This window comes from Orcinus orca, chromosome 3 (genome assembly GCF_937001465.1).
Source record: "Orcinus orca chromosome 3, mOrcOrc1.1, whole genome shotgun sequence".
Taxonomy (NCBI): Eukaryota; Metazoa; Chordata; class Mammalia; order Artiodactyla; family Delphinidae; genus Orcinus; species Orcinus orca.
In genome coordinates this window covers 26,564,077-26,635,352 of record NC_064561.1, presented here as the reverse complement: position 1 = coordinate 26,635,352, position 71,276 = coordinate 26,564,077, and the positions used below count along the sequence as shown (strand labels likewise).

The 71,276-nt window shown below is 48.1% G+C and overlaps 1 protein-coding gene and 2 long non-coding RNA genes across 7 annotated transcripts; 2 read left to right on the top strand and 1 right to left on the bottom strand.

Moving 5' to 3' along the window:
• The first annotated feature begins 19,189 nt into the window (after positions 1 to 19,189).
• Positions 19,190 to 22,880, top strand: LOC117202218 (uncharacterized). Its single transcript, XR_004484424.2, has 2 exons — positions 19,190 to 20,020; positions 21,244 to 22,880. It is a non-coding gene; the product is annotated as an uncharacterized LOC117202218 (long non-coding RNA).
• A 6,925-nt stretch (positions 22,881 to 29,805) lies between these two features.
• LOC117202219 (uncharacterized) lies at positions 29,806 to 60,500 on the top strand. 5 transcript variants are annotated; one of them, XR_007476531.1, is made up of 4 exons: positions 49,938 to 50,077; positions 52,149 to 52,232; positions 54,937 to 56,152; positions 59,409 to 60,500. It is a non-coding gene; the product is annotated as an uncharacterized LOC117202219 (long non-coding RNA). The 5 variants fall into 5 exon arrangements; XR_007476530.1 differs by having other exon boundaries at positions 54,937 to 56,957; positions 59,947 to 60,500; XR_007476528.1 differs by lacking the exons at positions 49,938 to 50,077; positions 59,409 to 60,500 and adding an exon at positions 29,806 to 31,151 and having other exon boundaries at positions 52,189 to 52,232; positions 54,937 to 58,394.
• DUSP1 (dual specificity phosphatase 1) lies at positions 46,966 to 50,085 on the bottom strand. The gene is made up of 4 exons (XM_004272004.3): positions 49,455 to 50,085; positions 49,034 to 49,179; positions 48,446 to 48,665; positions 46,966 to 48,024 (listed from the first exon to the last, which is right to left on the bottom strand). Exons 1-4 carry the CDS (start codon positions 49,819 to 49,821, stop codon positions 47,654 to 47,656), a joined length of 1,104 nt encoding a protein of 367 aa, XP_004272052.1. The 5' UTR covers positions 49,822 to 50,085; the 3' UTR covers positions 46,966 to 47,653.
• Positions 60,501 to 71,276: the final 10,776 nt, after the last annotated feature.

The window sequence follows — 71,276 nt, the reverse complement described above, 5'->3', positions numbered from 1 at the left end:
CTATGAACATAAGAATGCATATATCTTTTTGAATTAGTGATTTCCTGTTCTTCGGATAGATACCCGGAAGTGGAATTGCTGGATCATATGGTAGCTCTACTTTTAGTTTTATGAGGAGCCTCCAAACCTTTCCATAGCGGCTGCACCCATCTACATTCCCACCAGGAGAGTTCCCACACTGTGGAGGAATGTGTTTCTCCACATTCTCTCCAGCACTTATTATTTCTTACCTTTTCTGATAATAGCCGTTCTAACAGGCATGAGGTGGTACCTCATTGTAGCTTTGATTTGCATTTCCCTAATTATCAGTGATGTTGAACATCTTTTCATGTGCCTCCTCGCTATCTGTATGTCTTTGAAAAATTTCTATTCAGATCCTCTGTTCATTTTTCCAAATGAGATTTTTAAAACTAACCCAACGAATCCTATATTAAGGTTAACCTTGAATGACCCAGAATGATCTCATTTTGTGCCATCAGGTATAATGTCCTCCCATTGGCAGGGCAGCAGGGGTCCCTACACTCGCTATGAGAAGGGCTGAACGTGTGTCAAACATCAAAGTTTGAAGAAAGAAAATTCTAGAAAAGACCCAGAAATAAATCCTCAATAAAATTAGTGATCGGGTATTGCTAAAGATATATAACAAACCTAAAGTTCCTCGTTTAGATATTCGGAGAATTTGTACTTTTAGTTGAAGGAATCATAGGGATATGAGATGGCTTCACAAAAAAAAACAAAAACAAAAACAAACAAACAAAAATGCATACTCTGAGGTCCCACCCAAGCCGCCAAACCAGAGATTCAGGGATGGGCCTGGCAACCTAAAAGCTCTCTGGGGGCTTCCCTGGTGGCGCAGTGGTTAAGAATCCTCCTGCCAATGCAGGGCACACGGGTTCGAGCCCTGGCCCAGGAAGATCCCACATGCCGTGGAGCAACTAAGCCCGTGAGCCACAACTACTGAGCCCATGAGCCACAACTACTGAGCCTGTGCTCTGCAACAAGAGAAGCCACAACAATGAGAAGCCCACGCACCGCAACGAAGAGTAGCCCCCACTCACCAAAACTAGACAAAGCCCACACAGCAACGAAGACCCAACGCAGCCAAAAATACAAACAAACAAACAAATAAATAAATAAAAGCCTTCTGGGGCTTTCTGAAACACAGTCAAGTGTGGGAACCCCAGACTGCTGCAGCCCTTCCTCCGGTGTGGGAAACGCACCTGCCCAGAGGGCAGGGGAGGACAATGAGGAAGGAAGCGTTGAGGGACCACTTTGAGACCCCAAGAAAGAGGAGCAGGAAGCTGAGGTAGCCCCTGGCTCACGTGAACCCCGGGAGGGCAGGACCCACCAGCCGGAAAAGCCCCACAGCGTGTCTTGCAGTTTCTGTGATAAGTGGGACCACTCAGACAGCCCTGGGGTGCTCAGACTCCCCCTGGGGAGATCACTGACCATGATCTCTAGGCCTCTCGCCTAGGAAGAGGCCCAGGAAGCCACCATCAGGCCCCCGCCTTTTCTCTGTACTGTGACACTGGGAACCTCAGGCGTGGAAGGAGTTGGACCAGCCAGACCAGGTGTAAGTTCGGACTCTGCCCCTCACTGGTTCTGTGACCTGATCCACTTTCTGTCCCCTCTTCGACCTTTGGATTCCTCTTGTATACAATGTAGCCATAATGAAAAACAAGAGCAGTTCTGGGAATCAGACGTGGCTGGGTAGGTGGAGGCAGCAGGAGGAAAAGGGCGTAGAGCGCCATCCTCAGAGCATGGAGTTTTGTCCCTGGGCTAAAGGGGAGCCTTGGAAGGGATTAGCCCAGGAGAGGCACGATCAGATTTGCATTTTCCAACACCGCAGAGGCTGAGGTGGGGAGGATGCTGCACCCGCTGGGGCTCCAAGTACCAGCTCCAGGCCAGACACTCAGGGTCCAAATCCTTGCCCTGCCCACTCCCCACTGCTGCAGACTTTTCTTGACTTAACCTGCCAATGCCTCAGTTTCCTCATCTGTTAAAGGAAAATGAGAGGATTATGAGAATTAAGTGAGAGAACCCACGTAAAGCTCACGGCTGGAGTAAGTGCTCAACCTAGGGTAGCCAGTATTGTTACTATCAGTAAGATAGTCATAATCAATGAGTGCGATAGTTTGTGAAGACCAAAAGGGACGGAGTCCCTGACGGCCCTTTGTGAGTGCCTTAGGAACAACTGTGACCCTGGTGATATAGTATAACATGACTCCCCGGCCCTTCTTGGGTGCCCCAAGCCAGGTAGGTGCCGCTGGGAGCTGATGCCCGGATTGGACTCCAGCCCCCATCCTGCCGGTGCCCTGGCCCGACCCGCCCACATGACCCAGCTTCCTGTTTGTGATGCCAAGGCTGGTGGGAGGAAATCATTGCCCCCGCCCTGGGGCTGGAGGGCAGGAATGTGGACGTGGTGACGTCAAAGCGTGTCCTAGTTCTGGGGAAGTCGGGATGGGAAGGGCTTCCTGCAGCGTCGCCTTTGATCCCAGGCCTGAGCTGGGGGTGTGAGCCAGCCCTGAGGAAATGCAGCCACCGAAGCATTTTTTTTCTGATGGATGGCCCCAGGGGCCAGTCAGGTTCCTACCCCAACACAGCTGTGTGGCCCCCAGGGGAAATCACCTCCCCTTTCCCAGCCTTAGTTCCCCCAGCTGTAAGGGCAATAAATGTTCATCTCAGAGCATCCTTCACTCATCAGATCCATAGTTAGGGGACCCAGCCCTGCCTGGCTGACGAGGCGGGGAGGGAAGGAGGCACTGAGCCAGCAGACAGTGACCCAAAGCATTTCTGGAGATGGTTGCAAGGAGCTTTACCAGAATCAGGCTTGTGACTCAGGCTGAAGCCCGGGCTCAGGCACTTCCTGGCCCAGTGACTCAGTTTCCCCAGCTCTGCAGAGACATCATACAACAAAAAGTGTTCCTTCTCAGCCTTGCAGAGGCATTGAGGCATGGCTGGTCTGTACCTGTCTGTGAGGGTCCTTCATACTACCATCTATCAAGCACTTACTGTGCCCTCAGGGCTTTACATGTGGGTTTTCAATCGATTCCCAATTGAGCCCTAAGAGTTAGAGACTGGGATTAGTCCCATTTTACAGAAGGGCAAAGTGAGACTCAGAGAGGTGAAGGAAATTGCCCAAGATCACAGAGCTAGAAAGTGGCAGAGCCAGAAAAAGACCGCTGGTCTTCCTGACATCACCAACGTGACCTCCTTTGTAGAGACTTCCTAACAGTAGCAGACAGGGCCCTTGACCACGGCAAGGCCACCATTTCAGAGCATGCTGGGGAATCTTCCCCATAGAGGGGGTCTCCTACCCACTCTGCCAGCCTGACCCTCAGGCCCCCAAAATGTGAGGAGATCACCCAGACCATCGACACCTGTGTACAGCTTCTCCAGATTGATCACCTGTGTCACCCAGAGCACCAGATTCAGGGCCTGGAGGCAGTCTCACCCCTGCACCACACTCCCTGGAGGATGGTGGCCCAAGCTATCCACCCCTGTGTGGTGCTGGATGAGGGAGTGCACACCCAGGGTCACTGGGAAGATGTCCTGGCTCATAGCAAGGCCTTGGGACAGCATGGGTGCCCCGAGAGGGAGGAACCATGAGTGAACTTTCCTGGGAAGGGCACCAGAAGTAGTTTCCAGAACCATCTACAGCCCTCTACTCCGTTCTTCCGCCTTTCCTGCCCACCCTCTCGTTGCCTCTTTGCCTTTCTCTAAGACACTGCTCAGCCCCACTTTAGGGCCAGAGAGACCTGGGTGAGAATCCAGACTGGCCATCACTAGCTGTGTGACCTTAGCCATTTTTTCTTTCTCTAAGTTTCTTTCTTTCTCTCTCTGTATAAATACATCAGAATAACATCGGCCGCGTTTCACGTTGTTGGCTATTAAGGCATCGTGTTTTGAAAGCACCTGGTACAATGTCTGACATAGAGTAATCATTTGATAAAATCATGGCTGTGGTGACATTTATTCATAAGTGTCCAGACACAGGAACGTTTCCTTGGGTGACTGTGAAGCCCTTTCCCCAGATGCCCAGTAGGTGGTAGCAGAGACTCCTTGTTAAATGAAACCTTCCTAGCCCTGGTGAGACGTTGAGCCTCCTGAGAGCATCCAGGGCTGTTAAGCACATCAGCAGGTGCTTCTTGGGTACCCCAGCAAAGTACCCAGGCCCAGGGGTAGTGGGAATAAGGCGGAAGGGCCGTAACTTCTGGCCAATGGACAGGTCAAGAAGGAGAGTACTGACCACCTCAAAAGAAAGCTGTTTTCAATTCTTTTGCATATATACCCAGAAGTGGGATGGAGGGATCATATGGTAGTTCTAGTTTTAATTTCTTGAGGACCCTCCACACTGCTTTTCATAGCAGCTACACCATTTTGCATTCCCACCAACAGTGCAAAAGAGTTCCAGTTTCTCCACATCCTCACCAACACTTGTTTTCTTTGTTCATTTGTTTTGTTTTATTTTGTTTCATTTCGTTGATAATAGCCATCCTGACAGGTGTGAGGTTTTGAAGATTAGTGACGTTGAGCATCTTTTCATATACCTGTTGGACATTTCTATGTCTTCTTTGGAGAAATGGGTATTCAATTCCTTAGCTCATTTTTTAATCGGGTTACTAGTTTGAGTTTTAGGAGTTCCTTATGTCTTTTTTTTTTTAAGTATTTTATTGTTGTAAGAACACTTAAGATGACACTTAAGTCAGATAAAGACAAGTATCATATGATATCACTTATATGTGGAATCTAAAAAATGATACAAATGGACTTCTTTACAAAACAGAAACAGACTCACAGACTTAGAAAACAAACTTATGGTTACCAAAGGGGAAAGGGATAAATTGAGAGAAAGGGATTAACAGATACAAACTATCATACAAAAAATAGATAATCAACAAGGACCTACTGTATAGCATAGGGAACTCTACTCATTACTCTGTAATAACCTATACAGGAAAAGAATCTGAGAAAGGATAGATATATGTATATGTATAACTAAATCACTTTGCTGTACCTGAAAGTTATACAACATTGTAAATCAATTACACCCCAATATAAAATAAAAATTTGAAAAAAAAACCCACTTGAGATGAGATCTACCATCCTAATAGATTTTGAAGCGCACAATGCAGTACTGTCAGCTACACACACAGGCTATACAGCATATATATAGAACTCACTCATCTTGCATAACTGGAACTTTATACCTGTTGATTAGCAGCTCCACTCCCCCCCAGCCCTCAGGCCCCGGCACCCACTATTCTCCTCTCTGTCTCTATGAATTTAACTACTCTAGGGACCTCATGTTAGTGGACTCATGCAGTACTTGTCCTTCTGTGGTTGACTTATTTCACGTAGCACAATGTCCTCCAGGTTCATCCATGTTGTTGCTTATTGCAAGATTTCCTTCTTTTCTAAGGCTGAATGATATTCCATTGTATGTACACATCACATTTTCTTTATCCATTCTTCTGTCCATGGACATTTAAGTCGTTTCCACATCTTGTCTGTTGTGAATAGCACTACAGTGAACATCAAACTAAAAAGTTTCTGCAAAGGACACAATGAACAGAGTGAAAAGGCAAAGAAAGAAAGAAAAAAAGGAAGGAAGGAAGGAAGGAAGGAAGAAAGGAAGGAAGGAAGAAAGAAAGAAAGAAAGAAAAAGAAAGAAAGAAAGAAAGAAAGAAAGAAAGAAAGAAAGAAAGAAAGAAAGAAAGAAAAAGAAAGAAAGAAAGAAAAGAAAGAAAGAAAGAATGTTCTGGTGAAAACCACCACTTAAAAATCTGAAAAAAGATGGTGGGGAGAAGCCCAGGAGAAGGTTTGGGGCTCCCGAGCCCCAGCCACTCCTCCACAAGTCTCCACTGCCCTTCTCACCCCTCCTTCATCTCTTCCACTTCCTTCCTCCCTCCTTTCCTCTCTTCCTTCCTTCTCTCAACAAATATGCACTGTGTACCTACTGTGTGCTCTGTACTATGAGCTGGGAACACAGCAGAGAGCAAGACAAATGCTGTGCCCTCTAGAACCTGCAAACTAACCATGAGACACAGAATAATCAGATAAACTGAAGGGAGAAGAAAGATCCTTCCAGATTCTGTCAAGTATCAGGAGAAAATAAAACAGAGTGATGGGATTCAGTGCCCAAGGATAGGGATGAGGAGTGTGGTGGGGAGACGGGCCAGGCTTAAGAGCATCCCCACATACAGACTCCAGGCCTGCATCTCCAAGCAGGCGCAGCGCCCAAATGACCTTCCCAAATGCAATGTGACCACATCCTGATGTTCTCTGGACTCCTTCAGCTCCCCCGTGGTAGAGGATGAAGCCCTAGCTCTGGACTTGACCTTCTCGCTCCTTCATTCACTGACCCCTGCGGACCTCTCCAGCCTCCTGCTTCAACCCCCAAGCCCTGCACCCTGCACCATCACCCTGAGTGTTCATATTTTCCTGAACAAACACGTGGTGCGTGCTCTCAAAGGCTGAACACTTTTACATCGGTGGAGTCCTCTGTCAGGGTCACCTTCCTGGTCTTCTTCACCCCAATAATTCCTACATGGTCTTTAACATGTAGCTCTGGGGACTTCCTTGGTGGTCCACTGGTTAAGACTCCACGCTCCCAACGCAGGGGGCCTGGGTTCGATCCCTGGCCAGGAAACTAGATCCCACATGCTACAACTAAGAATTCGCATGTCACAACTAAAAGATGCCGCCGCAACTAAAGATCCTGCACGTGGCAACGAAGATCCCGCATTCGGCAACACAGATCCCACATGCCAGAACTAAGACCCAGCACAGCCAAGTAAATAAAAAAATAAATATTAAAAAAAACCAAAAAACAAAGAAAAGATGTAGCTCTGCCTTCAGCAACAATCTCTGAGCCACCCACCCGCACCTAGGCTGGTAAGGCAGTCCCACACCCCTCTGCTCCGATCACAAGCTATGCTGAGCTCTACCTTCAGGGCAATTATCACAAGGTAGCAATTGTCTGGTTACTAGTCTGCCTCCCCAACTAGACTGTGAATTTCAGGAGGATGGGCTTCATGACTTATTCACCTCTAGAGCTACGGTACCTGGCACAGCACCTAGATGGAGTCTTTATTATTTGTGGAAGGAGGGAAGGAAGGAGAGAGGGAAGAGAGAGGAAGCGTAGGAGGGAGGATGAGAGGGAGGGAGAGAGGGAGGGAGGGGGAAGGAAGGGTGAGAGGAAATAGAGCATTTTACAACTGGCAAAGTGTTCTTTCACCTACATAATTTTATTGAAAAGCTGGGACAGCAAGGAAACCTGCAGGGAAGGGTCCACACATCACACCATAAGACTTTGATGATTTTTGCTAAATCTGCAGACCACTGTTTTTTTTTTTTTTTTTTCCAGTACGCGGGCCTCTCACTGTTGTGGCCTCTCCCATCGCGGAGCACAGGCTCCAGACGCGCAGGCTCAGCGGCCATGGCTCACAGGCCAGCCGCTCTGCGGCATGTGGGATCTTCCCATACTGGGGCACGAACCCATGTCCCCTGCATCGGCAGGCGGACTCTCAACCACTGCGCCACCAGGGAAGCCCCCAGACCACTGTTTTTAACCTTAATTTTTGTTTTTAATTAGCTCACTGAACCAAATTAATCTTAAGAGGAAATGTTGCATCACTACCCTGAGCGGAAGACTAGAATCACCTCCCATCAACAAAAAGTTTTCATAAAAATGAATATAGGGGCTTCTATAATGAATATAGACACTCTGCTAGGCATATTACTAACTAACACTATGAACTAACATTAACTTGTTCACCTCCAGAACAATCTTATTGGGGTACCATTATATCTCAAATACATAGATGGGGAAACTGAAGCACAGAGGTCTTAAGTACTTGTCCAATGTCACAGCTAGAAAACAGCAAGGGTACCATTAGAAACCAGGCAGCCTGGCTCTAAGAAACAAACATAAATAAAACAATGTCCTGTCTTCCATCTGAATATTATTGCCTTCTTCAGCTCTATGCCTGAAGCCTCTCTCTTTGTTACAAAGGGAGATCAGCAACTGCTAAAGTGGCATTAAAGCCACAGTAGCACGAACCTGAGGCTTTCTGACTGAAGTAATCCAACGATGGAAGGGGAATCAGAAAAAGAATGGATTTCTCACAGTGTAATTTACTGTTATTTCATGCCAAGTCTGGAAAATTGTCTCTGCTCGAGCCGGCAGTGTTACAGCCCACACTTTGGGAATCTGAAGCAGAAGGAGCTCCCGGCAGTATCACCAGCACCCTAAGCATTTTCAGCTCAGAATATTGTCCAAAATCGTAGGAGGCAGAGCCAGAGAGGAAGTAAGCAAGGTGCAAAATCAACAAGAATGGTCAAAACTCTAATATTAAACAAATAAAAGCAAATTAATCTAACTGTATAGCAAATTGATATATCATTGTGATATCATGAGACCACAGAGAGGGGAAAAAGAACAAATCCAAAGAACCTCTTAACACAGCCAAAACACTGTGTTGCCCTTGACCTAAAGACAGTAGAACTGGAAAGAAGGCCTGAACTTTATGTAACAGCTTCACTGTGGTTCACCAGGTCTGAAACTGTATTGTGGTTATTATAGCACTGAGCAAATCAGCAAATACATTGATGTTCTTGGCAGTCAGGGTTTCCAGCAAGGGACATATAAATATGGGAGGGAGAAAATTCCTGTGGTGTTAGACTGGAATTTGAGGGGGTAGTATGAGCTCATGCTGTAAATGTATTTAAACACAAATGAATGTTGATTTCCAGCTCTGTCTGCTGAAAGGGCCGGGGTCAATGACACCCCAATAAAAATGAGCCCGCCTAGCACCCAGATCTCGGTTTCTAAATATCGTTCCCCAATAAAAGGAACCAGGACCGGTGGCGCAGTGGTTAAGAATCCGCCTGCCAATGCAGAGGACACGGGTTCGAGCCCTGGTCCAGGAAGATCCCACATGCTGCAGAGCAAACTAAGCCCGTGAGCCACAACTAATGAGCCCACGTGCCTCAACTAACTACTGAAGCCCTCATGCCTAGAGCCCGTGCTCCACAACAAAAAGAAGCCACCGCAATGAGAAGCCCGCACACCGCGACGAAGAGTAGCCCCCGCTCGCTGCAACTAGAGAAAGCCCGTGCACAGCAACGAAGACCACCGCAGCCATAAATAAATAAATAAATAAATAAATAAATAAAAATTTTTAAAAAAAGGAACCAGGGCCATTTGGGGAAATGGATGATCCCAAGGTTGGAACAAGAAAAATACAAGATGAGCCTGGAACACCAGGTTTTGGCAGAAAGTGAGGAAGTGACCAAAGAATGATGAATCAAAATGATACAGGAGCCAGCCTGAAGAGATCACCGTTGCCAGCTATGGAACAACTTAGGTATTGACTTCTCAGGGACAATTGAGCATTGAATAATGATGGCAATGGATTATAATATACTGAACATAAAAAAAAGAATCCACAAATTCACCCTGATAAATATAAAATAAAGAAAAAAGAAAGGAAAGAAAGGTGAAAGGAAGGAGGGAGGAAGGAAGGGGGGTGGGGGAAGCTCTTCCTTACAGAAGAATTCCAACTAATGAATGAAGAGGAAATGATAGATTTATAAAATCACTGGACAACCATTGTAGTAAAAACTAATTCCTTTGTCATCAATGGATGCTGGAGAATCATCAGGTTGGAATCATCAAGGAATGATGGAATTAGAAACTCATTTGGCTCCATAAATTGATTTAAGTAAGAGTCATCAGTGGGTGGGAAGTTTGTTGGGGGTGGGCAGGATATACACCCTCAAATCATCAGGCTTCATATTACTTGCTAATCCCACAAGGGAAAAGTGTACCTTCGTTGTGGAGAAATCTGGCAGACCCCAGCTTAGCTGGGAGCTCATTTGGGACCACCGGACATCACGTGCCTCCTGATGTGATGCGCTGAGAACTGGGCAGCGCTGCTGGGGAAGCCCTGCCAAAGAGGCAGGACCTGTATCTGATCCTGAGCAAACAACCTGACAAACCCACACGGAAGGACAAGGACGTGCTACAAAACGGTAGGCCTGTGTTCTGCAGAAATGTCATGGTCATGAACGACACAGAGGGCGGAGGAACTAAATGTTCCAGATTAAAGGAGAGAAAGGAGACAGGACAACTGAATATAGGCCTCATCCTGGGCTAGATTCCAGATGGGGAAAAAGAAATGCTATCAAGGGTATTATTTGGACAGTTGGCAACATTGAATATAAACTGTATATGAGATAATCATATTATATCAAGTGAATATTGTGATTATGCAGGGGGTATGGAAGTGTTTAGGGGCAAAGAGTCATGATGTCTACCACATACTCTGAAAGGGTTAAACAAAAGGAGGAGAGGGTAGGAGGAAAATGATGAAGGAGAGAAGGAGGGGGAGGGGAGGGGCAGAAGAAGAAGATATATAGAGACATAGAGAGAGAGAGCAAGAGATGAAAGCACATGAAATGGTCAGCTTAGAGCAGGATTTCTCAACCTTGTCCTTACTGACATTATCAACCAGAAAATTCTTCTCCTTGGGCTTCCCTGGTGGTGCAGTGGTTAAGAATCCACCTGCCAACACAGGAGACAAGGGTTTGAGCCCTGGTCGGGAAGGATCCCACGTGCCGCAGAGAAACTGGAGAAACCATGTGCCACAGCAGCTGAGCCTGCCTTCTGGAGCCCGTGAGCCACAACTACTGAGCCCGCGTGTCACAACTACTGAAACCCGCGCTCCTAGAGCCCGTGCTCTGCAACAAGAGAAGCCACCGCAATGAGAAGTCCGCGCACTGTAACGAAGGGTAGCCCCCGCTCGCTGCAACTAGAGAAAAGCCCACGCGCAGCAACGAAGACCCAACACAGCCAAAAATAAATAAATAAATAAATAAATAAATTTATTTAAAAATAAAAAAGAAAGAAAGAAAATTCTTCTTTTTTTTTTTTAGAGTTGCACATGGCAATTTCAAGTTCACCACTTGGTTGTAAGGTTTGGGCTGGACATTAGTGATGTAATCTCCAGGGCGATTAGAGGACAACCACCTAAATGCCATGAGATTTAGTACTTTGTCCTAGAGGGAACCCCCTCAGTCTCTGCTGGTATGTGTGTGCGTGCGTGTGTGTGTTTGCATATATATATATATATATATAATTTATTTATTTACTATATGTATAATCAAGTTGAAATATTTTGTTTGCTGAAACAGGCTATATCCTTTCTCTTTCATTTGTCTGCTGGAGAGAGATGTATTAAAAATATCCCAAGTTAAATCGTGGATTTATAAATGTCTCCTTTTATATATGTAGAGGCTATATTTTTAGGTGCATACACACTTATGATAGCTGTGCCTTCTTAAAAGATTTTCCCTTCAATTTCTCTTTAATTCTATGTACTTTCCCTCACAGTCTCTATTAATATAATTGCTTAAAATCTAGTCGTCTGATATTCATATTGCTACACTAGCTTTCTTTTGGTTAGTATTTGCACATTATACATTTTTCCAGGCTTTCGTGTTCAACTTTTCAGTGTGGTTTTATTTCAGTGTATCTAATTTTTTATTGAGATATTATTGACACATAATATTGCATTAGTTTTAGGTGTACAACGTCATGACTTGGTATACACATTTATTGTGAAATGTTTGCCACGGTACCTTTACTTAACATCTATCACCTCACATAGTTACAGTTTTTTTTCTTGTGATGAAAACCAGAAAGTTCCTTGTTGTGAGTGGCAGTCACCACATACAATGCATTGTAGTGTGTTTAGCAGCAGCCCTAGCCTCTACCCACTAGATACCAGTAACAACCAAGAATGTCTCCAGACATTGCCTCTAGCCCTGTCCCCTGGGAGGCAAAATCACCCCTGACTGAGAACCACTGCTCTAGGTGAAGGTCAGAGAGGTGTTTATTGAGCCATTCTTGCAACTTTTCTGTGGATTTGAACATTTTCCAAATAAAATTTTTGAAAGCAACAGACTACACATCAAAGTGTTGGCCGAAATAAAATGAACAATATGAGAGCTGTGAATTCCAGTTTTATTTGGGGACTTACTTAGGACTACAGCCCAGGAGACAGCCTCTCAGCTCTGAGGAACTGCTCCAAAGAGGTGGGTTTGGGGAGAGGCGGGGAGGTGAGCATGTGTGTGATTTTGGAGAAGCGGTATATATAACCATGCAAACCTCTCGGTAGGGTCTCTGCTAGTCTCAACCAACAGATATCTCAGTTAATGATTTTAATGCTTTTCTAAGTGTGGAGAGTTGCAAGAAATTGGGTTCATAAAATTTTCTCCTGAAAATATCTAACTACGTGAAGGCCTGTTCTGCCAGTTTTCCCAGAGCACAGAGTGCCTCGTTCCTGATCTCTGCCCCGACCTCCTTTCAGCGGGTGCTGAAGGTCAGCGACCGCAGCGGCGAATGACTTAATTCTTGTAGAGCCAGATAGAACATTCTTTAATTGGCGAAAGGAAGATGGCTGTGGGAGAGGGGGCCGTGTAGATGGCGGGGCCTTTACTCCTCTGGCCGAGTTGCTACAGCTCTGCGGTCCCTGTCGCCTGGGAGCTCCTTGATGGTATATGTCTTTTTCATCTCCATCACCCCACAGAGGGCCTAGCCACAGTGATACGGTCAACACTGGGCAAATTCACAACGCCATCATCTACATCTGGGGATCCACTGATTGGCCGTCAGGTTGGACGTGTCACCAGCTGACGGGGCCAGAGCCAAGAGCCAGCTGAGATGAGGTAGAACGTGGAAGCCCGGATCCGAAGCACAAAGGGTAGGCAGCAGCCTGGGAGCTCACAGAGATGCAGGAAGGTGTCTGAGAGCCAAGGCTGGGCAGGGACCAGTATGTGGCCTGAAGCTCCCAGGGGGCCCAGCGTGGAGTGTGGGGACTTTTGATGGAACCAGGCAGAGGGGGCATCTGGAGCAGGCAGCAGGGAAAGGAAGCCGATGCAGCCAGTCTTTTTTTTTTTTTAATTTATTTATTGTATTTATTTATTTTTGACTGCGTTTATTTATTTTTGGCTGCGTTAGGTCTTTGTTGCCACATGCGGGCTTTCTCTAGTTGCGGAGAGCGGGGGCTACTCTTTGTTGCGGTGGGCATGCTTCCCATTACGGTGGCTTCTCTTGTTGCAGAGCACAGGCTCTAGGCGTGCGGGCTTCAGTAGTTGTGGCACAAGGGCTCAGTTGTTATGGCTCGCAGGCTCTAGAGCGCAGGCTCAGTAGTTGTGGCGCACAGGCTTAGTTGCTCCGCAGCATGTGGGATCTTCCTGGACCAGGGCTCGAACCCATGTCCCCTGCATTGACAGGCGGGTTCTTAACCACTGCACCACCAGGGAAGTCCTGCAGCCAGTATATTGAATGGAGACAGAAGAGCCATGCCTGAGATGGGAGGACATTAGGCCTCCAGCTGCAGCCCTCCAAAGACAGCAAGATCCCTGGCTGCAGCCCTCCACCCCTGCAGCCCCCATTGCCACCCCAAACTGGACTAATGGAACATTCCAGAAGGAGAGACTTGGACAAGAAAAAGGAGGAGGGGATGGTGGCATCTTGGGACCACAGCCCCTGCATGGAACTAGTATCTCATCTGGTCTGTGCCTGAGAGCAGACAGTTGGCTTGAATCCAGCCTTGCTGGGACATCTGTGGCAGTCCCAGAGCCCCAAAGGCGAGGAGTCTGACCGCCCTGCCTGACCTGGCTCTCAGCACTTCTCCAACCTCCTCTCACACCGCTGATTGGCTTCCTCTTATCACTGCAGCCACACTGGCCTCCTTGCTGCTCCTCACACTAATTAAAGTGGTCTCCTAGCCCCAGGACCTTTGCACTTGCTGTTCCCTCCGTCTGGAATACTTTACCTCACATCCTCTTAGGCGTCCTTCCTCAATTGATTCAGCTCGAGACCCCACCTGGCCACTAACCCCAGCCCTAAACCATTCTACACTGACCTTATTTCTTTCATAGCAGCTATCATTTCACTCCTGAAATGATATTTTTATTTGCTCATGTGTTAACTGTCTCTCTTGCTAGACTGTAAACTCTGTGAAGGTGGAGACTTCGTCCTGTTCACAGCTATAAGCTCTCTAGGACAAGGTCTGGCACATAGTAGGTACTCAATAAATACTTGGATGAATGAAATACTTAGATCACTTAGAATAGTTTTCTGGGTTTTGTTTTTGTTTTTGTTTTTTGGCCACGCTGCGCGTCTTGTGGGATCTTAGTCCCCCAGTTCCCCGACCAGGGATCGAACCTAGGCCCTCAGCAGTGGAAGTACAGAGTCTTAACCACTGGACCACCAGGGAATTCCCAGAATAGCTTTGCTGTTAAAATTGGGTACCCAGGAACTTCCCTGGTGGCTCAGTGGTTAAGAATCTGCCTGCCAATGCAGGGGACACGGGTTCGATCCCTGGTCCGGGAAGATCCCACATGCCGTGGAGCAACTAAGCCTGTGAGCCACAACTACTGAGCCTGCACTCTGGAGCTCGCCAGCCACAGCTACTGAAGCCCGCGTGCCTAGAGCCCATGCTCCGCAACAAGAGAAGCCACTGCAGTGAGAAGCCCGCGCACCGCAACGAACAGCAGCCTCCACTCGAGGCAACCAGAGAAAGCCCACGTGCAGCAAGGAAGACCCAACGCAGCTTAACTAATTAACTAATTGAATTTAAAAAATACACAACCGAGTAGATATTTGTTTAAAAAAAAAAAGTGGGTACCCCAAATGCAGATTCTGACCAGCCCCGGAAAACCCAACAACCCAACATTATCCTGGAAGAGACCCTACCTGGAAGCCTCCAGCCTACAGAGCGCGCCTCACTGCCCCACACTGAGGACCCATCTATGCCCCTCCTGCCCAAGGGGGCCACACAGTCCAGCCGCCATCCCTTTCTTCCTACTATCCCAGCAATTCTGCTGGGAAACTGCCAGAGGTGGGCAACTCACTCCCGCAACGTTGGGCAAGGCACAGGATTGGGTGGGGGCATCACTGAGGGAACCCTCTTGCTCACCAGAAGGGCCCCTCCCAGCCATGGCAGGGCTAGAAAGGAGACTGTCCCTTTAGGGAGAGCACAGGTTCTCAGTCCCCTGCTGCTGCAACAAAGCTTCCAGTTCAAGATCATAACCTTCCCCATTAAGACCTCAAAGGGCACAGGTCCTGGTTCTCAGAGTCATCAACGCTCTTCCTCAATCCTGCTCCCACCCAAAGCCTTCCTGAGGTCCCCACTGCCCTCAGAGCAAGTGTAACCCCTTACCTGGCATTCAGGTGCTTCATGATCTGGAGCTGCTGCTATCCCTGGCAGCCCCGCCTTCATCCCACACCTGCTCACCTGGCTGCTCACATCTCCAGGGCAGCCGGGCCCTTTCACAGCCCCAGGAGTCTGCATGAGTTGAGCCTCTTCCAGGACATCCTCCTGGCAGGGACGGAACTTGTCTCTCCCATGGCTGTGTTCCAAGCCATCTCTGCACACCCCGTCCCAATAGCAATAGCAAACCTGTCTTGAGCTTCCCACGAGCCCTGCATGTTCTAAGTGCTTTGCATTAACTCACTTAATCCTCACAACAAACTTACAGTAGGTGTTATTCATTCGTTCATTCATTCCTTCAACAAATAGTTATGTATTTATCCTGGGCCATGCTGTTCTAGGTGCTGCGGACACAGCAGGGAACAAACCTCACAACATTCCCTGCCCTCTGCGGCTTACATTCCGGACAACTAAAGTAAAATGCAGGATTACTGAGTAGTGATTAGAGCCATATGGGGAAATTAAGCAAGGAGGGAGACAGAGAGGGCCTGGGGGGTTGGGGGCTGCCCTTTAAATGTTGGAGTCAGATGACATTTAAGCAGAGACTGGAGAAAGGTCAGAAAGCGAGCTAGGCTCGTATCTGGGGAATAGCATTTCAGGCGGAGAGAACGGCCAGGGCCATGTATAAGGGCAGGACCTTCCTCGGCATCAGAAGAGTGAGCAAAGAGAGGGTAGCAGCAGTGAGGCCAGGAGATGAGGCTGGGAGGTGAGGTGAGGCCACATGGCGGGGTGGGGGGGTGGGCAGGTGTCACCGGAGGACTTGAGTTTTCCCTCTGATTGAGACAGGGAGGCACTGAGAGCACTGAGAATGAGCTCTCGGGAGCCAATGTGGAAGCAGAAAGAACAGGGAGGTGAGAGACGATGCTGGCTCTGAGCAGAGGGGTGGATGAAGGGAGGAAGGAAGATCTGGCTAGGTCTGAAGGTAATGCCAGCTGCACTTCCTGATAGTCAGATGTGGGGCTGAGGAAAAGAGAAGAGTCAAAGCTGTCTCTGAGTTATTGATCTGAGCCCCTAGAAGGATGGAGGTGCCCACTCCCTTACAGATAAGGAAACGAAGGCACAGAGAGTCAGCTAATCTGCCTGGGATCACACAGGCAGTCTTTGGCGAGTTGGGATTTGAATGCAGGGCTCTGGCTTTGGAGACTTTGAGCTCCCCAATCCTCTGTGGTGTTCAGAAAATGTTGAACTTTGATAAAAGAGTTTTTGAGAGAAAGAGATACAGACAGGCAGTCAGTGCCTGGGTTGGAAATGTGATTGCTTTTAGGATTAGAGCACACAGACTTGTACCTGAAGGCTCTTATCACCAAGGCCTAGCTGTCCCTGTAGTTTCACTCGGGTGGCACTGGCCATCCAGCCTGTGTGAGCCAGCCTGCTTCCTGCAGTGTCCCAGGCACGGAAACTGCACCCACAGGCTCCTGGCACAGAGGCAGCTTCCTTGCCCCCATTACATTCAGGGTGCCACCACCCTGGAGAGCACCGACAGGGCTTTGCAATGTTTGGACAACACAGGCTGGAAGGGCTCCTCCTCATTCTGGAGCCCAGGCCCAGGTTAGCTGGGGTGTGGGCTGGGGGCAGGGCCTGGGGAATTCTGGGGCTCAGCCCAGCACCCTTCGTCTCAGTGTTTCGTCCCTCAGCCCTTCAAAGGACAACTGCCAATCCCGATTTGCAGATGGGGAAACTAAGGCTCAGTGAGGCAAGGTCACCTGGCCAAGGTGAAACTTCCATGGCTCCCCATTGCCTTCTAGAAAAGCCCAAGAGCCTTGCCTTGACCTGAACTGATAGGAGGCTATTGATTGACCGTCTTTATTATTTGCACTTACTTTGCATATTCATACATTTTGATGTGGAAACATCAGTGTGTTTGTTTTTAGAAGAAGACCCCACCCCCATAGGATGTGTCATGTAAATACATGGTATAGTCCCCGTTTTAAAATCTGAAAAGCTGGGACTTCCCTGGCTTCGCAGTGGTTGAGAGTCCGCCTGCCAGTGCAGGGAACACAGGCTCAATCCCCGGCCTGGGAAGATCCCACATGCCGCAGAGCAGCTAAGCCCGTGTGCCAGAACTACTGAGCTCACGTGCCTCAACTACTGAAGCCCACGGGCCTAGAGCCCCTGCTCTGCAACAAGAGAAGCCGCCGCAATGAGAAGCCCGCGCACCGCAACGAAGACCCACCGCAGCCAAAATGAATGAATGAATGAATTTTTTAAAAATCTGAAAAGGTCAGATTTCTGAAACCTCTAGCCCCAAGAATTTGGGATAAGGGATTGTGGACCCTTGATACCCTAAGGCTCTTGCTATTTTCCAGGCACTAGGCTGAGCACTTTGCACCTGTTTAATCCTGACAGTAACCTAAGCAGCCACTTTATTATTATGCCCATTTAATAGATGAGGACACTGAGGCTGCAAACCGTGCAGCAACTGGCCAGGTTCACGAGTGAGGGCCAGAAGCCGAACGTCAGACTGCCACTAAGAGCCATGCACGTAGTCAACACAGGCCATTGTTTTCTCCTGCCCTCTGTGCAGTTTGCCAGCCTGGCTGGGGGCAGAGCACACAGGTTGGAGGGCTGAGTCACTGGCACTGCCCTCTAGCAGCCTATCATGTGACTGGGCGAACAGGTCTGGTACCTCCTGTCAGTCAGGGCCATCAGGGGAGGGCTTCGAATGCTGCTTAGAGCCCTTGAACTTTATCCAGAAGGCCATGGGGAGCCATGGAAGGATCTAGAACATGAAAGTGACATGATCAGGATGATGCCCTAAAAGAGTGGTGCCCGAGTATGAGTGGGCATCAGATGACTTGTTAACACAGCACTGGGCCACACCCCAGCGTTCCTGATTCACTAGGTCTGGGGTGGGGCCTGGGAATTTTTATTTCTAACCGGTTCCCAGGTGATGCTGCTGGTGGTGGTTGGGGACTCCACTCTGAGAACTGCTGCTTTAGAACAGCACAGCAGGGTGGAGGGTGGCAGCAGCCCCCGAGAATCTGCTGGAATAAGGGCTGCCGCGTCGGTCACTTAATCCTCCCAACTCACAGATGACGAAGCACTGAGACTTAGCGGGGAGAGACTGCCTGCACGGGCTACACAGCTATTCAGTGTTGGAGCAGGGACTCCATCCTAGGGGCTTAGGGCTTCAGAGAGAGCCCCCTACTTCCCCACCTCTGAGTCAGGGCCTAAGATGGGGCCCTTGGAGGACAGGACAGGGTGCTCTGTCCTCAGCGAGTTGCACAGTCACTAAGTCCATGAGTCAGACAGACTTAGGCGTTGCTGCATCCCTGGGCTCCAGACCCTCTCACTCACTCCACCTGTGGACCCCCAGCTGCAACAAATCTGCCCCAACTCCTTGTCACGGCGGCAAGGCCAAGAACAGGTTCAACTAGGCCAGGTCACAGCTGCTGCAGAGGGAGAGAGGGGGTCATCAGGGCGAGCCCCGAGACCCCCATCCCTGGAGAAGCCCCTGCCTTGAATTCCCCCAATGGCTGCTTCAGGGAAATCAAGGCAACCTCCCTCATGTCCCTGTTCTCTGGTGGGTTCTTGCCCTCAGCACCCCATGGAGGGACTCCATCCTGCACCCCCAGGAAGGGACAGCACTGGGGGACCAGTGGCTGTCCTCTGTCTGCTCCCAACAAGGCTCACAGTCCTGGTCCCCTTCCCGGCTGAGTGAGCCCGAGCTCCGTTTGCAGACTGCGTGCCTCACAGGACGCAGGTGGGTGAGATGCTGCGTTACCAGGAAAACCACTATTTCCTGAGCATCTACTATGTGTCAGTCCTATTGTCAGGCATCTGCCAGGCACCCTCTCATCAGCATGACAGATGATCTGCTGGTCTGCGTGTCTCCCCAGATAGGCCTGGGGATATCACACCACCACCACCTACCATAGCCGTGCTTACGCAGACACTTTTTTTTTTTTAAGAGAAAAAGTGAAAAATCAGAAGCAAATAAGGCAAATCATTAAGGGTTAAATGGGAGTGAGGGGTGCTCGTCCACAGTATGATTCTCTGAACTTTGCCATATACTTGAGATATTTTCTGATACAATTACGCTGGCCTGGAAGGTGGGAGGAGGTCTGAGGAACTGGGTCAGGAGCTGGCCAAGCTCGTCATCCTCCAGATGTGATGGTGAAGGTGGGAGGGTGTGACTCACCGAGACAAGCCGGGATGTTTTGGATGTTTCTGAAACTCTGAAGTCCCCTATCCCCTTGCCAGCTCCTGACAAGGGCGTGCATGGGGTGAGCCCCTGAAATAGCAGAGTGAACCAGGGTGCCCAAGGGGACACCCATCAGCATTCCTTTCTCAGGCTCCCCACAGGGAGCGCATGCGGAATGCTGGGATTTTAAGCCATTCCTGGAGCCCTTGTGGTTCCAGCTTCAACCCCAGCTCCACCCCCCACCCCATGGCCATGGAGTCGGCCTTTGGGTCCACAGGCCCACAGAGACGGTGAGTCCCCAAGCCCTGGGCCTGGCGGAAGAGAACCTCGGCTGTAGAAGTGGGCTGACTACAGCTTGTTGTGCTGTTGCTAAGTTCTGTGCTGATCAGTCTGGCCTCAGGGGTTTTTTTTTTTCCTTTGGTTTCTTGTTCTGACGGGAACTGGGCGAATCTGGAGCTGGTTCATCACAGCCGCAGCATTCCAGAGGGTGTGACTCCGCAAGCTCCTTTTTGGCCTCAGATCCCGCGTCCACACCCTCCCCAGCTGCCGAGCGGATGGATGGACGGTCGGGAGAGCAGCTCAAACCAAGGTTGGAATATGATTTATAGGACTCCATCCTCACTGTCCTTTCTAGAAGCTAACTTGTCTTCCAGTGAGAAGGAAGACGTTTTAAGGTCAATGCTGAATTCTGTTTCTTGGTTCCACAGTTCCCTTTTCTGGTATTTAAAGCTCCATAAATTTTGTTCCAAAAGTCTGCCCCGCCTCCTGCCTCATATTCCACAATGTCCTGTGAGCCAGACAGGCTGTCCCCACAAATATCCTCGCTCCTGGGGTTCATCTCTCCCCTCCTCCTTGCGGCCTCGCAGCTGGATGGGATCAGATCAGGCAAACCCTCAATTCCTTCCTCCCTCCCTTCCTGCCTGCATCCCTTTCCTCCTGCCCTCTTCCCTTCGGGAAACATCCACGCTCTCCCAGGTCTTATGCGCTCGAGAGACAGACAATATTGTAAATTTTTAAAATTATTTATACGTTTTATAAATAAAATTACACTGTAATATACATTCAGGTGGAGATGAGCACTGTGAAGAGAAACTAAGGTGGGAAAGAGGTGAAAAGATTGGGGTGTACGTGTGGAGAGAGTTGGGGGTACTGCAGATGAGGGTCGGGGGACGCCCTGAGGAGGTGGTATTTGGGGAGAGACCCGGAGGGGAACACGGGAGCTTGTGAGGAAAGGCACATGTCGGGGGAGGGAACAGCAGGTGCACAGGCTCTGAGGGGAACAGCAAGGAGGCCTGTGTGGTTCAAGCACAGGAGTGACACAGGAGGAGAGGAGGAGAGCTGGACCCCGGAGGCTGGGGCTTGGTGAGCTGCAGCAGGATCTGGGGTTTTCTTCCACGTCTGCTGAGAAGCTCCTGGGAGCCGAACGCAGAGAGGTGACGACCTCAGAGCTGGTTTTTTTGTTTGTTTGTTTTTTTAACATCTTTATTGGAGTATAATTGCTTTACAATGGTGTGTTAGTTTCTGCTTTATAACAAAGTGAATCAGTTATACATATACATATATCCCCATATCTCTTCCCTCTCGCATCTCCCTCCCTCCCACCCTCCCTATCCCACCCCTGTAGGTGGTCACAAAGCACCGAGCTGATCTCCCTGTGCTATGCAGCTGCTTCCCACTAGCTATCTATTTTACGCTTGGTAGTGTATATATGTCCATGCCACTCTCTCACTTCGTCCCAGCTTACTCTTCCCCCTCCCCGTGTCCTCAAGTCCATTCTCTACGTCTGTGTCTTTATACCTGTCCTGCCCCTAGGTTCATCATGAAAGGATCCCTGGCAGCTCTTGGGCCAAGAGTAGAAGCAGACGTAGGGCCTCAGGTAAGAGGCTCCTGCTGCATCCGGGTGGGAGATGGGTCAGGTCTGAGGGGCGAGCACTGGTGGCCATCAGGAGAAGCAGTTGCGTGTTGGAGGGACAGCATGTGATACAGCCTGCAGGGTATGAGAGAGAAAGGAGAGGCAGTCAAAAACAGCTCCGGGGCTCTGGGCTGGAGCCACTGCTGGGGGGAGGGCGATAGGGAGGCCAAAGTGGGGAAGATGCAAGCAGAGCACGTTCGTGGGGGCCAAATCAACAGGTTAATTTGGGTTCCAGACAGCGTGGAGCCTCGTGAGCCATGGAAGCAATAAACAGACCTCTCTGAGATGGTTCTGAGGACAGCCGAGGAGCCACTGGGGGGGTTTAGGCAGAATTCCAGAACATTCCAGATGTTATCTCCTCTGGGGAGCTTCCTGGTGCAAGTGGCTTCTCTCTTGTTAAGTTGCTTCATCTCGGAATCTTGACTCAGTTTCTCCAATATTTTGTTTCACTCTAAAAGCTTTTGCTATGTGCCGGGCACTGTGCTGACTCTAGTACCAGCACTGTTGCGTGAATTAGGAGGTGTGGACCATTGACCATGGTACCATTTCACAGAGGAGGAAAGAGGCACAGAGAGAGGTGGTCACTTTCCCAAGGCCACACAGCTGAGAGGCTGGGACTCAGACCCAGGCACCCAGGCTCCAGAGTCCGCGTGTCAAACCACTGCACTCCATTATCCAACTCTTTATTCACCTCCACCACCAGCACACACACACACACACACACACACACACACACAGTGCCATGTGGCTGTGCACATAGAGACCTCCAGGAGAACCTGTATCGAGGATTATGCTCCAGCTTGGTTTTATCTGCAGGCCTGCGCTCTCTGTGTTTATTAATTCACTAGATAAATATTTGTATGTGAAGGCCACGGCCGGGGGCTGCTGGGAAGCTGAGACGGGGAGCCTGTGTTTCCTGCCTGTGCTGTGATGGAGGGAGGAGGTGAGGAGGTGGGGACCCAAGCTGGGAAATTTACCCTACAGAATGCTCCGTGCCTGCAGAGAAGGGAGCCGCAGACAGAGCCCAGGACGGCCCGGGTTCGGGGCAGGAGAGCATCGGGGGGCTTAACAGTGCCTGTCTTAGGGTCACCTCAACCCTGCGTGACCTTGGACACGTCACCCCACCTCTCCCAGCCTCAGTTTCCACCTCGCTGTAAAGGGGGCCGAGCAACCCACCTCCTAGAACCATGTGAGGCCACCACCGCTCAACAAAGAGAACCCCAACTTCCACTTCCCAGGCTGGGATAATATTGCGTGTACGTCACGCACTGTTCTCCGAGAAGTTCCTTTCTCAAAGAGGCTGGAGGGTAGCGAAATGTTGGGTGGTGGGTCTTGGCTTTCCAGTGCCCCCCGCCCCACACAAGTCACTCTGGGGCCACGTGGATTCTCGGCTGTCTCTTGATACAGCAGATTCCAGGGCCTTATTTAGAAGGCCCTGCGGGGGGCAGTGGCACACTCCCCCAGACCCCCAGTAATTCACCTGCTCTCCCCTCACCTCCACCCCCTCCCCAGGGTGAACAAGGGCTCAGGTTCTGGAGCCAGGTTGACGCCCCGACCTTGGGCACAGCCTCAGAACCCTAGTCCCAGGCTTGCCAGAAACCCTTGCCGCCATGGGGTTATGCCCTGGGCTCCTGCATTTAGTAGTCAGGATGGGGTGATTGGGGACCCAGAGAGGAAGAAAATCAAGACCTTCTTTGGGAAAGAAGGTGTGGATGCTTCATCCTCGGAGACACCTGCACCCCTACCAATCTCATTAAAATTAAATACCATGTGTCTTAATAAGAGCGTGTCCCACTCTTATAATAAGACCCATAACATTGCATATAGCCTAGAAAAAAGACTAGAAGGAAAGACAGTAGCAGGTAGACAATTCCTGTCTCTGGGTGGTGGGAGATGAGAAGCTATTTTTTTATTTATGTATTTATTTCTTCTATATTTTCTAAACTTTCTCCATTGAAAATGCACCACCATTAAAATCACGAGGAAAAAAGCACCTTTTTAAAAAGATTATATTGTTAAAAAGATAAAACTCAAAGATACAGTAGAAAGCTATAAACTATCTTTTGAGAAGTAAAATCATAAAATTTAAAAGCAAAGATAATACATATAATTACATATAACCCAGATGAGAAGAGAATATATGTAAGATACGTGACTAAAGTAATATATAAGATTTACATGGGTGTAACAATATATTCTAAATGAGAAAATTATATGTGAGATAGAATAAAAATAATATATCTCCTGTACATCCCCCATTACAGCACATACTCAGGGCTCCCTGCGATTTGTCTTTCTCTCTTGCTGGACTGTGAGGCATTCACAATTCAAGGTAAAGTTTTACTTATCTCTGTTTTGCACTGAGGACCTGGCACATAGTAGGTACTCAATAAATGTTTATGAATGAATAAATGAATATCTTCTTTTTTAAAAAAAAAAAAAAGATACACATGAAAACTCTAAGTATACCGGGACCTGATGTAAGAATGTATTTGACAAGTTAATAAAACATAGAAAGTTGTATATTCTCAGACAGAAGGCCCAGAGGCAGGTCCAGCGCCAGTGTCCCCATCTGAGTCTGTCCCTCTGGGCTGCTTGTGGACCATGTGTCCTGTCCATCAGGCTTGGAGGTCCAGGTAGACAGGGGCTGTCTTTGTTCATCTCTGAACCCAAGGCTCCTACACAGCTTAGGCTGTTCTCAGGAGTTCAGCGGAAACAGGTCAACAGTCAGAAAAAGGCATTAGGCAAGATGCCCTTCATTCCGTAAACGAGTTAATGTAGGTCCTTGATTTCAGACAAAAAGGTATAACAGCACCCAAGGATAGGTCCTTAAAGGCGGACCAAGCTCCCCTGAAGATGGAGCTTCTCTCCCCACTGCTGCTTCTGCCCTGAGGATAAGAGGAACCCCACACCAAGAATTTAGGGGAGGCATCACTGGCTCAAAAAGGAAACACCAAAAATGAGAGGGGAAGGGAAGTGGCCTCTTCCTGTGTTACGGTGCTGTTTACTTGTCTGTATTCCCTTCTCGACGGAGTTCCTCACACACAGGGGTAGGGACTTCTCCAATTTTGTCCAAGAAACTCTCAACAGTTGATTAAATTCAAATGACATTGAATGAACTACTCTGTGTCACTATATTTGTTGAATGAATGGATGAATGGATAGAGAGCCATTTTTGCCGCATTTCCAACCCTGGGCCTTTCCACTGGGGATTGCAGAATGAGTAAGCCTTTGGGCATTCATTCGAAAATATTCACTGAGCTTCTAGTATGTGCCAGGCGCAGCTGTAGCCCCCATGCTCACGAAGTTCACTTGTTCTGTCACAGCTACAAGTGATATTTTAAATCCACTCTCCCTATACATATGTTGACTTGGGGGATTTTTTTTTTTCTTTTAGAAGAAAGTAGATTCCACTTCTAGATATATACTCAAGGGAGATGAAAACATATGTCCATACAAAACTTGTTGAATATGCATAGCAGCATTATTCATAATAGCCCCAAAATGGAAACAACTCAGATGTCCGTAAACCAAGGAATGAATAAATAGAATGTGGTCTATCCATACAATGGAACATTATTTGGCCATAAAAAGCAATGAAGTCGGGCTTCCCTGGTGGCGCAGTGGTTGAGAGTCCGCCTGCCCATGCAGGGGACACGGGTTCGTGCCCCGGTCCGGGAAGATCCCACATGCCGCAGAGCGGCTGGGCCCGTGAGCCATGGCCGCTGAGCCTGCGCGTCCGGAGCCTGTGCTCCGCGACGGGAGAGGCCACAACAGTGAGAGGCCCGCATACCGCAAAAAAAAAGAAAAAAAAAAAAAGCAGTGAAGTACTGATACATCCTATAACATGGACGAACCTGGGAAACATTATGCTATATGAAAGAAGCCAGTCACACAAGATCCCATACGATTCCATTTATGTTAAGTATCCAGAGAGATAAATCTATAGAAACAGAAAGTAGATTCGTGGCTGCCTAGTGCTGAGGGGAGGAGGGCTGCTAACAGGTTGGGGGTTCTTTCTGGGGTGATGAAAATGTTCTGGAACGGATTGTGGTGATGATGGAAAAACTCTGAATATAGCAAAACCCGCTGAATCATACATTTTAAATGGATGAATTATACGGCATGTGAATTATATTTCAATAAAGCTGTTATAAAACCAAAAAGAAACAAAGCAGAGAATTTCCCCTTTTGATCAGGCAAAGTGTCGTGGAAATGTATTTCACAACCGAGTGGTCTGCTTCGGTTTAGCGGTGGAATTTTTCTTTTTCAACAACTTTGAGCTCATTCTTCAAGGCAAATTTTCTCAAGGTTCGTGCTAGGAAGCCCTCCCCTCCTCCACCGCCACTGCCTGTCCCCAGGCCAGGCAACCCTGTCCGTGGCCCTTGACGTAGTTTGTTCCACACACCATCCCCCCAGCCTCTCCCCCCCACTCCCCCCCTCCCCCCGTGCCCGCACTGCTCAGCTGCTGCCAGCTCCCAAATGCCAGAGCTGCCACCTGGGGCCCTGACAACGCAGGGGCCCGCAGTGTTGTGATATGTTTGGATGGGGAGTGCGTTTGGTGCCAGTGTTACCAGGCTCCGAGGGTGACTAATCCCATCTGCATTTTTAGTTTCAGCTGCCTGAACTGTTCATCTGGAGGACCTCAAACCTCTCAGTTGTTTCTGGAGAAACTTGCCTCCCATTTGCAGATGCATGAGCTTAATTAAACCCATTCTCCAGCCCCCTCAGCCACCACTCACACACATATGTGCCCAACAAATACTTACTGAGCACCTACTATGTGCCAGACACTAATCTGGGGAGACAGCAGTGACAAGACAGAGTTCTTGATCTAATGGAACAACAAAAAATAGTGTTTTTTAAAAAGAAAAAAAATATCTAGATAGTGTTAGAAGTGCTGTTCAGGTAAATGAACCCGTGTGAGGTGACTGTGGTACTCAGAAGTAACCTGAAGTTACTTCTAGTTCGGGGGTTGACGGAGGCAGGGAGCAGCTTCTCTGGGGATGTGGCTGAGAAAGAGGTGTGTGTGTGTGAAGATCTAGAAAAAGAGTGATCTAAGCAGAGGAAACATCTTGTGCAAAGGCCCTGAGGCAGTAATAGCAATGAGGCCGCCGTGATCCCACCTCACAGCCAGTGAGGAAAGACAGGGAATAGGCTGGGGCAGACTGGGTTATATAGGGCCTTCTCTGCATTGGGGAAGAGTTTGTTTTCTCTAAATGCAATGGGAAGCCATTGGAGGGGTTTACAAGAGAGGAACGGGATGTGGCTTACATTTTTTCAAAGGTCCATCTGGCTTCGGAGGGGAGAAAGCGCCTAGACAGGCGGTGGGTATGGGGAAAGCTGGGGCCAGGACAACCTTCAGTCTCTTAAGGTTCAGGTTCCCTCTGTCCTCCACCTCTTCCACTATCTCCAGGAGGCCACCAAGGCCTGGGCAAGCGTTCCCCTCTCATTCTAGTATCGCTGTAGTAGTTTTTTTTCTATACTTTTACTGTTTTTACTTGAAAATTTCCTTTAAATCAATTGCTATTTTACTTAACTGATTTTTTTAAAAGGAAATTATATCACAGCCAAAAGTCATGAGTTTAATGCATGACTTACATTTTTTTCCTAATACATATTAACATAAATACACAGCTATTAAAGGTTTTTAAATGAACAAGCGAATTTAGTCTTAAGACTAAAGATAATAGTGAAATTATAAGAATAATAGTTCACCAGAAACATATGAGTTTGATACACTAGTTATTTCTTTTCTAATACACATGAAAATAAATACTTGGTTATTAAAAAAAGAAAAAAAAAGCTAATCCAAGTACCAGTTCAAATCATCTAAACGGGCCCTGTCTATTCTATTTATTGGCTGTGTGGTCTTAAGCTGGTTACGTAACCTCTCTGAGCCTCAGTTTCCTCTCAGTGAAGTGGGGATAATAACAACCCAACCTCGTGAGGTGATTACGAGAACTACATATGTGAGAAGTATTTAGAATAGTGCTTCACACAGTATAGGCTCAACAAATATAATGTAGCTGAACCAGCCCATGGATGGTCAGAAGGAGTTTCCCAGCTGTCTGCAGGCCCAGTCCAGCCAGTACCCAGACCCACTGAGCCAGCCTATCCTTCTCTTGCCCCGCCATCCCCCAATCCACACCCGGGGAATTCCCAGGTTGACCGGCTGGGCCTGACCCCAGGAGGGAAGGTCATGGTAAATGAGGTGCATACACATTGCTAAGGACAGCCAAGTGACCGGTATGCTCAGGGCTCAGCACACGGCCCCAACCAAGGGCGCACTCGATGGACCTTACCACAACCCTTCTCCTCCCCCAACACGCAGACAAGAGGCCCAGAGTGGGGGAGGGCCTTGCCCAAGGTCATACAGTGAGAATCAGGAGTTAAACCCATGTCAGGGACTCCAGGCTCCCTTCTTTGCCCACGGCACACACATGTGCATATGTCTGTGGGTTTTAATCCCCTCCAAGGGCCCCGCTGCCCGCTCCCCACTTCTTCCCACACTCCCTGTACCCAGGAACTTGCAGTTCCTGGCGGTCCTACTTATTGCACACCTGTGCATTCTGCTGGCTGTTCCCTGTGCTGAAACGCCCTTCCTCTACCTTCGCCGCCCCCTTCACCCCTCTCCCACCTGGCAAACTCCTACTCATACTTCAGGGCCCAGCCAACTGCCTCCTCCTTCAAGAAACCTTCCCTGACCCTCGTCGGCCTAACAGAGTCAGTCCACTCCTCCTCCTTGATCACAAGGTGCTTCTAAATCACAGTGACTGAGAGCTCCTGGAAGGTGGAAAACAGCCTCTCTCTCAACTTTGTTGTTATCAGTATCTACTAATAACTAAATTAGTATCTACTAATAACTACTAATAACTACTAATAACACACGAGAGAAAGAATTCACGAATCAACTGGCTTGCTGTTCCATGGTCTTAAAGGCAGCAGTTGTGTTTAGTGGTTTTGTTGTTGTTGTTGAGAGTAGAGCATGGGCATCTCAGCAGGGCTGCCATGTGCGTTCTCACGGACTGTGCACTGCACAATGCCGGGGATGCCAAGCAAACAGACTGCAATGTGAGTGATGCCCTCTGGAGGTGGGCAACATGCCAACCTGACCCTTGGCCATTCTGGAAACACGGGCAGCCCATCAGGTAGTGGAACAGAAAAGGTACAGGCTTTGGATTCAGACTCACCTGAGTTCAAATCCCAGTTTTGCCACTTATTCACTGTGTGTCCCTGGGCAAGTGACTCAACCTCTCTGAGCTTCTGCAGTAAAATAGGAATAGATACCCACCTCACAGGGCTGTCATGAGAGTTAAATAATGATATACCTAACACATGGTAGGCCCACGATAACTGTTCCTTCCTTTCCTTAGGCATCTGGAACTCTTATACCCCTCCTCTAACTTCCAGACTGTTTGCACATCCAGTCCAGGTTCCTCTCAGACTGGCTGTAAAAACTTTTTGTCCTTGTCCCAGAAGCCTGGTCACTAGGACCAGTTTGATACAGATCAGTAAGATCCTGTTCCTCTAGGAATTTCCCTCACAGATGCCCTCACATACGTGCAGGAGAATATACACCAAAGCATCATGTATAGGAGCAAAAGACTGGAAACGAACTACATGCCCACCAGAAGAGGCAGAATAATGAATTACATGCATCCATACCATGGGTACCACACAGCCGTAACAAAGAGGCAGCTCCCTGCATACTAACAATGTGTCATTTCCAAGATAAAGTAAGGGCAAAAGAAAAGTATGGAACAGTTTGTTTAGTTAACCAGCTGGGGGTCAGGATCTGACACAGAACAAGGAAAATGACATAAGGGAAAATTCTTAGTTCATCCGAGGGTGGTTCATAACTAGTACCACTCGGGATGCAGAGGAAAGAGGCTAATTCCTTACACACAATGATCCCGTGGGCCATTAAGGAAACTCCACTGAGAAAGGCTGGCCAGACAGTCTCTGAAGGACACAGGGGAAACTGATCATATCAGTTCCTGGAATGGAGAATTAGGAGACCCGGGGTAGGCGTGGAAAGAAGTCACTTACTACCCATCAGATACGTGGGTACTTTTGAATCTTTTGCCATGGACATGACTTAATCTGTTAAAATGAAAGCAAACCATTTTCAATAAGATTTTTTTTAAAGCTTATATGTATGAATTAATAATAATAATAATGCTCTTTGACCTTGGGCAAGGCTCATGGTGACTCCATTTCCCCGTAATTAAAATGGAAGGACCGGGCTTCCCTGGTGGCGCAGTGGTTGAGAGTCCGCCTGCCGATGCAGGGCACACGGGTTCGTGCCCCGGTCCGGGAGGATCCCACATGCCGCGGAGCGGCTGGGCCCGTGAGCCATGGCCGCTGGGCCTGCGCGTCCGGAGCCTGTGCTCCACAACGGGAGAGGCCACAACAGTGAGAGGCCCGCGTACCGCAAAAAAAAAAAAAAAAAAAAAATGGAAGGACCATCGGGGGAAGAGGACAGATTGCTGTTCTCACATCCCAGCGCCCACCACTGTGATCCGGTCCTGAGGGCCCCCGCTGGATTTAAGCAGGGCTGTCTTCAGAGGCGTGGGATGTCACCATCCGGGGCCACGCCTGATTTGGGCACAAGCTCTAGATCCCAGCAACTGGCGCTTGCTGTTTACACCATTTCCCGGGGAGCAGGGTCACAGTAGGCCCTGGCTCAAGGGGTCTAATTTTAAACACTGGGTTAAAAAAAAGGTCAGATCCTGGCTACCTCCAAGATGCATGCACTTTAGAAAGATGACCCTGAGTGCAGAGGCCAGGAAAGAGAAAATGATCTCTCTCTATTCCTCCCTCTCTCCCTCCTTCCACAAACTCCAGCAAGTGCCTATCTGCCAGGAGTGCCCAGCAGGGAGGAAGCAGTGACCTGGGGCAGTTCCCATTTCACCCTAAGTCAGGCATCTCAAAGCTGCCTGACCTCAAGAATCCCATCTGGGGGCATCAGTTCAAAATAGATCACTAGCCCCCAGCCACGTGATTCTTAGGGATCTATTTGGATTTCTTATTTCACATGTGGTTTTCATATGTTTGGAGTTTTTTGTTTGTATATTTGTTTTATCATTTGTTTAGATCAGAATCCCAAATGAGATCTACACCTAGCAGTTGGTTGATATGGGTCCAAATCTCCTGTACTCTGTTGATTTCCTCTCCATTTATTCATTTATTTATTTACTTAGTTATTGTTTCTGTTTCCCTCTCTCTCTCCCTCTCTTCTTGCAATTTATCTGTAGAAGAAAGTCTATATCTATAGAAGAAGTCTATATCTATAGAGTCTCTCACATCTGAAGTTGGCTGACTGCATTCCCCAAGGTGCCACTTAACATGTTCCTCTGTCCCCTGTAGCTCCTGTAAATTGTTCAAATCCAGGGACCTGATCAGATTCCGGTTTGAGTTTAGGGCAAGACTACTTCCTGGGTGCCGCATGTCCTTCCATCAGGAGGCTCACACTCTCTTTTTGTGATGTGAGCAGCTGTAGCTGCCCAATTCATCCATTAGGGGTTACCCAGTGATGACTCTCTAATTCTATCATTTTTTCCTACATTTTAAAGCAGGTATAAGTCTATAAATAGAAACTTACCCTCATCAACCATTTGGTTACCCTAAGGTACCATCTATATAGGAAAGGTAGAATTAATTATGATTCTTTCTCTTTCTTTAGGAGCTCAAATCCTTTTTGGTACAACAAATGTGTGCTGGCAGTAGGAGAAGGCACATCCTCTGAGCCTCTGTTGCCCCACCTGTAAAATGGGGATGCTGGTGAACTCACAGACTTATTCTGGTATGTGCAGAGAGTTCAGTTCTCCTGTCAAGGCTGTGTGCATGCAGGCTTTCTGTGAACTGCAGAACCGGGCACGCAGCAAGATTTTTCGGCCTCCTCCCACCCCTCGACCCAGCCTCCACCCCAAGCCCACTGCTGGAAGATGGCAGAAGCCATCAGGGCCTTCCCTTAGCCATGCACAAACTCCGTTTGCTGCGGGTGGCCCTCTCTGCGCCTGTTTCCTGTACGGTGAGGATGCTAGTGCCTTCCTGGGGCGGAGGGGGTGTGGTGCTGTGGGAACTACATGAGATAATGCAGTCAGGGGCCTGACGCCTGGGGAAACCCAGTAAGGGGTCCTCTCTCTGTTCTCCCAGCTCTCCCCCTTCAGGATACACACACACACACACACACACACACACACACACACCCCAGTGTGCACGCACACGCACACACACCAGCGCGGTCACTAAGGGCGGCCCTATTGTTTGGCCACTTCCCCAGCCCGGAGGGGGCGGCTGGGAACGCTAGGCGACCCTTCCTGCTGGGCGCTGACTCGCCTGCGGAAGGAACAGAGCGTCTCGGCGCTGGTGCATTCCTCTCGTGCCGGGCCTAGCGCACGCGCGCATGCACGCACGTCCGCACCTCCGGGGGCGTCCAGTCGCCCGGCCCCACAGCCCTGACGGCGTGATCCAGCTCCTGACCTGATTGGGGACGGGGCTCCCGTGCGGGCCGGGACGGAGGCACCAGCTTCCCTGAAACTTCCCGCGCCGTCTGGGTGGGCTCAGTTGCCCATTCGACGGCTGAGCAAAGTGGAGGCCAGAGGCAGCCAGGATGCCTCGGGCAAATAGGGCAGAACCCGGGCCCTTGAAAATACGCATTTTCAAACTATTTTCTAACTCCCTACTATTCCCAAGATTTGATATCTCCCCCCTACCTGCCTCCCATCACCTCTACCCAGGTGCCCCGCTGTGCAGCCTGCAAGGGGTGGCCTGAGGACCACTCAGACAGCAGATTTACGTGACCAGGTCTTGCCACCCCAAAAGGGACAAGCAGTGGGGAACAGAGCCATCACTTCCTGAGCACCTACTAGTGTCAGGCCTCCTGTAATGACAGTCTCTCAATTAACCCTCATGACAACTTGACCAAATAGATATTATTTATCCCAAGTTAAGTGTCTGGCTAGGAAGTGACTGAACCCTGGTTTTCTTGGGTCCAAAACCATCCTTTTTCCAGGCAACATAATTGGGGGACTCAGGCCCCAGAACAGCAGAATTTAGATCCTGGTGCCCTTACTCAGCTCCCTGTTCTGCAATGGGCAAGTTGCTTCACCTCTCTGTGTGTCAGTTTCCTCATGTGTAAAATGGAGATGATAACAGTACCTACCGTATAGGGTGATGGTGAACATTCTGGAAGATGATGCAGGTGGTTTTCTTATTCTTATTAATTTCACTTCTAGAACTAAAAGGGGCTGAAATGGAGTTCAGGTCACCAACTGCCCAATTTGTCTGGGTCTGAAGGGTGTCCTGGATGCCAGACTTTCAGTGCTCAAACAGGGACACCCTAGGCAAACCGGCAGGGATGGTCAGCCATCATGACGCTGGTGTTTTTAAAAGTCCATACTCGTCTCCAAAGGGTAGGAAAATGGCCATTTCATGCTCTCAGTGCTGGTGAATTATCCCAGAAACCCGCAGGCCTCAAGCTCTTTGTCCTGGTCTCCCTACTGTGCCCTTGCATAGCCAAAGAGAAACCAGACATTCTCAACATGAAAATTTTCCACATCCTTCAGGGCAATCTTCTAGTGCCAGAAACAGCAGGATTTGGGAATCAGCCCAGGCCACTAAAAATAGCTCCCACAGCCCCCTGGAAGGCCTGCACCATCTGGGCCCCAGGTGGCCTGCCACCCAGCGAGCTGCCTGATCCAGCCAGCACCTTAAATGACCATGAGCTCTACTGGTCCTGCCGACCAAGGGCAGCGGACACAAAAAAGGCCAGGGCCAACCCGGCCTGCCACCCAGAGATGTTCCTTCCTCTACCCCATGGCATGTCCTTCCCCTCCATCCAGACAAGACAGCACATCGCCTGCGTTCACACCTGGACAGTCATACGAGGGCCTCAGTGGTGCTCACACAAGCAGGGACACACAGCTGCCCCCTCCCTGCCTACCTACCTCAATGCACACTTCAGCACACACGAAACAGCCACACGCATACACACCAAGCGTCTATTTTCACTACTCAGTTGTCTCTACATTCTTAATTAAGGCAGTGTTTCCAAATCTTTAATACCTTTGCTTCAATTTCTCTACAACCCCTCCACCTGGCAAATGCTAAGAAGATTTTTGCTTTTTGCTATTGGTACCCGGGGTTAAAAAAGAAAGGAAAAAAAAGGATGAATATGCATTTTCAAGCTATTTTCTAACTACCTACTATTCCCAAGATTTGATATCTCCCCCCTACCTGCCTCCCATCAAGTCAGTGAGAGTCCAAGGCCAACAGAGAGAGAGGACGCCTGGGGACACTTGTGGGCATCCCCTCCAGATTCCTGCCCAGCCTCCCAGCCTGAGCCTCACAGCCCTGGTCTAAGGTGGGAGCAGGAAGCAAAGGTGCTCTGCCTGGAGAGGGTCCAGGGCTGGAGGCCGGTACACCTGGGGCATCGCCACATGCTGGAGCAGACACACCGACTGGGCTCCCTGTGCTGCTGCCCATATCCCACGCTGGCCTGCTTGCCTGCTTTCTGGGAGGGAAACAGAAGCAGGAGGAGGGGCTTCCCTGGTGGCGCAGTGGTTGAGAGTCCGCCTGCCGATGCAGGGGACACGGGTTCGTGCCCCGGTCCGGGAAGATCCCACATGCCGTGGAGCGGCTGGGCCCGTGAGCCATGGCCGCTGAGCCTGCGCGTCCGGAGCCTGTGCTCCGCAACGGGAGAGGCCAGAGCAGTGGGAGACCCGCGTACCGCAAAAAAAAAAAAAAAAAAAAAGCAGGAGGAGTGTGTTCCGGAAACAGCCCTCCAAGGAGTGGAGCCCACATCCTTGTCCTGTGGAAAAGCAGAGGAAGGAGAGCTGCCTGCCAGGGTTTGACAAGCCCCGAGCGCTGAGGCAGGAAGTTGAGTCCCAGTTGGGCTCCCCCGACCCCACTCCCACTCTAGCCTGAACCCTGGTTCCAGAGGCCTTGCTCTTAACTGCTCTGCCAGGGACCAGACTACCTGAGTCCATGGAGGCCATGGAAAGAGTTGGGTTTTATTCCGGATATGATAGGAAGCCCCTGGAAGGGTCTAAGCAGAAGTATGCCTTCAGGTATTAGTTAGAATTAAGTTCAGGTGCAAGAAAAGACCAGCATAACAGTGGCTTAAACAACATAGGAATATAGAAATATAGTTTTCTCTCACACAAAAAAGCCCACCAGAGACAAGCCACAGACTGGGAGAAAATATTTCTGAAAGACACAACTGATAAAGGACTGTTATCCAAAATACTCAAATATCAACAGTAAGAAAACAACCTGATTTTTTAAATGGGCAAAAGACCTGAACAGAAGAAGATAGATATAAAAATGGCAAATAGGAGACTTCCCTGGTGGCGCAGTGGTTAAGAATCTGTCTGCCAACGCAGGGGTCACGGGTTCGATCCCTGGTCCAGGAAGATCCCACATGCTGCGGAGCAGCTAAACCCATGCGCCACAACTACTGAAGCTGGCGTGCCTAGAGCGTGTGCTCCGCAGCAAGAGAAGCCACCGCGATGAGAAGCCCGTGCACCGCAATGAAGAGTAGCCCCTGCTCGCCACAACAAGCCCGTGGGCAGCAATGAAGACCCAATGCAGCCAAAAATAAATAAATAAATAAATTAATTAATTTTTAAAAAAGATGGCAAATAAGCACATGAAAAGATACCCAACATCATATGTCATTAGGGAATCGCAAGTTAAATTAAGTTACCAAAATAAGCTACAAGGATATATTGTAAAACACAGGGAATATAGTCGATATTTTTAAATAACTATAAATGGAGAATAACCTTAAAAACTGTGACTCACTCTATTGTACACCTGTAACTTATATAATACTGTACATCAACTGTACTTCAATTAAAAACAAAAACAAAGGGACTTCCCTGGTGGTCCAGTGGGTGAGACTCTGTGCTCCCAATGCATGGGGCCCGGGTTTGATCCCTGGTTGGGGAGCTGGATCCCTCACGCATGCCGCAACAAAGATCCTACATGCTGCCACTGAGACTCGGTGCAGCCAAAATAAATAAATAAATATTTTTTTTAAACACACAAAATACCACTACATGCCTATTAGAATGGCCAAAATCCAAAACACTAACAATACCGGGACTTCCCTGGTGGTCCAGTGGTAAAGAATCTGCTCCCAACGCAGGGGACACGGGTTCCATCCCTGGTCGGAGAACTAAGATCTCACGTGCCGCAGGGCAACTAAGCCTGTGCGCCACAGCTAGAGAAAAGCCCAAGCGCCGCAAAGCAAGATCCTGAGTGCCGCAACTAAGACCCGACACAGCCAAAAATAAATAAATAAACAAATAAATATTTTTTTAAAAAAACCCAAAACACTAACAATACCAAATGCTGGCAAGGATATGAAGCAACAGGAACTCTCATTCATTTCTGGTGGGAAGGCAGTGGTCCAGCCACTTTGGAAGACAATTTGTCGGTCTCTTACAAAACTAAACATGCTCTTACAATAAAATCCAACAATCATTCTCTTTGCTGTTTACCTAAAGAAGCTGAAAGCTTATATCCATAAAACGTAGATCAGCCTTATTCATAATTATGTATAATATTATTTATGGATAATATTTATCATTCATTTACAAATGCATTATATTTGTAGTTTATGAATTTATTCATAATTGCCAAACGTTGGAAGCAACTGAGATGTCCCTGAGTAGATGAAAGGATAAATGGTGGTACATCAGACAATGGATTTAAACCATCTAGACATGAAGCAAATTTAAATGCTTATTAGTAAGTGAAAGAAGCCAGTCTGAAAAAGCTACATGCTGTATGATCAAAAATGACATTCTAGGGCTTCCCTGATGGTGCCGTGGGTAAGTGTCCGCCTGCCAATGCAGGGGACATGGGTTCGAGCCCTGGTGCAGGAAGATCCCACGTGCCGCGGAGCAGCTAAGCCCGTGCGCCACAGCTACTGAGCCTACGCTCTGGAGCCTGCGCTCTAGAGCCGGTGCTCCACAGCAAGAGAAGCCACTGCAATGAGAGGCCTGCGCACCGCAAAAAAGAGTAGCCCCCACTCTGGCAGCTAGAGAAAGCCCGCATGAAGCAACGAAGACCCAAAGCAGCCAAAAATAAATAAATAAATTTATTTAAAAAAAAAATGACATTCTAGAAAAGGTTAAACTGTAGAGACAGTAAAAAGATCAGTGGTTTACAAGGGTTGGGGGTAGGGGGAGGGATGAATAGGTAGAGCACAGGATCTTTAAAGGAGTGATACTACTCTGTAAGATACTATAATGGTGGATATGTCATTATACATTTATCCAGACCCGTAGAATGTACAAAACCGAGGGTGATCCCTAATGTGAGCTGTGGACTTTGGGTGATAATGCTGTATCATCACTGTTACAAATGTCCCAGTATGGGGCTGTACGTTGATAGTGGGGGAGGTTGGGCCCGTATGGGGAAGGAGGTATATGGGAACTCTCTGTGCTTTCCACTCAGTTTTTCTGTGAATTTAAAACGGCTTTAAAAAATAAAATCTATTTAAGACTAATTTAATTACTGATACAGACAACAACATGGACTAATCTAAAAAAAATTATGCTGATTGAAAAAATGCAGACACAACAGAAAGAATACAACATGACTCCATTTATAGGAAATCCAGAAATCACAATTTTAATCTATGGTGACAGAAAGCATGTCCCTAGGTAGGGATTGATCGGGAAGAAGCATGAGGGAATTTTTGATGATGGATATGCTCTATAGTTTGGCTGTGTTGGTAGGTATAATACATTCTGCATACATTTGTTAAAATTTGAATATACACATAAAACTATATAGATTTGTCAAAAATCACTACATCATAAGGTTAAAATAGGTGTTTATTGAGGTAAAATGTATCTCAATAAAGTTAGAAAAAAGGGGGGAAAAATCCCACCAGGGCTTATTGCTGTGCTCCATGAAATCCTTGTCAGAAGCATGAAGGCCTGAGAATTCCTTCCTACTTGCAAACTCACAAGTAAGCTGACCACAGTTTCATAGATGCTTGCAGAAGACACAGGACAAGGGACTTTATTACAGCACAGCGGGCAGCATGAGGTTCATATTTGCACTGGTTCCCCTTGCCCCCCAAGTTCCATGGGGCCAGTGCAGTAGGCCCAGGTGGATGCTGTGCACACGGTGGGTTTGTGTCAGAGCTAAGGCACACTGAGTTTAGGAAAATCCTAATCTTCTAAGAGGCTGCTAGCAAATCTAGCCAACTTTTGCCCTGGAAAATAACATTATCTCTATTATCCTGCTCAGGAAGCAAATCTGTTCTCTGTTCCAGAAGACGCAATCTTAGTTTCCCCAGGCTATTTGCCTTAAAACAACTCTTGAAAAGAAATAATTTCATTTAAAAGATGTCACAAAAGTTGTAAAAATGCCACGGAGAATTATCTCCCAACAGTCCTCAGGGACCAAGACTCCTTCTATCTTGCTGCTCTGCCATCATTCCTAGTATTGCTTCATGGTTTTAAATAGCTGCCTCAGCTCCAGCCATCACACCAGTATTCCAGACAACAAGAAGAAGGAAAGGGGGAAGAAAAGAAATCCCCTTCTCTTTAATGACACTCTCTGGAAGTTGCACACACCTTAGGCCTGACTTATCCAAATGGCCACACCTGGCTGCAAGGGAGGGAACTGTAAGACACATACCTAACTAAAAATCTATTACTAAAGAAGAAAGGAAAACCAGATACTAGTGGCAACCAGCTATCTATGTCCTAGTCAGTTTAATCATGGTCTGTGTATTTACTGAAAGCGCTGAGGATACAAGGACACATAAAACCCCTTCCCAGGAGCCCTGGGGGCGTGGGGAGCCTCATCTAGTAGTCATCATCAGTACTTTCTGCCTTCCCCAAACTTAAAGAGCGATGGTGGGCCCCAGAATGAGGGCAGGGCTCACCCTTATCTTGCTTGGTGCAGTGGAAAGACCTTGCCGGACTTGGGCCTTGGACACTGAGTTCAGCCCAACTTGCGGCTCTAAGCAAATCCTCTACTTTTCCAGGCCTCAGTTACTACTCCTTGTGACATGGCAATAATAATAAGCCCTGATGAAGAGGCCAGATGAGAGCATTAAATAAACCACATACGGAAAGCAATAGTCATAGTAGGAGCTCAATAAATGAGACTTCCTTTATCTTTCTTCTCTGACCCTGAGCTATCATGGCTATATTGGGCACTAGCTGTGGCCAGAGATATCAGAAATAAAGTTGTCTCCAGTCTCTCATAGAACTTATAGTAGGATGAGCAATGGCCCGAGTGAAACTCAGGTCTTGCCTCTTCAAGGGCTGCAGGGCCCTTCAAACCAGAGAAGCAGCTCATAGTAGAATAACCAGGGTTGAATGCTGTGCCCTGTCATGTCCAAAGTCAATGTGAGTGGGAGCCTGAATGGCTGACTCTGGGCCGTAGGGACAAGGTAGTCATAATCGTGTTATCTCATCTTCTTGGGACACTGTACTCTCTGCAGTTTTCGAGTCCATGATAACAGCCTAAAGAATTCATCCAATGAGAATATGGAGAGGAAGCCAGGGTCCAAGCTAGTGCTTTTCAGTCTTTCTTCCTTGAGGGTCATGTCCTTGGCCTCACTCAGTGCCCCACAGAGCCTACTCTTTTAGATGCCCACCACAGGGGGCGCGGGGCTCTGGTCCATTTTGCGTAAGAGCAGGACAGTCGTGCGGACTCTCGTGAGGACTCTTGAGAATTCACCTCTAGGGCAAGTAGTTTGGGCCTGGGACAAGTCCTAGGGCCCTTCTTCTTTCCATAAAATCTAGTAAACAACAATAAATTGGCTTCAGACCATTCTTCATCCCCCTGAGGACAGGAGTCCTTTCTGTGCCATGTCCCCAGAATTCCAGGGCTCAAGAGTCACCCCCTGCAGAAAGCCTTTTCTTCTTTTTCCTCCCCTCTATCCACTCCTCCCTGCATCTCCCCACTCCCTTGTCCAGTCCACACCTTGCCACCAGCTCCCAGACCACTGCACTAAAATCCTGGGTCAAGACATCAGTCTCCACCATTTGCTGGGAGAGCCCAAGGTCAGGGATCGTATCTTGCCCGTTCCTGTGCGTCCAGTGTCCAGTGCAGGGCCTGGCACCAGCTAGAGCTCAGAAGGGGCTGCTTTTATGACTGGACTGCTTTTATGTCAACCAGTACCATCTGCCTTAGCCTCTACAGTGTCATCCACAATAAATACCAAGCCCCAGCCCCCCACCTGCCACTGCCATGAGGCTCTATCAGGCTGGCAATATCCTAGAATGAGGCCCCTCAGGAGTCCCAAATATTCCTTCATTCACTCAACCATTACTTCCCCAACTATAAGTCAAGCCTTACGTTGGGACACAGAAAAGGGCACGATCCTGACCTTAGTGGCTCACAGTCTGGTCGGGGAGTCGGATGTCCTCTTCCCCTCCTCCCCTCCCTCCCGCTCTCACTGCTGGCCTCCCTTTCTTTGTTCCTTCCATACGTACTTATTGAGCAACAGACAGACAACTAAACAGAGTGACAAGTGCCAGGAAGGTGCTGTTGAGAGCTCTGTGGGGGAGAATCCCCAGTGGTCACTGGAGCCCTCGACAAAGGACATTTCCAGGAGATTCAGTATAGAGATCTAACCCTCCTGCTAGATGAGAAGCTGTGAGTCATAAGCCCCAAGCAGCCCTACAGACTTCCCCATGAATCACCCACTGCCCCATTCTCCTAATTAGAGGCACACGCCATGGGGAATTCTCTTTGGATGGGAGGGAGGAAAGGCGGGGGAAAATGTGGGAGGATGGGGCTCAGAATGGAGCCCCTGAGGAGCTTTTCCCACTGTTGTCCTTCCAGAGTCACAGCCCTGATCCCAAGAACGGAGCCCCAGGATAAGCAGGTTTTGGATAGCCAGGACCGTCATGGTATTTCCTGATTACAAAGTGCTTTTATATGTTTTATTTCATTTGCACACCACTGTGTGTTACTGGAAATTCTCCAAGGGAAATTGCCTCATGTGGAAGGGAAAGAGGTTGGCTGAGCAGAAAAGAATCACTTCCCCCTAGCTGGAGCCCAGGACCCACCCAGAAAGGAGAAGAATTGTCCAGAGCCTTCAGAGTTCTCTCATTTATGCATCACATTTACTGAGTGCTCACTACATGCCAGGCACTGTTCTAAGGGCAGGAGATCCCACAGTGAACAAGACAGACAAGGTCCTTGCCCTCAAGGCCTTCCGTTCTAGTGGGGAAATAGACCACACGCAAATAAGTAAGTGTTAGGTGGTGATAAGTGCTCTGTTGAGAAGTGAAGCAGAGAGAGGGATATGGGGTGGCCAGGGTTGGGGCAGGGTGGTTCTAGTTTAAGTGGGGTGGTGGTCAGGAAGTGGCCCATTGAAGAGATGACTTTTGAACTGAGAGCTGAAGGAAATGAGGAAGCCAGACGCAGGGATCTAAAGGGAGATTGGTCTGGGCGGAGGGAAGAGAACGGGTCCCTGAAGCAAAGGTGAACTCTGCCTATGCTAGGAAGAGATGAGTGAAGGGGAAGAGTGGCAGAAGATGTGGTCAGAGATGTATCAGCCAGACAAGTGATGTCAGGTTTTGTAGCCTTTGTAAAGACTTGGCCTTTTATTATGAGTGAGGTGGGTGCCATGGAGGGTAGGGGTAGAGGAGAAAAAGAAACCTCATGTGTTAGAAGTTTCACTCTGGGTTTTTAAAAGTCTAAATAACTCCCTTCCAGTCATGGCAGACCACATCGTCCAGAACCACTCTACTGCTGGGGACTAGAAAAGTTGGACAAAATACTTTTAAACATTTCAGTTTGAAGACATTCAAGCGGTAAAAGGGCAGTGAGGAACTGTGGGATCAAGAGCTGGAAGAGGAAAACCCAGAGGGATGAGCATAGCATTGGGTGCCTCTTTTCCCCGAAGGGCTATCTGCCAATTCTGAAATGAGAAGCTGAACGGCTAACAACTTGAGCAGAGGTTTTAACTGACTCATGAGTATAATGGGACAAATATTAGAGTTCAGGGCACACCAGGAAGGAATCTGGTATATGCCTAGGCTTTCTCGTATATTACCCCAAAAAGTAATACAGGCTGGGGGGCTTGGAAAACCCCCAAACTTTTAGTTGCAACTACTAAAGAATACATCTTTAGAAGAAGACTGTAGCAGTCATCACAGGGTCTAAAGCCCAGCTTCAAGTCCTCTCAAGCCATCTCTGTCTCTGTTTGGGTTAAGGTGATCTGGGATTCCTAGACCTCCAAGCCACCTAGAACAAAGTAAACCCTCTTGAGAAGAGGGTAAAACTGCCTTAAATAATCTCTAAAATTTTTCATACACAGTACCTGTCACTCAATCAAAATAACCAGGCATATGAGGGAATAAAACATGATTTTACAAATATCAAAAGAAACCATAGGCAACAGATATAAACACAAGAGAATCTATATAGTTATTGGTCACAGACACTAAAATAGCTATGTTTTATACGTGAAAGTATCAAAATGGAGAAATAATAACAGAATTTTCCAAGACTAATGAAAGACATCAAGCCACAGATTTGAAAAAAGCACAAATCTTAAGCAAGGTAAATAGGAAGAAAACTACAGAGACATTATAATAAAACTGCTTAAAAAAAAGATTGTAAAGCAATTATTCTCCAATAAAGATGTTTAAAAAATTTTTTTAAATAAATTAATTTTAAAAAAAGAGAGAGAGAGAGAAAGAGAAAATCCAAAGCAACCAGGGAAAAAAGACAGATTACCCTCAGAGGGACAACACTAAGTTAGTAAGCTGACTTCTCAAAAGACACTACAAAATTGAGAAGACAATGTCTTCAAAATGGTTGAAGAAATAAGGTTGAAACTGGAATTCTTTGCCCAGTGAAAACATTTTTCAATAATGAAAGTAAATTAAAGTATTTGTAGGGGAGCAAAAGCTGAACTTGTCATCAAAGGTGTGTACTATAGGCAACACTAAAAGGGTAGCTTTGGCTTTTGGTGGCCAATAGACTGAGAGGGACAGTGCAGAAACAAGAACAGCCCTGAGGCTACTACAGTAACATAGGCAACTTCTGATGGTGGCTGGACCAGAGAGGAGGTTTTGGAAGTGATGAGAAGTGGGTCTATTTTGAAAATGGTTATGTTTTGAAAATGGACCTGTCTCAATTTGCTGATGAATCAAATACAGGTTATGAGAAAATGAGCGGAGTCAAGGATGGCTCCATAGTTTTGACCTGAGCTAAGGGAAGAATGAAGTTGCCATTAACCAAGATTGGAAGAGCACAGATGGAGCTGGTTTGGGGGTAAATCAAAGGTTTATTTTTGGAATTGCCAAATTTGGAAGTCTATTTGATAAAGACATGGATATGTCAAGGAGGTTATTGGATATACAAGTCCGCAGTTAGGGGAGAGGTCTGGGGTAAAGATTAAAATTTGTTTCCTTTCTAAAATCTTTCCTTTATGATGATGCTGGTGGTGGTGGTAGTGGTGATGATAATAATTATGGTTAAAATGGTTAACGCTTATTGTTTATTGTGTGTTGAGTACTGTGCAAAATATTTTGTGTACGTTATTTCATTTAATATTAACGACTACCATGTAAAGCAAATACTTTCATCACTCCCTTTTTAGAGATATGAAAACTGAGGCTTTGAGTGGAGAAGTAATCTACCCAAGGGCATATAGTTATTACTTGTTGAGGCATTTGGAACAAAGTCCCAGAATTTTGGTGGTATTATTCGAACATCTACTGAGGACTTTCTAGGGGATAGTCACTCACTCCTTTATAAAGAAGACATATGTAAGTACCTGCTGCTCCCTAACCCTTGGGATAAGTCCTGGGGCCCAGAGATGGGGCAAGACAACTCACTTCTCCCTGTTTGCTTTCACCAGGACACTCTAGGGAGGCGCGCTGCTGCTCAGGTGGCATAATGCGGACAATGAGCCTTTCCCAAGCCTCTCTGATGAGCCCAGAGGCCTTTCATTTAATTCTTAAAAAGCCTTTGAAGGTCAGAGGTTATTGGCCCATATTACAGATGGGGAAACTGAGGCTTAGAGTTTGGTAACTTACCCACAGTAAGTCACAGAGCTAACAAGTGGCAGAAGCAGATCTTGAACTCAGGTCTAGCTGGCTCCAAGTCAAGTGCTCTACCAGTCCACAAAGATCCCTCTCAAACGTCAAGTCTTTAGTGCCCTCCTGGCCTGGAACCCTCTTCCCAGCTTACCTCTCAAATAGGCAACTGGGCTGTATCACTCAGGTCTTAGCTTCTCCAGTCACCCCATCAGAGAGGCCTCCCTGATCACCAAAATCTAAAGGACCCCCCCTTTAATATCTTACCTTCAGAGCCTTCATTCTTATTTCTTAATTATTTATTTACACACCCCAACAGCACCATTGTTAGCTACTTGAGAATAGGAACTTTGAAAAAAACGTAAAAAAAAAAAAAAAGAATAGGAACTTTGTCTAACACCAAAGCATCCCTGGGCCTATAGAGAGTCAATAAATATTTGTTGAATGAATGAATGAACGAATGAATGGACTGCTGCTTAGCCTAAAAAGCCACAGTCAAGAAAAAGGTGGTTCTACCGTATTTCCCTTAGCAGAGCACAGTTGTGTGCACTGTGGCACTAGCAACCGGCATACCCTTTGTTCGCCGAAGGATGAGGACACCTCCTGAGCCGATAAAGGGGAGCAGAGGCTTGGCTGGACCCAGAGGCTGTTCTCCAACAGGTTTGCCCTGCAGGGCCCCAGGAAAGTCCCCGTAAGTGGTCAGCCCTCCCACCTGCTCCCCAGAATGCAGCCTGCGGAGAAAAATAGCCCCGGGTGACCTGGATCCACCTGTTGAGGTGTGGGAAACCTGAGCTCGGCCCGCGCGGCCTCGGCTTTGTTTGCCTCTGTGTATGGCAACGAGAAACCACCGAGCCTGCAGTTCTCAGAGGCCGCCTCCCGCACCCCGCACCCCCCTTTATGTTAACCTCCTAAACTGATTTGTCAGCAGCAGGAAGTGACATGACAGCTTTCCTCACAAAAGGGAAACTCCTCCGCGTTTCCATGGGGATGGAGGCTACTGTAGGATCACAGATTTATATAATCTTAAAGGGGTACACGCAATGATGTCATCCACCAGGGGCCGGGGGAGGGAGGGAGGGAGGGAAATGGAGGCCGGAGGCTGCAAGTTCAAGGCCAATTAGCTGCGATTTGCAAAATTCCAAGGAAAAGAGAGGATGCAGTGGAAGCATTTGGGGTTGGTAGTCTCCTAATGGAATAATGGGTGTCTGGAAACCACCAAAAAGCATAAAGTATGCATTGATGCATATTCTACGTACTAGAATTAGAGGGCTGGGAGGAAGCTTACCCATTAGATCCACTGCAAGGTGGTCATTTTATGGGCGGGAAAACTGAGACCCAAGAACCGCTAGAGGTCATTAGGAGAGGGGAAAGAGACCTGAATGTTTCTCCAGTGCCCACAACATGCCAGGCACTTCTACATTCATGAGCATATTTCCTCCTCACAAGTGAAGTAGGTTTTATTATCTTCATTTTACAGATGAGGAAACCGAGGCCCAAAGGGATAAATGGCTTTTCCACTTTGATATTATGGGGTAAAACCATGCTGACGTCTGGTTAGCTACAAAGCTCATCTTTTCCTCACTCCCACGAGCTGTCTTTTGGACTGAACTAGGGCTTTCTTCCCCAGTCTTCTTACAGACCCATGTTCCCAACTTTGCAGTGCCGTTTACTTGCTGTATGACCTTGAGCTACAATTAGAGGGTTGTCGCTTCACCTCTCTGAGCCTCAGTTTCCTCCTCTGTAAAATGGATGTTGCTTTAAAAGTTAAATTGGATCATCTGGAAAGCACTTAGCACAGTGGCTGGCACAGGGCGCTAACTCTAAAATTGACAGCTGTTATTACATTATCAGTATTAAATGATCGAGTTGTCCCTATGTCAATCTCCCAGCTGAGAAACAACATTTTAATAGTTTAAGCATCTTTCTTCTCATCTTAGGCACTTTTTTCCTGCCTAAGAAAAGCAGTTTCAGGCCAAAACTGACATCTTCTGGAGGGCCTGAGACCAGGAATCAGATGCATGGGGAGGAGGGGTTATCACCCTGGCTCTCCAGGGCTGGCAGGAGGTTAACTAGCTTGTGCTGGGAGAAGTCAGTGAATTGTTTTCACTGGCGGCTCCCTTAGGCAGCCACTGTATTTTTCCACTGTGTGGATCACAGTGGAGATTAATGTTGGTTCAGCCAGTGCCTGCCAAGCAGAAAGTGATGGCCTGAACCCACGGGGATGTCAGCCATGGCATCTGCCACGGACTCGAAGTCGCTGGTACATTTCCACGAAGGGAGATATTTGCAAGAGTAGATTTCTAGGGTTTGATAAAAACACTGGGTATGGTTTGTTTTGAAAGGCGTGAACACACTTGTCATTGGAAGCCTGGCCGAGGAAATGAATTTGCCAGCCTGGGGTAAGTTCTTAGAACATGGAACACAGGGCTCTTTCAGGCCCTGGGAGTCAGGTGGTGCATGGTGAACCAGTGCAGAAAGGTCAAGGCCTTGAATGATGGGGCTGGACCAGGACCACCACTCAGAGCACCCCTAGAAAAGTAAAGTAAGATTTTCGCTTTTCTGCTTCCTACAGCACTTTGTCCAGAAACAAGTAAAGGAGTGCAGGGGCTAAGAGGCCAGCAACCCAGGAGCGTCACTGTTATTTAGTTCAACATTAAAGACTGGATTATGGGTTGGTAGTTAATTACACCTTCTCTGCGTTGGCCTGTTTGGCAAGACAGAGTGAAGATCGAGACTATTGCCCTAGAGCAAGTCAGATTTAATTGTCTATCTTCTTCAACAAAATTATGAAAGCAGGGCAGCAAGTGACCAGAAGGAGGCGGCCACCAAAAATGATGTGTACGTGTGCAGAGATGCCTAGGGGATGTGCTCCGAAACAGTAATGGTCAGGTTGGGGGTGGGGATTTCTGGTGACTGGTCTATACTGTACTTGCTTATAGTGCTTGGTATTCTTTTCACAAAAAATAAAGGTCTTTTCAAAGGCAAAAAAAAAAAGCACACATGAGAAGCAAGTGATAAAGCACATAGAATTAGGAAACAAAACAGAGGTAGGGCCCAATTCCCCGACTTGCGCCACTTAGCTATGTTGGGGCTCACCATCTTCATTTGCAGATCTTGCTGAGCTGTTCTAGGGTCAGTTAGCACACCCTGCCTTGCACATAGTAGAAACACATTTATAGCAAATGTGTTGAAAAACTATCATCCTCATCCCTTCAGCAGAGATCAGAGAGGGGAGGGAGGCTTTTTATGGTATCCTGGGGAAGTTATTAAATGGAAAAAGCAACCAAGTCAATGGCTACTTCCTAGTTTTGGCTCTGGGGACACTTGAGGGAGACAGGATGGGAAGATACATAGGTGGACACTTGAATCCAATACCAAGAGCTCAGCTCCAGCACCTATGTTTGTTTGTTTTTTTTATGATTGATCACACTTCTCTACCATCCTTGCAACCCAGCCAGGGGCCACCAAAGAGTATGGGATCAGATGCCAACACACATTCTGGAGGACCTTGTTCTCCCCTATTTCAGTGGTGGGAGAGGGATCAGTGGGGCTGCCCAAGAAATAAAGCATCAAGTGTTCAATAGAAAGGCCATAATTTATTCTGTTGTATAAAAAAGTCATCCTTACGTAACAAAATGTCTTCTTAGAAGAAGAAATATATTATTTCAGGTCATAAATAATCAGCAAACATACAACTGTTGGCAACTTAAAAACCAAACAAAACAAAACCAACACTGGTGCTTTCCATCAGTGCTGAAAACAAACCTGCTTGGGCTGTATTTACAGGATATTACAGTACTCACAACAGAAAATTGAGGTATTTGGTTTTTCTAGGAGTAGACACTGACATTTGTGAAGGTGGACCACCTACACAAAAATAAATAAAATAAGGTATATTCTCATATGTATATGTGTCGTCGGGAATGGTAATACTGGTAGGTATGTCAAGCATGAAAGTGTCTTCAGAAAACAGGGACAAGCAAAAAGAAATCGACTCACACGCTGAGTCCTCTCTCTTCTGCCCCATTTTGTCATAGGGACTTTATGTACCCACTGTATGTTGGTCCCGAAACCTGCTGAGTTCAGCAAACGTCTTGGTGCTAAGTCATCACTACAACCACTCAGGAACCCAGTGGAACTCGGGTGAAATTAAATAAATAAGGACCAGCCCTCACAAGCTCCCTTCCCTGGAGTTACTGCATTTCCCCTTTCAGGAAGGAGCCTGGAGTCCTGCTGGATTGGGAGGATCACCTCCTGTGGCCTCTCAGCAGCTGGGAGAAGTTGTAATGGGGCTCTGAAGGTAGCTCAATGCACTGTTCGTGGGGTGGACGGGGATGGAGACCGGGAAGTTGAAGACGGTGGTGGTGGAAGTGCCGCAGTCGAGCACAGCCATGGCGGGACTCCCCGCCTCTGCCGAGCAGTGCGGGGCCAGGACCTGGGACTCAAACTGCAGCAGCTGGCCCATGAAGCTGAAGTTGGGGGAGATGATGCTCCTCCTCTGCTTCACAAACTCAAAGGCCTCATCCAGCTTGACTCGATTAGTCCTCATGAGGTAAGCGAGGCAGATGGTGGCTGATCGGGAAATGCCCGCCTGGCAGTGGACAAACACCCTTCCACCAGCGTTCTTGATGGAATCTGGAAAACAAAGTGCAGTTGGTTACTTGAGAGCCCAGGAGAACAACCCCAACCCCAGGAATAGGGTGTCTAAGAAATGTCATGTGTGTCCTGTCCAGAGATGGTCAATATCGCCTCATGCCATCACACGGACACTGTTTGTGGAGGCAGTGTGGAAAAGAACAGCAGGGCATTTAAACCCAGACCAGCATCACCACTAAGCAGATTGCTATTGCACAAATCAACATCCTGAGATACAGTTTGCTAATCTATAAAATGGGACATCGAATCTATATTTCTCAGAGATGCTACCCACACGACTGACACTAACGTCTAGAGGAAAGCTTAAAAGTATGTCACTCGGGTTCTTGCCATAGAGTTTAAGCTCAGTGACTAAAACGGAAGGAGTGAGGCAGAAGTCCCAGGCATCTGTCCCATTTACCTATGAAGTCAATTGCCTCGTTGAACCAGGAGCTGATGTCCGCCTTGTGGCTGTCCTCCACAGGGATGCTCTTGTACTGGTAGTGACCCTCAAAATGGTTGGGACAGTTGGCTGAGACGTTGATCAAGGCAGTGATGCCCAAGGCATCCAGCATATCCTTGCGAGAAGCATGATAGGCACTGCCCAGGTACAAAAAAGGCAGGATCTCCACTGGGCCACCCTGAAATCCAGAAATATCCAACACTTGTCAAGCTTTATTCAATGTCACTGCTGGTGCCCACACCCACAAAAACTCCCTGCTGGAAAAGTCAGTTTCAACACTGGGTGAACTTTGTAGCACTGCTGTTAGAGTATAAATAAATAGGGGACTAAACCCATTTGCCTAGGCAGGGCCAACAAGTTCATTTCTGTAGTGCCGACAATTAGACACCCAGCTCCATCATACCACTTAACCATGGGATAAATAATATCCCCGTGTCCCCTGTTATAAATAGAGCTGCATGTCGCCTTCTATATTCTCACTAGCACTGCTCTTCCACCTTTGCCAGCTGTTCCTTCTCCCCTCGGGCACGGCTCCTCCCTACTAACCTGGTCGTAGAGTGGGGTGCTGCAGGAACTGCACCCGGATTCGGTGCTGTCGGGGACGCTAGTACTCAGGGGAAGGCTGAGCCCCATGGGGGTCGACTGTTTGCTGCACAGCTCCGGGCAGGAAGCAGAAAAAGCTTCATATCCTCCTGGGAATAAAAAAAGACATTTTTTTCTGTTAGTACCGCCGAGACAGGGCACCTTCATACAACTCCCCCATCCACTAGGGCTGTAAGTTTATCCCGGAGAGGCCCAGGCGAGTCTTTTGTTCCTAGTGCCAAACAAAGTCAACAAGTTCCCACAATGCGACTCAGGCGTCCAAGCGCTCCAGGTGGGGCAGCCCCCCAGGAGCTGGGGGCCAGGGGTCCCCGGGCAAGGCGGCAGGGGGCGTGCGGCCCGCCCCTGAGTACCCCCGACGGCGTACCTTTGAGCAAGAAGATTTGCGCACCGCGCGCCTCGCGGCAGAGCGCTCCGGCGGCCAGAGCCAGGGTGCCGTCGCGCTTGGCGCAGTCCAGGGCGGCGCTGCGCTCGTCCAGCAGCACCACGGCTTGGTAGGCGCCGGCCAGCAGGCGGCCGCGCAGCTCGGCGTTGGGCACGATGTGCTCCAGGCCCATGGCGCCCTTGGCCCGGCGCCGCACAATGGTGCTGAAGCGCACGTTGACCGAGCCGACGATGTGGCCGGCGTTGAAAGCGAAGAAGGAACGACAGTCCAACAGCAAGCACTGCGCCGCGCGCTCCCGCAGCAGCGTCCGCAGGCCTCCGGCGTCCAGGGAGCCCACTTCCATGACCATGGCCGGCCCCAGCGCCCCCAGCGTGCAAGTCCTCCTGTGCTCTTTGTCCTGGGAAGCCAAAAGTTGAGTGACGGCTTTCGAGGAAAAGCTCGACCCCGGTTTTCTTTGCGCCAAATCCCAAACTGCCTTTGGACTGAGCGAGGGGTCGTCGTGCGGGACTCTAGACCGCCTCGGTTTCCTTGCTGCTCTCCCGACTGCTCCTCCGGCCCGCCTAGTCCCTACAGCCCCGACGTCCTTCACAGCGAGCCTGACCCGGGTGAGCGCGTTTATATGTGGCCTCTCGGCTGGCAGGCGAGGCGGGGCGGGGAGGGGCGGGTCTCGCGCGCTCAGGGGGAGGGGGTTTGTTTGTTTGAATAGAGATCACGTGACCGGTGCGGTGACGTCACCCTCCCTGCCGGGCTTGGCGCCGGAGGAGCCAAACGCAAAGACGTCATCGGCCTCCGAGTGGGGTCCGCTGGCTGCGCTCTGGCTCCGGCTCAGGGCCCCGCCAGGCCATCCGGCCTGCGCCTGGCCCGTCCCCGGGGGCCTGGCCCGCGCCGCTCTCCGGGCCCAGCGGGGAGGGGAGGGGACGGGCACTGTGCCAGGCGAGGACTGACCTCCCGGGTGCGAACGGCAGGGAGATCCGGCCGTTTGCCACCGGCCTCCGCCTCCCCTCCCCCTCCACCGTGCCGCTTCCCAGCGCCCCCTCCGCCGCCCACCGGAGCGGAAAGGGGTTTCCTTTGTTATTGCATACACGTGGGCCCCTTTCGCCCATTGCCTCGTCCCCAGTTGGCGAGGAAACAGGTTCCCAAGGAGAAGCGATTTACTTGCCCAGTATCACACTGCTGGGGGTGGGGCAACAGCGAGGCGCCTGAAATGAGGGCTGAAGACAAATCCATCCCAGAACTACCGGGCTGAGTTGGGGTGGAGGTGTTCGGGGAAATATTCTCCTGTTCCCCAGACTTCCCTGTTACTTAAAATGTACATTTAACGAGTAAAACGCCTTCCAATCGAATACCAAGCGGAAGAATCTCATTCCTAGTCGTGTAGTCCCTAGACGATTGTGAGCCAATGGAGCGCAAGTCAGGGGGCTGAAATCAGGGTGAGGGGTCGCAAGGTGCGGTTGTGGATTGCGGGGTTCGGGGTTTAGGGAGGCGACCCCCATCGCGGCTCGACAGCGCCCCACCAGGGGCCGCCAGACACGTTTCTGGCCACATTTGCCTAAGACTGAGCGGCTCCATCTCTTTATGCCCCAAATATGTACTGATTGAGCGCCTACTAAGCGCTGGGCTCGGGGGCTGCAAAGGGGAACAGGGGCCGGGCGCAGCCCCCACGCTCTGCTTCTCACCATCAATATGGGCCGAACTCGAAATCCAATCCTACAGTGCTTTAAGAGGATTTCCAGGACCTGGACAAACGTTTGGGAAAACCCCACGCGGTCACCCTCGTCCTGGGCTCTAGTGACGCCCCCCTGGGCGGCGGAGCCCCTCTGCAGCAGCACCAACAGTGCTAGGTACACAAACATAAATATTGCACCACCGTGCTGGGGTGCCGAATCAGGAACATTCTGTGGTTTCTTAGCCTCTCCTCCGGGGGAGGGGGGCGTTTCACTGCCACCCTGGGTGGTTGGTCTGTGGATTGTATCACCAGAGGCAACTTCTGCATTTGCCTCGCTTAGCTTCGGTGTTCTCACATGCTCAACCTTTCTGCCTAAATTCTAGAAAAGTAAAAGGCTAAGTGCTTTTTTCTTGTAAAGGGCGTTTTCTACCTTCAGATGAACATTGGCTGAAGGCAGCAAAGAGGTCCTCAGATAATGGCAACGCCCTCCCTGTATCTTTTTTAAGAAAGAAAAAACTTCTTTGTTTATACTACTTATTCATCTGAGGAACTCAACATATTTTATGCGTTGAATCATAAAATGTTACAGCTGCTGACTTTTCACAGCATGCGAACTTGATCCAAGTTTTGTTTTTTTTTTTACCAAGAGCGGTTTTTAATACCTACACATTTTTTAAAAAGAAAACTTTTTTATACAAATATTACAGTGTTAAGTGACACAGTCTGGCCCTAAAGTCAGGTGTCTGCTGAGCTCTGTGGGGTTTTCCTCTCTATCCCTATTTGGAAAGAGCAGAGCTTGAACCCCACGCTGTCATTTTGTTGCTGGGTGATCCCAGGTGAATCTTTTCCCCCACTGAGCCTCTAAGCTCACATCTGTACAATGGGTTTACAACTGTGCACTTTGTGGATGGTTTGAGGCCCAAGTTAGAGATGATGGATGTAAGGAACCCAGGCCCTACCCATCCCTTCTTGTTATGATTCACTAAGTTTCTTGTTTTTTCCCTTCCTAGCAGAGCAATGCTTGTATCATCATGCCACTGTGTGTTTCAGCATCTGGCATCAGAACCTGGGGAGAAGTCCACCACAAGATGCAGGTAGGTGTGGTTAGTACAGAGGTCCAGTTCAGGCTAAGGTCCCTCCTTGAGGCCAATCAACACACAGTGGCACAGGTCAGAGGGGCTGGTGGTAAAGATGTAGCCACCCAGGCCCCCAGTCCAGGAAGCAGAGATGCTACTTCTGGCTGGAGATGGAGCCAAAGAGAGGCCCAGCATAATCTGGTCTGTGGTGACTGCAGAAGCAGCAAGGGGCTGGAATTGTGGTCCTGATGGGCAGAAGGGCACAAAAGAGCATCAGGGGATTTTTTCTCTGGGGAGAGAACCTGGCCTTTCCCACCTGGGCTCTTCCTGATTTTAGATGTACTTAGAAATAAACCTGGAGGCAGGGCGGGGCAGTGGGACCGCCTGGCCTGGACTCCCCACCCTTAATGTGTGGCCTTGAGTAAGTCCGTTTCCCTCCTGAGCCCCCAGTCCCTCCTTCCTGTGATGGAGATAAGAACATGTACTCCTAGGGGCTGTGGGAAGACTCAGTGTAGCTGGGGTTGATATTACCCTACAATCTCTGTCTGAATCCTGCCCTCAGAGTCGACTTTGGAAAGAGTGGCATGCCCCAGATGACAGGCAGAAAGTGGCCCCAGCTCACTGTCTGCTCTGTGACCTTGGGAAAGTGGCTTAACATTCCTGAGCCTCCATTTCCCCATTTGTAAACTGGAAATACTATCCATCGAGGGCCTGGTGCCAGTCACGTCTGGAGGTGGTGCTCTCAGGAGAGGGAGTTGGCTCCCACCATTCCTGTTCTCTTCCAGAATCCACAGCCCTTTTACTGTCCCCCTAGTGCTATAAGGCAGGCAGTTCCTGCCTTTGCTCAGTACGCTTCCTAACTCCCTCTGTCCCACCAAATCCAAAGCCACCACTAGGCTCCACCCCTCCATCTGGCCCCGCCCCCACTGCGCTCACCGACTCTTCTGTTGTGATTTAGGCAAACCCCTGGACATGTGTTTCTCATCCTTTCCCACCCCTTTGCTCACACTGCTCCCCCTCCCCCTGCCAGGATGCTATCTCCTCTGGGCTCCAAGTCCCAAAGTGGCATCCCCAGGAAGCCTTCTTCGGTTTCTCCAACTTCTGCACCTGGGCCCTGGAGGACTTTGTCCAAACTTTCTGATTATGTAAACATCTCTCAGATCCTTATCTTACCCTCCCTGAGTTGCTTAAGGGTAGGAGGTGTGTTCCTCTCATCTGTCACCTCCCCACCCTACTATCTTAGATACAGTGCCTGGCACATGGTAGGTCCACAATTTGTAGCATGGTGGAAGAATTTTCTTAAAGGTACTGTTGAAAAGTGTAAGAAGAGAGAAGGGGATAGAAATGGCCATTTATGGAGCCTCACCCCTGTGCCAGCTGCATTACAGGTATCATCTCATGAACCAATCAATAATCCCGTGAGCTGGTTATTATCCCCATGTTATAGGCAAGGAAACAGAGAGGAGAATGTGCCCAAGGTCACACAGCTGGTAATCATCAGATGCAGATCCAAACCCTGGGCCTGTCTGATGGAGATATGGAGGGGAGGACCCAGGCATCCCGAGGTAGGAACCCCAGTCTGTTTAAGGCCTCCCTGCCTGTTGCAAGTCCATCCCCGGCAGCTCTGGCTGAAGCCTCTGACTCCCAGCTTGCCTGGAGCTCTGCTCTGTGGGCAGAGTGGTCCCTGGCACCAGCCCTGGAGGGAGCCCAAGCCTCCTACAACCCCTGGCTCAGGCCCTGGTATCCCTGCTGCCTTTCCAAAGTCACTCAGTTTTTGGGATTTGGGGCAGCCACGGGCACAGGGACTTAGCAGCCAGTTGGCCCATCCTAAGGGGCTGGCAAGGGGTGACTTCACCCTCCACACCCAGACAGTTAGGACAGAACCAGCTTCTGTTGCACAATCCTTACAAACAGATCTCACGGTCAGGGAAGGCTCGTGGCAGTGCATCATCTCAGCCAGCTCCCTCATTTGGGAGACAAGGACCCAGAGTGGTTAGGCAACCTATCCAAAGTCACAGTGTCCAGAACATTCTAAATCTAGTCAGCATTGTGTGAACTCTGTGTACAGACCCTCAAGTGTTTATCTCTGGAGGGTGGGGTTACTTTCATTTTCTTTCTTACAATTCTGTATGATTTGAATATTTCAACACAAATGTGGAACTTTTGTAATCAGGAGAAAAAGCTAAAAATGTTGAAAGGCAACAGTATTTAGGGTAAACCATATTTACCATATTTAGGGTGACTTGTTAAAAGCAAGTTACAGAGTTAGACTGCCTGGGTTAGAATCCCGGCCTGACCACTCACCAGCTGTGTGTCCTTGGACAAGTTACTTTACCTCTCTGAGACTCAGTTGTCTCATGTATAAAGTGAAGATAATAATAACATCTATCTTGTAGGGCTATTGTAAAGATCGTAGGAGACAGGCATCAGCAAACTACAGCCCATGAGCCAAATCTAGCCTACACCTTCTTTTTGTACAATTCACAAGCTAAGAATGGTTTTTATATTTTAAATGGTTGGGAGGAAAATCAAAAGAAAAAATATTTTTGTGACAGTCGTATGAAATTCAAACTTCAGAGTCCGTAAATAAAGTTTTATTAAAACTCAGCCATGCACATTGATACTATCCTCTGTGGCTGCTTTCACATTACAACGGGAGGTTAGTAGCTATGACACTGTCTGGCTCACAAAGCCTAAAATATTTACCTCTGTCCCTTTACAGGAAAAGTTTGCCAACCCCTGATATGAGATCATGGATGAAAAGCACTTTAGAACAATTCCTGGCACAGGGTACGTGTTTAGTGAATTTTGTTCTTATTAGTATATGGATGTTTATAAAATCTTCTTTCCCTAGGATGTGTTCAAAAGCAGTAATTGCTTTTATATTTCATTGAGCCTAAGGCACATTTTTTCATATTTTAACGTTCCTCAAAGTGGAATATATCTTACAGTCGGAGGCATAGCATACTTAATTGACAGTTAATTGCCAACATTTCTCTTTCTTTATGGTATATACATTAAACGGGGGTGGGGGGTTGGGTCTCAGAATAGCTGACCTCTTAGATCCAGGAGAATACAGTAAAGTAATTAAAGCACTACAACAAGCAGTCTAGCAGGGGGACAGACTTGTCAAAAGACAAGTACAACCAGGTGCTAAGCGCCAGGGTAGACATCGGAAAGGCCGGAAAAGGGCCCTCTCCCAACTGGGAGAGAATTATGAGGAAAAGATGCCCAGAGGAGGGGATGTCTCCTTAGAGACAAAGACTGTTGTAGAATAGAAATGTCGGGATGAAACACCTCTGAGAGATGGGTCTCGGTTATCTACCACTTGGCCCCTGAGAGTCTCCGTTTTCTGCCTTATAAAATGGGGGCAGTAATAACCCCAAGAGACCAACTCTCAGATTCGCTGTGGGACCAGATGAAGCTCCAGCAGCCTGTGTGAACAGGCCCCATGGCTGACCATTTCTGTTTGTCCCACTAGCTTGGGAGCAGGGAAACGGTTCCTTGCCTTTCTTGGCCCCCAGAACAAACCTCAAAGCAGGTTTGTTGGATAAACACGTGCAGATGAACCCAGGAGCCCAAGAGAGGGACCAGGAAGTAACAGGGCCTCTGTGACTCAGACAGGCCTGTCCCTGAACCAAGGGCACCGCCTGCCAGCATGGCCCCAAACCCCGCCCCAGGCACCAGGGGAACTGACGCCACGGTGAGAAGTGACAAATCTCTGTTGTTAGTTAATTTTTTTGAGACGGAATATGAATTGAGGCATAATTTCCTTTTCACTATTAGAAAACACTAATTAATGTTGAAGGGAGCAAATGAGGTCATAGTTTGTCTATTCCAAACTGTCCCCTGAAGGAAGGAGAAGAAAGTTACCAGTGGTGGATTCAGAATCCTAGTTGAAGACTCAGAAATTGTGCCTACCAATTTTGCCTTTGTGGGTAAGTTATTTGGGGGCAGTTTTTATTAATAATTGCCAATCTCTACTGAGCACTTGCTGTAAGCCCTAGCCCTTTGCCAAGTGCATTACATACATTTCCTCCTAGACTGTGACACTAGCCCTATGAGGCAGGTACCATCAACCACCCACAAAGGAAGAGATGAGGGAACCGAGGTCCAGAGAAGTTAACTAACTTGTCCAAAGGCACATACAAGTAAGCGGAGCAGCTGGGGGCCTGGCGCTTCCTCTCTGTTTTCTAAGTCCTTCGTCCTTATCTCTCCACAGCACACAGAGGGCGTATCATGAGGGTGGCGCGTTGCGGCATTTCACTGTCTGTTTCATGGGCTGATGACTTTTAGGGGGCTGCTTCTAGATGCCAAAGGAAGGGGACAAGGAAATAGGCCTCAGACTCGGGCTTTCTGCCTGGCCCTCCCTGACTCACTGAGCCATACTGCACAAATGATTCATTCACTGACCTCGACCTCAGTGGGTTTGGCCACCCACTGAGAGTGAAGTCACACCTCCAGCTTTCCAACGCATTCATTGGTTCACTCATCCGCTTCAGGCAGGCAAGAAACAGGCCTGGCTGGCCTTGCTTGGGGTCAGGAAAACACACAAATGCTTCTCGATGTCCTGAAGTCATGGATGGACCGCTCAATTCCAGCCTAAGAGATCCTCCGAGGGGCCTGAAGTGGATTACTAGGGTTGTCGAAACAAAGTACCACAAGCTGAGCGACTTAACATAACAGAAATTGCTTGTCTCATAGTTCTGGAAGCCAGAAGTGCAAGACCAAGGTATTGACAAGGTTAGTTCCTTCTGAGGGCTGTGAGGGAGTATGTGTCCCAGGCCTCTCTCTTAGCTTCTGGTGGCTGGCTGGAGATCTTTGATGTTCCTTGACTTGTAGAGGCATCACCCCAATCTCTGCCTTCATCTTCATCAGTCACATCAGATTAGGTCCCACCCTAATGATCTCATGTTAACTTGATTACCTCTGTAAAGGCCCTGTTTCCAAATAAGTTCACATTCTGAGGTACTCGGGGTTAGGACTTAAGCATACCTCTCGGGGGAAACATAATTCAACCCAAAACAGGGCCCCAAAGATAGCCCCCTAATAATAACATGTTCAATACCATAAAGATGTCCATTTGACCCAGGTAAATATATCCATTTAAAATGATCCTAATGAAAATACTGAGAGTAGATTGGGGTTTTTTTTGTTTGTTTTTTGTTTTTATTTTTCCTGGAGTTAAACAAATTGATTCTGAAGTTGATATGAAATAATTATCAAGAATGACCAGGAAAACGTAAAAAGAAAGGCAGTGGGATGGGGATAAGTCCTACCAGATATTAAAACATATCATAAAGCCCCAGCATTAAAATAGTGTAGTTAGGAACATGACTAGCCAGACAGAACAATGGAACAGAATAGGAAGTCCAGAAAGTTGCCCAAGTACGTATGGAAATTTGATGTATGATGAAAGTGGCATCTCAAATCACTGGACATGATGGACTTTATAATAAGTGATCTTGGGACAGTTGGACAGCCATTTGGAAAAACGATAAAAGGGGACCCATACCTCACACCAAACACTTGAATAAATACCCAGTGAGCCAGAGATTCAGATTTTTTTAAGTGAAACCTTAAAACTTGTAGAAGAAAACGTGAGGGGATTCCTTTATAACTCAGGAATGAGAAAAGCCTTTCAATGTAGGACTCAAAACCCAGAAACAATAAAAGAAAAACTTGATAAATTCAGCTACATAAAAATTAAAGCTACATTTAAAAAAAAGCTTTTTATGGCAAAAAAAAAAAACCTGCACAAGCAGAAATTTTAAAAAAAAAGACAAATGGGAGACAATATTTGCAACAAAGAGACAAAGGCTAATTTCACCAATATTTAAGGAGTATTTAAAAACAGATATGAAAAAAATTAAAATATGATTTTAAAATGGACAAAAGTGGGAATTCCCTGGCGGTGCAGTGGTTAGCACTCCATGCTTCCACCGCAGGGGGCATGGGTTCGATTCCTGGTTGGGGAACTAAGATCCTGCATTCTGTGTGGTGCGGCCAAAAATAAAATAAAATAAAATGGACACAAGCCATGAGCAGATAGTTCCAGAAAAAGAGATGCAGAAGGACCCTGAGCATGTGAGAAGATGCTCATTTGTAATCATAATAAGAGACAAGAAAATTCTAATTACACTGAGAGACCCTCATCCTTCAGGTTGGCAAAAATCCAAAAATTTGGGCTTCCCTGGTGGCGCAGTGGTTGAGAGTCCGCCTGCCGATGCAGGGGACACGGGTTCGTGCCCCGGTCCGGGAAGATCCCACATGCCGCGGAGTGGCTGGGCCTGTGAGCCATGGCCATTGAGCCTGTGCGTCCGGAGCCTGTGCTCCGCAACGGGAGAGGCCACAACAGTGAGAGGCCCGCGTACCGCAAAAAAAAAAAAAAAAAAAAAAAAAAAAAAAAAATCCAAAAATTTGATGGTACTGTCTGCTGAGAAGTGAAATTTGCATATGAATTGGACATTAGGCGATATTATGGACGTATTCACTTCTTGGTGGTTGCTTAGGAGAACGTCTCCTTCTTAAGAGATGCGCGCTGAAGTATTTAGTGGTAAAAGGTCATGATGTTAGCAACTTCCTTGAAATGTTCAGAAGAAAATAAAAACAGCAAGTAAATAAATTAAATATGGCACAACATGAACAATTGTTGAGTCTATGTGGTGGGTATAAGGGTGTCCATGGATGGCATTCTTCTTTCAACCTTTCTGCATGCCTGAAATTTTTCATAATAAAATGTGAGGTCCAGTCACACGGCCTCAAGGTGAACTCTGGGTGAAGTGGAAGCTGTCAGCGAAAGCAGCTAGCTTGGCTGAGACAGTAATAATTATTAACATGATCCAGCACTTACTGTGGGCACCGGGCACTATTTCAACAGCCAACTCATTAATCTTTACTGTCCTCGTTTACAGACGAGGAAACTGAGGCATCAGCAATCTGCAAAATCCACAGAGATTTGTACTCTCCCAGCTCTGCCGGTTGATTTTAATCTGTGCCAGTGCCTGAGGATTGCTAATAGGCTTTGAAGAAGCAGACTTAAATCGAACTGTTATTAAATTGGACTAAGTCCTTTTACTCAAGTAAAAGGGTTTAGCCAAAGGGTTAGCAGGGATCTTTCTGATGCATCTTATAAACATTAGCCATTTATAAGGGCTAATGTTCTTTTCTCTAATTTAGACTGAATACTTTCAGGCTCACTTAAGGAGAGAGAATGAGGAGATTATAATAAAGCAATTGCGCATTCAATCTAGTGATTCACCTAGCAACCAGTCAATGGTAAGTTAGGGTATTCTTTAAATCAAGGTATGTTAATAAAAGAGAACTTACAATTGAAGCGAAGTTGAATGACTTTCAAAGTGTATTTAACGGTGTAGAGTGCTTGCATCCATTAAAAATTAAAATGGTTCATGATTTAAAGGAAAATAGTGCAGCCCCACCCCAGTGCCTGTGTTCAAATCCCAGCTCTGCCGGTAACCTCAAAGGACGATGCCGGGGGCAAGTCACACATCCTCCCTTGACCCCAATTTCATCATCTCCAAAGTGGAGATGACTAGCGCCCTCCTCCAAAGCTCTTGGGAGGGTTAAGGATTTGGATGTGCTGTCTGGAGGGCCACGCACGGTTTGAGACAAGAAAAATTTGTGCTTTGGCAGAGCCACCCTGAGAGCCTGGCTGATGGCTTGGTCCATGGGGCTCCACCTCCCTCAAGTGTCTAACTCACTTCTTTTTAAGGAGTGTCCACTCTGTGCCAAGCGTGTGCAGGACACTGGGGACAAGCAGATGAGGGACACCTCATCCCAGCCTGGGAGAGAGAGGAACACATCAATCATCTCACCACTCAAGGAGACAAGAACAAGGGCAGAGGGTGACAGCCAGCACAGGTGTGGGACACCAGAGGGGATCGTGGGGAATGGACAGTATTTTTTAAAGGATAATATCTTCTTGGGGGGGCACAAAAATGGGAATGTACTTAATGCCACTGAACTCTACACATACCAATGCTTAAGATGGTAAATTTTATGTTACGTGTATTTTACTAAGAATATACATATATTGTATATAAATATATAATATATGTTTTAATGGGTAATATCTTCTTGGAGCCTGCAGCCCGGAGGATGTATTCTTTTTTTTTTTTAACATCTTTACTGGAGTATAATTGCTTTACAATAGTGTGTTAGTTTCTGCTTTATAACAAAGTGAATCAGCTATACATGTATATAGCTGATGGAGTTATATCTCCTCCCTCTTGCGTCTCCCTCCCACCCTCCCTATCCCACCCCTCTAGGTGGTCGAGAGCACCGAGCTGATCTCCCTGTGCTATGCGGCTGCTTCCCACTAGCTATCTATTTTACATTTGGTAGTGTATATATGTCCATGCCACTCTCTCACTTCGTCCCAGCTTACCCTTCCCCCTCTCTGTATCCTCAAGTCCATTCTCTAGTAGGTCTGTGTCTTTATTCTCATCTTGCCCCTAGGTTCTTCATGACCTTTTTTTTTTTTTTCCTTAGATTCCATATATATGTGTTAGCACACAGTATTCGTTTTTCTCTTTCTGACTTACTTCACTCTGTATGACAGACTCTAGGTCCATCTACCTCATTACAAATAATTCAATTTCGTTTCTTTTTATGGCTGAGTAATATTCCATTGTATATATGTACCACATCTTCTTTATCCATTCACCTGTCGATGGACAATTACGTTGCTTCCATGTCCTGGCTATTGTAAATAGAGCTGCAATAAACATTGTGGCACGTGACTGTTTTTGAATTATGGTTTTCTCAGGGTATATGCCCAGTAGTGGGATTGCTGGGTAGTATGGTAGTTCTATTTTTAGTTTTTTAAGGAACTTCCATACTGTTCTCCATAGTGGCTGTACAGAGGATGTATTCTTACACTGGGTGTACAGATGAAGAAATGGAGACCCAGAGTAGGGGAGCAAACCTCCCACCCAGGGTGAGGGGGCTTCCTCAGGCCTATTTGATGGAGGTGGAAACCCACCCAGGGCTTGACTCTCAGGCCTTAAGTTCATTCTGCTGCAAAGACACAGAGCAGGACAGGGACCCAGGATTGTCTGACATCCAGCTGGGGGCTCTTTCCACTGCAGCCTCCACCCACCTATGCTCATACTGGGCTCAGGGATCACCCCCGCACACACACACGCCCAACCCCAGTCCTAGTTCTGGGACAAGCTCCAGATAAGGGAGGGGGTGTAAAGAGATCCCGTTCCTTAACCCCATGCAAATAGGGAATGTATTTTCCTGGCTGCCAGGGGCAGAGTGGAGTCTCCAAAGGCAGGATCACCTCTAGTGGGTCGGCAGCTGGGGGAGTCACTGGGAGCCTACCTCGGTCCTCCCCATCTCCTGAGCGCCAGCATTTTCTATTCAGGTGAAATGAAATGCAAACAAGCTTCAGGTAGAGTCCTTGTCGAGGCTGGGCCCTGTCTCCGTGTGGCTGGGCTGTTTAGGCAGGCACGGGTGTATATGAGCCTTCCCGGGGACCCCCACCTACTGCCTCCTGAATGTCTTCCCATTTGCATGGAGACGCTTCCCCTCCCAGCCAGGAAGGGTGGGGCAGGGGTCTGAGTGTCCCCAGAGAACGCCCCTCCTGGACCCTCCTTCGTCCAACCCTGGCTAAGCACTAGCTCAGGCCCTCCTTCCAGCCATATTATTTGTTCTTGGAACTCTCAGGACCATCTTGAGAAGGGAGAGGTATAAAGTCTGAGATGGTCAGTGCTGTGGAGAAATACAAAGCAAGAAAAAGGGTTAGAGGTGTGGGGTGTGAGGAGGGGTTCAATTTAAGTAGGGTGTCCCAAGAAGGCCTTGGCAAGAAGTTGACATTTGAGTAAAGACCTAAGTAGGGGAGGGAGTGAGCCATGGAACAGCTGGGGGAAGAACAATTCAGGCAGACACCCCCAAACAGGAACAAGCCTCACGGGAACAAGAAACAGGCAAGAGGCACCCAGACTGTAAAGGAAGAAGTACACTGTCTTCATTCTCAGATGACATGATTCTATATGTAGAAAATCCTAAGGAATGTAAAAGACCATACGATGAGAACTAATAAACAAGTACAAGGTCACAGGATACAAGATCGATATACAGAAGTCAAGTTTATTTCTACATAGCAAGCAATGAACAAGCCAAAAATGAAATTAAGAATATAATTCCAGGGCTTCCCTGGTGGCGCAGTGGTTGAGAGTCCGCCTGCCGATGCAGGGGACACGGGTTCGTGCCCCGGTCCGGGAAGATCCCACATGCCGCAGAGCGGCTGGGCCCGTGAGCCATGGTCGCTGAGCCTGCACGTCCGGAGCCTGTGCTCTGCAACGGGAGAGGCCACAACAGTGAGAGGCCCACGTACCGCAAAAAAAAAAAAAAAAAAAAAAAAAAATTCCATTCCTAATAGTATCAAATAGAATAAAATACTTAGGAATAAATTTAACAAAAGAAATACGAGACTTGTACACTATTACAAAACTTCACTGAGGAAAATCAAACTCTAAATAAATGGAGAGACATTCCATGTTCTTACATTGGAAGACAATATTAAGACAGCAATACTCCCCAAACTGATCTGTAGATTCAACATAATCCCTATCAAAATTCCAGCCTGCTTCTTTTTCCAGAAACTGGCAAACTGATCCTAAAATTTATATTGTAATGAGAAACACCTAGAATAACCGAAACATTCGGGAAAAAGAACGAAGTTGTAGGACCTTCAGTTCTTGATTTCAAGACTCACTGTAAAGCTACAGTTGTCAGGACAGAGTGGGACTGGCATACAGGTCAATGGAACAGAATTGAGAGTCTAGAAATAAACCCTTACATTTACAGTCAATTGATTTTTGACAACAAAGTCATGGCAGTTCATTGGAGGAAAGATAGTCTATTTAACAAATAGTGCTGGGACAATTGGCTATTCGTCTACTTGCAAAAGGAAAAACTTAGACCCTTACCTCACACCATATACAAAAATTAACTCAAAACGGATCATAGACTTAAATGTAAGAGCTAAAACTATACAACTCTTAAAAGAATACATAGGGAAAGAAATCTTCAAAACTTTTTGTCAGGCAAAGATTTCTTAGCATGATTTATAAAATAAAAAATCAAACTGAAATTCATCAAGGTTCAAAACTTCTGTGCTTAAGAGCCACCATTAAGAAAATGAAAAGGTAAACAATAGACTTGGACAACAGCTTTGCAAAACCGAATCTCATAAAGGACTTGTATCCAGTATTTACAAAGAACTTCTACAGCTCAATAATAAGACAAACAACCCAATCAAAAGATGAGCAAACAGTATGAACAGATATTTCTCCAAAGAAGATACACCAATAGCTAACAAGCACATGAACAGATGCTCAACATCATTAGTCATTAAGGAAGTGCAAATGTCAAATGAGATCTATGTCACACCTACTAGAATGATTATGATCAAAATGACATGATAACAAACGTTAGCTAAGATGTGGAGAAACGGAACCCTCCTACATTGCAGGTGGGAACATAAAATGGGGCAGCATCTCTGGAAAACAGTTTGGTGGTTCCTCAAAAAATTAAACATAAACTTACCATGTGATCCAGCAATTCCGCTCTTAGGTATCCCCCCTGGAGAAACGAAAACATACGTCTACGCAAAGATGTGTGAGTCAGTGTTCACAGCAGCATTATTCATAATAGCCCCAAACTGGAAACAACCTAAATGTCCATCAACTGATTAATGAGATGAATAGGCAAAGTCCATACACCAGAACTATACAGCAGTACAAAGGAACAGACAAATGACAGGTGCTGCCATGTGCATGAACTTCAAGGGTGTTATGGTACGTGAAAGAAGCCGGACACAAGGGAGTCAACAGTGTATGGTTCCACTTTATATAAAATGTCCAGAAAAGGCAAATTGATAGAGACGGTGAGTAGATTAGTGGTTGTGTGGGGCTGAGTGGGAACAGGGATTACCTGTAAATGGGCATGAGAAAGGGATCTGACTGGGGGACTATCTGAATGTTCTAAAATTGATTTATGGTGATGATTGCACCACTTGGTAAAATTACCAAAAAAGCACTGAATTTTATACTTAAATGTTATGATATTTAAAATATACCTCAGTAAAGCTAATTTAAAAAAAAAAAAAGCTTCAGTTCAAGGTTCAGGTTGAGATCGAGTTTACGCCTGACCCAGGAGCCCTTCCTCATTGTGATAGGCTGGGATAGATGCCACGCTTGGGCCATAGAGCACTGTGGGTCATAGTTCATAGCACAGCCCCAGTGGAATATGAGCATTTGTTTACATATTGGGCTCTTCACTTCGATATGAGCTTCTTGAGGGCAAACACCTAGTTTATTCTCAGAATCCTAGAACAAAGCCCAGCTCATATGGGACTCAACACAGGCTTGCTAAAGTAATGAAAAAGTGTGATTGGAGGAATTCCCTGGTGGTCCAGCGGTTAGGACTCGGCGTTTTCACTGCCGTGACCCGGGGTTCAATCCCTGGTCAGGGAACTGAGATCCCACAAGCCGCATGGCGAGGCCAAAAAAAAAAAGTGATTGGAAAGGCAGAACCAAGCAGAAAGAGAATGTGATCCCATTAGTGAGGTCTTTCATCGAGACCTCCATGAGTGTGAGAATAATAACAAAGAAAGGGATAGCATGGCCAAAGTACGATGTATTTCATACCACGCGATTTTATCCTGTCATTAAGAGAAGGCTGGGCAAAAGGAAGCAAAGTCCATGTGTGTGTGAATGCAGTGTGGACACAACTTATTCTTTCTTTTAAAAAGTTGGCCGAGGATAGAAAGAGGAGAGAAGAGACAGGTCAATGAAAACCTTGGTTGGGGAGGCTGAGGTATCCGGATGATAAAATACGAAGAAAAAAAGGGAAGGGAAGGAGAAGGAGGGGAGGGGAGAGAGATGGGGGGGCGGGGGGAGGAAGCAGGGTGGCCAGACCCTGCAGGGCTTCGCAGGCGCTGAGTGGGGCAGGACCGAGGAGTCTGCAGGCAGAGCAGTGACCAGGAAGACGTGTGTCAACAGGGTAATAATAGGATTCACTTCACTTGGGCGTGTGAGGATGAGTTGAGCTCACAGAGCAAAGTTGCAGCACAGTGATGTATAGTAAGCACGAAACTCGCCAGTTAGTGTCAGGATCACTGTTTCATCCCCCTAATACCCCCGGCCCAGAGAGGTGAAGCACACGCTCACTGAGGTCACAGTTTTCTGTCTCGTGACCCGCAGGGAGTCTGGCTAAGCAAGCGCCCTGCCCTTCAGGGGAAGCCCCAGGGCTGGTGGTCAGCTGCTGGAGGGCAAGGGAGCCGGGCAATGAAGGACAGGCAGAGTACAGAGTGACTGTGACCATGCCACCCACCAACTCAACTTCCTTGGCCTCTGAACCTCTGCTCCTCACCTGGGGACGGGAGAGTAGCAGTGACACCTCCTACAGGGGTCACTAAGGGGACAGAGTAAGGCAGAGCCAGTGAGGCTCTCAGCCCAGGGCCTGGAGTCAGTGTCTCACAAACAGTGCCACCTATTCAGGGGCCTTTATTTGGCAGATGGTTACCGACAAGAACCACAGGCCACACCAGCTGGGGGATGCTAGGGACACAAGGTAAACAAGACGTACTTCTCTGGACCACACACAGACACACGCACAGATATACACAGATACACACAGAGACACAAACACACACACAGAGACACAATTACACACAGACATGTACACACACAGATGCACACGTAGACACACGACACACAGACACACACACACCATTAGTAAGCTCCACGTGTCAAAACACCAAATTCCAGAATGGGGGTAAGTGTTTATAAAATTCTTTCTGTGAACACAGTAGGTGACCCGTGGGCTTACTTGCTCAAGGATAAGCTGGGGAGGCTCTTCACAGGACATGCCGTCCCTGGGTCCCTGCAAGCGGCATCTTCCAGTTCCTAATTGACAGCTTTCTTTGACTAACAGGCAGCAAAACCTCCAAAGCGCCCAGGTCTTCGCCCTGGCAGAGTAACCGTCCTAAAGAGAAAAAGAAACATTATGACATTATGAGAAAATAAAGGGATATTTCTCTGACTTAAAAAAAAAAGTTTTGTTTTGTTTTTTCATTTTCCCGGACAGAAAGCAGCACTGTCAGCTTTAAAAGCAGAGAGTCCTGGCCACTTTAGCTCCCAGCGCACATACCACACAGGTGCAGCGGGGAGCCCAGAGCAGGATTCTCAGCCCTGGCTCCACACTGGACCCCCCGCGTTCAAAATCCTGAGCCTGGGTCCTATCCCCAGCATTTCCAGTGTAACTTGCCTAGGGTGAGGCCTCAGCACTTGGACTTTAAAAATCTTCCCAAGGGTTCCAGTGTCCAGCCAGAGCTGAAAACTACTGACCTAACGGATTATCTTTAATGTCCAGTATCCGTTGTTGAGGGAAAAAAACAAATTGGCACATAATAGATGCTCAGTATATGTTCATTCAAATGTCATGCATATAGAGTGGTTTCCCTGCTTTTTTTTTTTTTAAAATACAGAGTGTGTGTGTGTGTGTGTGTGTGTGTGTGTGTGTGTGTGTGTCTTGTGGCCGGGGAGGAGGGCTGCAATCCATCACACTGGACAGAGCTGGTGGGGCTCCAGCCAAACACATACAGGGCCCTTCTGGGACGGGGCGCACTTTCACTTTTCAGAGTGTGTGCTTCTCAAGCAGTGGCATTTTCCACTCCAAGCACGTGTCATTTTTAAAATTAATAATAAAGAAAAATAAAGAAGTCATGCATTGAGCTTCTTTCGCTTCCCTTTTCTTTACCTATTCAGGGGACAGGAAACACCCATAAATAGCCAGTGGGAAGGAAAGGTCAAGGTGAGGCCTGAGTCAGTGAGCCAAAGCCATCAGGGGCCGAGTTGCCTGGCTCAGCCCTCCAAAATCCCTTCAAAAATCCCTGGGCCCCTTCCAGGCCGGCAGCCTGGACCCCACAGAGGGTCAGGGTAGCCTGGGAGCAGGGAGTTAGTGGAGCAGGTCCTGGGGGCCGGGAAGGAGCCTGGGTCCTGGACTTCCGAGCCAGCTGGCCCTCAGGAATCCAGTCTTGGGGCTCCGCTGGGTCACGGCCCTGGGGCCAAGTCACCCTGGTAACCTCGCTCTGACACAGCCACCTGGCCCTGCCTCCGGGCGTTTTGGAGAAAACTCCAGACGGGGGATGTGGAGAGCCCACTGAGGGCCCCGTTATCTAACGAAACCACCGCACGATGTTCTGTGAGGGCCCCAACAGAAGCCCCCCTACTGCTGCTGAGGGTACGGAGGCCAGGCTCAGGGTACCTGGGAGCTGGTCCTAAGCCACACAGGCCCTTACATTTTAGGAGCCCCCAATACCCTGCGGCCCCCAAAGCCAGGCTGTAGTCAATCCCCCACCCACACTGTCCCAGGGACTCTGCCTGGTGGTCTCCCCCCTGCTAGACAGAGAGCAGAAGCCCTGGTAATGTCTGTGCCCTAAGTGAGACACCCTCCACCCAGGAGACCTAAAGCACTGAGAAATCGCAGCCTCGACCCCAGGAATGCCAAGGTCACTTCACTTATGTCCCCACCTATAAGAGCAGGAACTGACATCACTGAGACACCTGCTTCATGCCCGCTGCTTAGAGAACTTAAGGCAGAACTTGCCTTCCGGGTGGCAGTGCTGTTATTTGCCCCATTTACAGACGAGAAAACTGAGGCTCCGAGTCATTTGGGCACATGACCTGTGTCCCCACAAAAGGGGCAAAGCCAGGCTGAAACTCAAGACCCCTCGAGTCTTGAACAGGCCCTACAGTGCTCTCAGAGGACCTGAGTGGTGACAGGGACAGAGGGCTTCCTTCCCAACCCTGGCTACCTCACCCCAGTCCTCGGCCTCAGGCATCTCCCAGGAAGGCCAGGAAAAGGATCTGGATGGGGGCAGATCACAGCTGGCCTCAGCCTTGAAGACCAAGTGCGTGGGCTGAGCCAGGCTGGAGGCTGGGCCCCCAGAGAGCCAGCCTCTGGGCCAGCAACCTGCCTAACCCTTCATCTCCTGGGCCCCCCTTCCAGAACCCAGAGGGGAAAGGTCACAGGACGCAGGTGCCATAGGTTTCCAGGGGAAGAGAACACACATCTGGGACCCTCCAGGGCTCCATCTCAGCTTCACCTATTACTCAATGGCCTTAGAGACTTGGCCCCTCAGTGCCTCCGTTTCTTCAGCTGTCAGTGGGGTTGACAGAGACAGCAGCTTTGCAGAACACGCCTGCAGACGGAATAAGGGCAGGCTTTGACAGGGTAATCATCACCTTCTCTGGGCCAGTCGCTGTCATAACTGCTGGGGGTGCATGTGCATTTCCTAATGAATTCTTCCCAACAACCCAGAAAGGCAGAAATTTATATTTTCCCCATTTTCCAGCCACGGGACAGAGACCCAGAGAGTGAAGGTAGTGGTCACAAGGTACGAGGTAGAATAATGCCAGCTGCAGCAACATGGATGGACCTGCAAATTATCATACTGAGTGAAGTAAGTCAGACAGAGACAAACATATGACATTGCTTATATGTGGAATCTAAAAAAAAAGATACAAATGAACTTATTTACAAAATAGAAACAGACTCACAGACTTCTAAAACAAATATATGGTTACCAAAAGGGAAAGGTTGGGGGGAGGGATAAATTAGGAGTTTATAGATAATCTACAAGGACCTACTGTATAGCACAGGGAACTCTGCTCAATGTTCTGTAATAACCTATATGGGAAAAGAATCTGAAAAAGAATGGATATATATACATATACATATATATATATATATATATATGTATATATATATATATATAAAACTGAATCACTTTGCTGTACACCTGAAACCAACACAACATTGTAAATCAACTATACTCCAATATAAAATTAAAAAATTTAAAAAAAACAAACCAACAAGGTCCATGGTAGAGCTGGGAGGAGTTGAGCCAAGGCAGAGAGAGATTTCATTTTGCCTCTGATGAGTAATAATACTTACCTCTCAGGCTTCTCATGAACTATGAGAAGGGAGCAGACCTGGCCCATTCACTACGTGCCCCAGCACCTAGTAGGGTGCCTGGCACAGAGTAGGTACTCTGAATGAAAGAAGGTTCTGGATGAACAGTGCAGATGTTTGGGGCTCTGAAATGAGACACCCTCCATTTGCCAGCTCTGTCACTTCCCGTCTCTGTGACCTTATAGAATCGTCCCTCCTCTCAGAACCCCAGTCCCTTCATCACAAAATGCAATAATAATTATAACAATACCATGAAAGGGTCGCTGTGAGGATTAGAGGCACATAGAAGGGCCCCCTTCATCTGCAACTCTGTAAGTACTACCTTTATTATTGTTTTGAATTATTAACTTAAAACTTGGCATGTTATTAATTTGAAATGAGAAAATGCAAAGAGACTTTGAAAGGTACCACCCAGTGTGTCCAGCTGTTTTGATGCTGTTGATCTGCCTGAGGACACAGACAACAGGGCACCTTTCCCAGGTCAGGATGGAGGAGTGAGGTTGTCAGCTCGAGGGAGGGACTCATGGGGACATTTGGTGTTACCCTGTGAGCCAGCATGTGATGGGGCTGACCAAGCATCTGAGACAGAGCCTGAGGCCCAGACGGGGCCAGACTGGGAACAGGCCACCCGCTGGACCCTCATTCTAGAGCCCAAGCCTGACACTAGCCAGATTGGGGGTCTCAGGCGGGTCATAGCCCCACTGTCTCATCCAGCTGAATGGGCCTTTCAAGACCACCCCACTCACCCTGGCCTCATCGTTTCAATGAGAAAATGGAAGCCCCAGTGAGGGGCAGGGGGCTGGCCAAGGTGACCATGAATCGTTAAACGTGGATTCGAGACCAGAATCCCTGCCTCTTGACCCCAGCTGTCCACATCCCTCGCCAGGCTGAGCGTTCCCACTGAAGCCACCCTGCCTACTTCCGGTGCCCAGGAGGACACAGACCGTGAACAGGTTGACTTCTGCCCAGTCAAGGCCACGTGCCCGGTGATGGCCAGCCCCAAGCCTGATCTTACTCTCACTCTCGCCTGCCCCAACTCATGTCCTGACGTGTGGTGGCACTCGGAAATACCTGCCAAGCAAATGAGACCCTGCTCAGTGCTGGGCCCAGGCTAGGACCCCTTGAGCCTTATAGGGCTACACGTGAGTTGACCGTGAGATCTCAGAGGTGAAAACCATGTGAAGCAGTGAGAAGTGTGACATAGGTGTGAGTCATGGCACATGAGAGCTGTGTGGTGAGTCACAGGCTCTGGGCCACATGGCCTGGGTTGGAGTCCCCTCCGCCATGCACTAGCTGGTGGCCCTTGAACCAGTTTCTTAGCCCCTCTGTGCCTCGGTTTGCTGGGGTAAGAGAATACTCACCCCACAGAAGATCCGTGAGATGCACACACTTGGCCAAGGGCCTGGCCCACAAGCACCGCTCACCAAACCATCACTATTGTTATTGTCTAGAATAGCTGTCTCTGAGCCACACACCTGTACACGCATACTGCTGCTGGATCGCTTCCCAAAGTAGGGCTCTCACCTTCCTTGACTCACTAGGACAGAGCTTTCTGAAAAGGTATCAGCATTTCCCTGCTGCTACTGTTGATTCCCTCCGGTTCTTTCTGGGTGAAAACAATTACCCTGAAGCCCTTCATTCCTGCCCTGGGCGGTCACACGGCGATTCCTAGAAAGAAACCAAGGCCCATGAGTGTCTTCACTCTAACTGGCCCCAGACTTCTGGGTGAATTGGGGTCCACCAAGAGCCCTGATAGGGGAAAATGAGCTTGCAGTGACCTCAGGCTGGGTGTTTCTCCCCCGTGGGCCTCCTCATCCTCTGTGGTCAAATAAGGGGTGATCTAAAATAAGATCGTGATCTCCCTCCGATGTCCCTTTGATGGCTAACGCTTTGTGGTTCCATTTTTTGTCTTCTCTGCTAATGGCATCATCTGCCCCCCCAATAGCTCGCATGGATTGAACACCTGCCATATGCCAGAAACGAAACTCAGGGATGGATATAACGGCAACTATCAGTTACTGAATGCTGTCACCTGCCAGCCGTGAACGCTCT

What these genes read in the sequence shown, in the direction of transcription:
- DUSP1 (XM_004272004.3), bottom strand. Translation starts at nt 49,821, where the DNA reads ATGGTCATGGAAGTGGGCTCCCTGGACGCCGGAGGCCTGCGGACGCTG. An exon ending in GCAAATCTTCTTGCTCAAAG is followed by an intron (nt 49,180 to 49,454) that starts GTACGCCGTCGG and finishes TTTTATTCCCAG; the next exon opens with GAGGATATGAAGCTTTTTCT. An exon ending in GCACCCCACTCTACGACCAG is followed by an intron (nt 48,666 to 49,033) that starts GTTAGTAGGGAG and finishes TCTGGATTTCAG; the next exon opens with GGTGGCCCAGTGGAGATCCT.